General features: G+C 39.4%; 2 protein-coding genes across 2 annotated transcripts; one reads left to right on the forward strand and one right to left on the reverse strand.

Moving 5' to 3' along the window:
* Window positions 1-13,190: 13,190 nt before the first annotated feature.
* LOC131231918 (glycerol-3-phosphate dehydrogenase SDP6, mitochondrial) lies at window positions 13,191-51,731 on the forward strand. Its single transcript, XM_058228300.1, has 7 exons — window positions 13,191-13,595; window positions 26,371-26,844; window positions 41,826-42,157; window positions 45,602-45,762; window positions 49,199-49,457; window positions 50,501-50,798; window positions 51,545-51,731. Exons 1-7 carry the CDS (start codon window positions 13,235-13,237, stop codon window positions 51,550-51,552), a joined length of 1,893 nt encoding a protein of 630 aa, XP_058084283.1. The 5' UTR covers window positions 13,191-13,234; the 3' UTR covers window positions 51,553-51,731.
* An 8,174-nt stretch (window positions 51,732-59,905) lies between these two features.
* LOC131230496 (uncharacterized) lies at window positions 59,906-60,669 on the reverse strand. The gene is made up of 2 exons (XM_058226413.1): window positions 60,550-60,669; window positions 59,906-60,397 (listed from the first exon to the last, which is right to left on the reverse strand). The coding sequence occupies exons 1-2, from the start codon at window positions 60,667-60,669 to the stop codon at window positions 59,906-59,908; spliced, it is 612 nt and encodes a 203-aa protein (XP_058082396.1).
* Between the last annotated feature and the right edge of the window lie 469 nt (window positions 60,670-61,138).

Consider the following 61,138-nt stretch of genomic DNA (forward strand, 5'->3'; position numbering starts at 1 on the left):
CGAAGCTCCGTTGTGTGGTCGCGCATCACACCCCTATGTAACACACCATCAGCCTCTTTATTCATTGCGCGACTACGTAATTCATCTCTGTTGCGCGACCGCACAAGATGGTTACCTCATTAAACATGCCCACATTTTGTGCTTCAACAATCCCCCATCTACCCTCAACATTAGCTTATGTTTCACATATTCTTATTCATGTCCATTTACTTTATTGCATTTGCCTGCTCAGGTCCTAAACCCGTAAAGCAATGCTAGTCTCGCGTTTCATTTCCATTTATCAAGTCTTTATTTTTATTTTGTATAATATGCGCCAACCCGGGGTCATTTGACTATGTGAAGTCGGGTTGGGATCTTAAATTGCCTAGTCCCCTCGAGGGGCTATGCGAAGTACGGCTAGTTACGTAATACCGCAACATTGTTAAAATCTCTTAAAAGTGGTAAAACCTGTGGAGTAGAGACCATACATCGTGCGGACATAAGAGGGTGCCTAACCCCTTCCTCTTCTATCATTGAGACATTTACCCAAAATCTACGGTCGAAGACCAACAGTAGGAATCACTTGAATCCAGGAATTTCAATATTCCTTGATCCTTAAGCGATTCTACTGTTTCTAACCAGACGTATTAATATTAAATAGTTTGCTGGTTAGTGATGACTCCAGAACTTGAAATAAGCCCTTGTACCCAAAATCACGCCTCGGAGATGTTACACAAACAAGAAAACAAAAAGTGAATCTAAAACCATATTAGTAACACCCTGCACACCCGAAGTGACATGCATGCGAACACCTTCCCCTTGACAGGGAGTTGAGTCCGCGGTCAATGTTCATGGGGCCCACTATGATAAATGGCTATTATCCATGCCATCCATCATGCCCTAAAATGAGGCGGATTTGAAGCTCAGGTGGACCGTGCTAAAGGAAACTATGGGGATTGAACGCTTATTGTTGAAAACTTTTTGAGGGCCCACTACAATGTTTTATCTTCCATCAAACCTGTTCATAAAGTCACATTATCCCTGATGAAGTATTATAAAAAATAAAATAATAATTAAAAAAAAACAAAACAAAAATATTAGCTTGATCTAAAACTTGAACCCCTGCTGTTTCCCGTGGTGTGGTCCACTTGATCTTTGGATATGCTCATTTTTAGGCTGATGCTCTAAAATGAGCTGACAAATGAATGAACGACATGGATAAAACACATACATTATGATGCGGCCATGGACCTTTTCCACCATCTAGATGGTTGGTGCTCTGAGCCCCACGTGAGAGGCTTCACTGAATGTTTCTTTTTCAAGGGTGGCAGATGCGGTTGGCTGGTGACCCAACACCAGCCTGCTAACTGGTGTCAAAGCTCTGTTGCCTCACCATGCATGTGTTTTATTCATGCTGTCCATCCATTTTGCCTGCTCATTTTAAAACATAAGCCTAAAAATAAAGTAGATCCAAAGCTCAAGTAGAACACACACCACAAAAAACAGTAAGGACAATGGTGTCCACAATTGAAACCTTTTCAGGGCTACAATAACGTTCATTTATCATCAAACCTGTTGGTAAGGTTACACGAATGAAGGAAAAACACAAATATCAGCTTGAAGTTTTCGACAACAAGAGCTCAATCTTCACTGTTTCCTATGGGGTAGCTCACGTAAGCTCCGGATATGGTGGCTTTTTGGTTTGTGCCCTAAAATAAGCAGGCAAAATAGATGGACGGCATGGATAAAGTATATACATTATGTTGGGCCCAAAGAGCTTTGACACCAGCTCATTAGCTGTTATTGGGTACCCAGCCAAACCACGTCCAAGAGTGGCGTGGTTCCTGCGACACTAGAGATGATACAGAAGTGTACACCAGTTGTTAAAATTTTTAAGTTGGCCCATGAGCCAGTGATCCAGACAGCCAAAAATTGGAAGATGATCCTAACATACACTATTTTGACTTTTTCTTGGTTTGAATGCGAACAGTTTTCATCATTAACTGTTTAATTTCCGGCCACCTATTAGAGAGTCAAAATTTCTCTAATACTAGTAATTCCATATGGATGGAACAACCACAATTGGTCCCCTAATATCAACGGTTTAGATTGCTGAGCCATGCCCCAACTGTACAAGCTGAACACTACTGTAGAAACAGCAGGCCAGAGCATCCCATAACATCTCGTGATCCTCGTAAAGCGACGACATGACACGGGTAAAAGAGATTCGTCGAACCTTTAGACATATGGCTGAACTCCCACGCCATCTTTTTTCGTGGACTCGGATGGAAGTGGATTGCCTACTTAATACGCTAAACGGTACTGAATAAACCGTGGGGTCCACCGTAGTTTATGTATTTTATCTGTTCCCCGTCCATTTTACTAGAAAATTTTAAGACTTTATTCAGAAAATGAAGCATATGCAAAGATCAAATTGACCACACTATTGGAAACAGTGTGACCGGCTTCCATGGCGGCGTCTCAGCTAGGTAAGCTATCCGACCCCTGATCGCCATATCCCATGCACAGACAGATCCGTGGGCCTATTCCGCATATAGATCAAATCCCACAAAAAATGGATGAAGAGCGTAGATAAATCACATACATTTATGGTGAACCCAACAGAGTTTACTCATCGAAATGGGAGTATAACTGAGTAACTAGGTATCCAATCCGATCTTCACTAGTATATGGGGTCGGCTGGGAGCATGTATGAATTACATGTGAATTGGAATCTAAATTTCATTCTTTATGAAATCCATGTGAGTAAGAATTGTCAATGGCGTCCGGTGCTATGCATGTGGATTTCATCTAATCCAAAATTTGTGTTACCCATTTTTCCATACATGACATGACATGCATTTCATACCATTCTTAATGGTGGTCCACTATAAGGTTTACATGAAATCTACTAATATCACTAAGTGTGTCACTTCGTATTAGCCGTAGGCTCAAAACTTAACTTGGTCTATGATTCATGTGGATCATACAATTGGAAACAATATGCAGGAGATGCCTCTTCCAATTGTTTTTCTTTGTATGACCCCTCTAAATCACAAACTAACCGGAATTTTGAGCCCTACAATTAAAATAGAGTGGCATACCTAATAATCAAAGCGGATTTCACATAAATATTAAGGTAGGGTATCCCAATTCTTAAAGCTAATAAAGTCATTTTCATCCACAAAAATCTGAATGTAAATCCATTTATTCCTTAAAACTATCATGGGACATGGCTAGTATAATATTTATGTAAAATTTCATCTTATCACCAAGTGTGTTGCTTAATTTCAGTAGTAGGATCTATATGACCTATAATGGGCCATATGAAGGGAAACAGTAACCCTCACCCTTCAAACTTAGGCTTTTTTCGTGTGGCCCATATGAATTGAGGATGGGCTTGATTTTCTGTCTATATGCCTGCATTTTAGCTTTATTATAACGGTTGGAGTGGATTTCATAAAATCATCATGGTGGGCCCTGGAAAAAAAGAATAAGGATGGGTATATCTCATCACTTTTTTCTTGGTATGGCCTACCCGAATCACACACTGAACTGATTTTTGAAATATATAGTTAAATTAATGGGATGCACTTATTGATTGGGATGGATTTCACATAAATGTGGTAGTGGGGCCCACCAATTATTGGAGCAAGTATAGTATTAATCTTGGTGCTTACGCATCCATGGCAAATGTCCCTAATGGCATTTGAAAACACAGCTATTGACAAGGAATTAAAAATGGCTTAAAGAACCACCTTCTAGCACTCTCCAAACATCACTCTATTGGTGACAAACGACCCCTGCAGCAACGGCATGGGTAAAAGAGATTCCTAGGGCGCATAGAGATGGCTGAATTCCCGTGCCATCTTTTCGGTAGACTCTGATTCTGCAGTGTAAAAAAGTATAGTGTGCTTATATAAAGCTTTGTAGGCCCCACCATAATATGTGTATTTTATACAGGCTGTCCATCCATTTTTTAAAATCTTTGAATGGCATGAGATTACAAAATAAGATAGATAAAACTCAGGTGGACCACACCATATGAAAGAGTGATGATTAAATGGCCAGCGTTACAAAATTTTTGGCAGCTACAGAAATTTTGGATCAAGTTGATATTTATGGTTTACTTTCATCCAAGTCTGTATGACCTAATCTATAGGTTGGATGGTAAATTAACATTATAACGGGATTCAATAACCACTGTTTCTATGGTGTGGTCCACGCGAGATTTTGATCTGCATTATTTTTAAGCAAGTGATCTAAAATTAGCTGGAAAAAAAAAAAAAAGTGGACGGAGGGTTTTGATAAAATGCATACATGATGATATACCTACACAGCTTTTCCAGTAGCACACGATACGGACGGTGCTGTGTGCTAAGCCTGGCAATTCCATACCCTTTTGCAACAGACGAATACGGTGAGGCTGTCCCCCTGCAGGCTCGCCCATACTTCTTGCCCTTTCTGGTCAACCACGTAATGATCTAGACCGTCCATTAGAAATCCCCGAGAAAAAATCTTCACAATCAGAGATCCTCACGTTCAAAAGAAAACCGAGCTATAAATTACTATTGGGCCATTTTTTATATGTATGCCCGAATGATCTAAAATTTTGTCATGCGTCGCATATTCAGTGGACCATTTTAGATGACCGGTCTGGATCCTTACATGCTGTGTAGAAGGGGCGCGATCTTCCATGCGGCAAGCCTCTTTAAAGATTGTGGTGGTGCATCTGAGGATCGGCTAGACTCGTTAAGTTAGTTTCGAAAATTTAAAATAAAATTAAAAAAATCATTGGGAAGATAATACCAACCATTGAGGTTTCCCTTTGAATTCGGGGCACTTACTACGTATAACCATCCATTTGATAATGGTTAGAATTGCTTGGTCAGTGTTAATTTAGATTTTGCTCCATCAACAGCGGGTCCCACAATTTGGATGGTCTGGGTAGTTGTATGTCAATGGCACATGTGAGGTGGAAATGTGGGGCCCCCTTGATGTATATGTTGTATATCCCTGCCGTCCATTATTTTTTTTTAGCTAATTATAGGATATGGTCCCACAAAAGAAGCAGATCCAAATCTCAAGTGGACCACGCTACCGAAAGTAGTGATCATCAAACGCCCACCATTAAAAACTTCCTAGGCCCACCATAATGTTTATTTGCCATCTGAGTTGATGATCACACAAATGGGACAAAGGGAAAACATAAAGAACAGCTTGATCCAAAAACTTTTGTGGCCTCAAAAGCTTTCTACAGCGGCCATTCAATCCTAATTTGTGGACCATTTGAGATTTCCATCTTCTTCATTTTCGGGACTATACCTTAAAATGAACGGAAAAACCTGGACAGCCGCACATGTGTCAAAGGTGGCGCCACGGTCACCATAGCACCCACTAATGTGTTATCATGTAAGATTAATCCACTCCCAGACAACATGTAGTTGCTTGGGTCATGTAAGATTTAATCCATTCCCAAGCAACACGCAGTTACTTGGGTCACTACTCATGACTTGTGGACTTACAAGAGTTTCAACAAGAGGTCATGGTTATACTACCTATCGTGGTTTGTAGGTGTGAGTGCACGTGTTGAAAAGAAAACATACATTCGTTGCATGAAAGTTCCCTGTTGTTCTCTATTTAGAGCGCTGGCGCCAATTTAAGTTTTTGAATAGGCTGTAAATACATTATGCAATAATTACCTACCTAGGTTATTATTTTGTCATTCCTAAGGCTGACGTTGATGCGTACTTTTTAAATGCTAAAATCAAGGAGAAGTGTAAAATAAATGTGGGGCCACCGTGATGCATGTGGCTTATCCACACTATTTATTTGTTATGTCATCTAATTTAAGTCAATCTTTTTAGATCAGTTTTTTGTCGAAATCTTGATTTTTAAAAATAAAATATTTTGAAATTTTTATTTTCCTGTTAAAAATTATTTTAAAATTTTCAAACGAAAAGTAGTGGTTTCTTTACTCCCACATGAGAAAGAGTAGAAGACAAGTTGTGGTTTATAACTAGTTTAGTGGGTAATATTCTTACTTAGAGAAATGTAGGATGAGATGTTCGGTTTACGTGTTCTAGTTTGTAACACGTGCGCGCACGAGCATGCTCGGGCACAGCTATTAGCGTGTGTTTGTGGTGGCGCTAAATGGTGCACTTCCCACGTGAAAAAAGATCCCACTAGAATTCAATCTGATCTCTTCAAAACATTTTCCTTTTAAGAATTTGCTAGATGACCACTCATCAAGTCTGCCAGACGAGCAAATACGTTTATCGAGTTCCTAAGTAGATCACTTCGTGATTACTGCACACTGGATCTAGAGAGAAGGCTTGTCTTATCCTGAAAACAATTCTCATGTAACCATCAACAATCGATAGGGGGGCAAATCAAGCTTTAAGGGTAACATATTTATACATGATTCAACCCAATGCTTTAAAAAAAAAAATTTGCATTTTCAGTTTTTCCAATATATTTTTCTACACTCTTAAAGCTTGATTATGAATACTGAAAGTGTTGCATTAGTCAAAGAGATAAACCATGATCTAATTAGATTAGATTGATTCGATGATACAAATTTCACCATGTAGTAGAACAAGTTGAAGTTTCTTCTCACTACCTTAAAGATATTCTGCATTATGGACCCCAATCTTTAGCCTCTACCAAAGCAAAAGACAACGAAACTCTCGAACAGCTCGTTGCCAGAATTAAGCAACAAGAAGACGAACTATTGTGTCGTGGTCATATTCTCAACGTTGTCTGATCAACTATACGATCTGTACACAAGAACCACCTCAGCAAAAAAATAAAAAATAAAAAATTGGAGTGCACTGAAATACAAGTACAAGGCTGAAGAAGAAGGAACACAAAAATTCTTAATCGCCAGGTACTTCAATTTCACGATAGTAGACAATAAAACTCTGCTGGCCCAAATTCATGAATTACAATTAATCGTAAAAAAATAAATAAACGCTTTGAAAATCAACTTACCTGAATCTTTTCAAGTCAAGACTATTATAGCCAAATTACCTCAGAGCTGGAAAAACTAAAGGAAGCTATTGCATAAATCTGAAGAGTTTACCTTGGAACAAATCCAAAAGCATCTTCGTGTTAAGGAAGAATCTAGTAACCGAGATAAGATGGATGTGTTAAGACTCAAATATTGTATATTTAACCCTTCAATAACATTAGTTTTCCTGACATTTATGTATTGATTCAATTTAATTATATACATTTTTGTCATGCAAGGTGATTCGAAAGCCTATGATGAATATGTGCTTAAATGAATGGATTTAGAGCTTAAAAGAAGGTAACGAAAAATTGAATCTATAGAGGACAATATTGATGAATTCAAGTTCCAAAGATTCAAGAAAACTAAGTGAGAAAGGAAGGGAATTAAATATTTGAAGTATATATACCAAGAAAAAAGAATCCTGAAAATTCAGGGCCATAAAAATGATATTATAAAATTTTATGACCAGAAAAACAAAGTCCTGAAAAATTACAGAAACAGACATTCAATGTCATCGAAGACAGGATCGATGCCATCAACAGATAACTTCGATCTCATCGAACTCTCTTCAATGGCATTAAGAAAGTCATTAAAATTTCAAGTTAGTTGCTAGACATATTCATACACCCTTAGATTGCAACGAAGGATTGTTCGATGTCATCAAAGGTGCCATCGAAGCCACGGTAGCTGCATAAAATCAAGTTGGTTTGTAAACTTTTCAGAAGCGATGTGAAAGATTGAGTTCTAAAACTATTTAAATGAGTCCCTAAACTATTCTAAATAATCTTTTAAGGTTTGGAAAGGGAGAGAACGCATAGGTGGAGCGCCGACAATGTTCTTCCACTTCGATTTATTAATGGATTCTAGTAGATATTTTATTTTTTATTTTGTTTTTGAGTTAATTATGACTAGTTAATCTCTTAACTAAGGCTAAAGGATGAAGCTTATAATTATTCTTAATATTTAGTTTACTTTGATTTAAGCTATTTGGTTTATATGTTGAACAATTCATTGAGATTTGGTTTGAATAAATAAGTGTTTCTATTTTATTTTGATCTATTGTTGATTTTGGGCACATTGGATGCTTAGGAAAGCTAAGAATAGTTTTTTGTAATCTATTTTACAAGGGATTGATCTGTAAAATCTATTGATCTATCATTGACTCCAATCACAATAAATGCTTTGAATTACATGTGATCAATACTTTAGTACATGATGTGGAAACCAATTCAATTAAAGTTCAAATTTATTTTTGGTATATGAATGATGGTTTAACAGAATTATCATCCGATTGGATAGGATATGATAAGACAGGACTTCGATTCCAATTGAGATATGCATTGAATCAGTAAATTGAATATTTGAATTACTATGAGTGGATTCTTGTATCCTTAGTCTTTTATTTATTTGTTTTAAAACTTATTCCTAAATCGTTTGATTAAAAACCTAGACAGACAATTAGACTTATATTAGTTATAAGCCATGTTCTCCATTCCCTGTGGATTTGACCTCGGTCTCACCAAGTTATTATTACTTCGTAACCTTGCACTTGGGGTTTGTGAACAGTATAACGCCAATGGTGCATTCTCATCCAAGGTGAATACAACAGAAAAAACATTACAAGATAATAACTTTGAGAAAAATAATTCCCTAAACCCAATAAAGATAAAGGGAAATTCAAGAAAACTCAAAAAAAGGGGTAAACCCAATAGTCCTTATTATATCAGTGGCAAGACTGGACATTTCACTCAAGTCTATATGGACCCCAAAAAGCCTAAAAAATAGTGTAATGCCCCGAAAATCGGCACTCAAGTACATAGATTTTGGTCCCGAGTTCTCAAGAAGTAATTTAATAAAATGTACATGTATCTTTATTTAGATTCAAATTCATTTCACAAACAAATAATCAGAGTCGCGCAATTCAACTTAGTGGAACTAAAGCATGGTAGAGATAATAAAAATTTATAAATATATGGCTAAGAGTCAAAAATACAATTCCAATGGTGATGATCGCCCAAATGGGGGATTAACAACGTCGATATCTTAGTTCCATCAATCTATTGTATGAATTGGAATTAATAATCACTCAACTAGTCATGCACATCAATCGCATTGTACTATAATAGTATCTTGCAATTTGACGTTGGAGTCACTTGACGAGTAAGTGTTGACATTTGCGAAATAAGCATTGAAGTTGCTTGTGAGTGAGTATTGGATTGTAAGGCGCATGCATCATTCCATAATCTCATTCGTGCATTTAACAATAGTATTTAGAAAATGCTTGATTTTTTGTTATCATAAATGCGTTGATTTAGTCGATAACATGTGTAACTTATAACTAATGGAACCATTGAGTTAGCTACTTATTTCCACCTAGGACGGTGTTTTAAAACACTAACCAAACGATATTATCGATGCAGGTACTATCGAGATCTCAGAAGGGTAGAGTTAGATTGGCTTGCAACTCCACCGTTATATTTTGGAGGATTGTGCCAAAATTGAAAACTTTACACTTTAATCATTTTGTGTATGTATATTGTGACTTGTGTAATCCCCATTTAAGGAGACACCACTTTTTAAAATTGTACATTTTAAAGATTATAATTATATTTTCGGATTTAGTTACATTTGCTTAACTTTTAATACCGTTGATTTAAAGCTACTCTGATTTTGATCATATTCGAATTTTAGTCTGATTGCAAGGGTATGTGAGAACTCGCCCACATGCATTTTCGCTAAGTTCACACTTAAGAACTCGGGATTGGAGTTTTTGTATTCGGGTGTCGATTTTCGGGGCATAACGGATCTTTTATTAAAATCTCATTTTATGCAAAGCCTATACTGGCTGTTTTACTTCATTGTGATAGTGAAGTCACTTTAACGAGAGGTTACAATGGTACATATAATGGGAAGGCCAGACACATAAGTTTAATATATGACTATATAAGGTAATTGATTTAAGATGGAATCATTGTGATCTCATTTGTAAAGTCAAGTAATGATTTGCTTGATTATTTTACTAAACTTCTAACAAGAGAGGTAGTAAGGAAAATACCTAGATGGATGTGGTTGAAACTATTCAGTTAAAGTTCTACCGGTTATAGAAACTCAATCCAATGCTAGAAAATTTATAAAGTTTAGGTTTAATAGGTAAAAACAAATCACTGATATGTGGAAAGCTTTGGCACTAAATTAAAAATAGCCTCATCCAGGATGAAGAGTGCTAACTATTACATTTAAAGGGTTGAGTCTTAGAGCTCTTAATAAAATTTAGTTAATAAGACAAGTGTTTTAAGTAATAAAAACAATCGGAGGGTTTCATATATATGAACGTAGAAGTGGTGCCGCTTTTCATGAGAATTAGAGTTCTTTTAGGATCATTTATGAAATAAGATAAGCACATGGCCATTAAAAGTGCTAAGTGAGTAATATAAATGAGCTCACATAATGCAGATGCTATTATGTGTATGATATCTTCGGTTGTGTCATTTAGGAACAACTGTTTCAAAGGTGCGGTTAATAGGAATTTCAACAAAATTTTAAAATACTTACACTAAGAAAATATTCAAATCATGAGATATATTTCTCTATGCATAAGAGCTGTCTTTTATCTTTGGTAGGATTTTCTACTGTTTATTTTAAAAACTAAGTAGGGGGATTGTTGAAATTTTAGTTTTTAAACAAAATGTTTTGAAAATTTTGTTTTCTGGCCAAAAACGATTTTTAAATTTTCAAATAAAAAGTTGTGGTTTCTTTAGTCCTACATTGGAAAGAGTGGGAGAAAAATTGTGATTTATAAATGGTTAAGTGGGTAGTATTCTTATTTGGAGAAATGGAGGATGAGATGCTCAATTCGCGTGTTCCAATGAGTAGCGCTAAAACACACGCACATGATCGCTCGGACATAGGCACAGGCATGGGCGTAGACGTGGGCGAGGGTAGTGTGGTTGTAGTAGTGATAGATGACACACTTCACATGTGTGCAAAGTGGTCGATCTCTCATGACCTTACGCGAATTGTCCCGAGACAGTGCAATTGCAGTGCGAGAGGTGTGAGATGAGCTTGGGTTTTATAGGCTCTTGGAAACAGTCAAATATATGGATTTAAAACCATCAGCTGTTTTGAAAATGACTAGTAGCTTTAATAGCTAAAACGGTCTAAAAACAAATGAGCCTTGATGATCCAACGATTAGATCGTTTGATCCCAAGATCTAAAATGCTCTGAATTTAGTGCCAACAGTTATAAATGTTTTACAAATATTCTAAACCATTGATGATCACCTAACAATGGTCCACTCCTCTAATGGCTATATAAGCTGGACCATCCTGGTTAATAATCATCGACTTGAACAAATCTCATCAAAATTCAATTTGATCCCTCCAAAACATTTTTTTCCTAAGAAATTGCTAGATAACCACTTATCAAGTTTGCCATACGACCAACTGCATTCACCCAGCTTTTAAGTAGATCACTTCGTGATTGCTGTATGCCTGATCTAGAGAGAAGACTTTTCTCATCTCATCAAGAGAGAAGACTCTTATCCTGAAAGCGGTTCACCCGTGACTCATCATCAATGAATGATGGAGTGAATCAAGCTTTAAAAACAATATATTTATACGTTATTCAGCCTAGTGCTAAAAATTAAATAAATTTATTTTCATTTTTTAAATATATTTTACCATTGGGAAGAAATTCCCTGATTCGCAAAGAAGCTGAAAAAAGTAATAATTATTAATTTACAACACATTTACGAAGGATTTGAAAAATCAAACGACACATTTACAACACACTTGACAAGCATTTATGGCAATGGGGACTGTTACTCTGGTGGGCCACTATTTTAATCCCAGGACCAAACAGGCCCCTACTTTCCAAGTGCTATCCATCCAATCCGTACCCTACAAAAGAAATGGCTAGAGAAACGCATCAGATTCTACTAATAAAATTTCACAAAGAATTGAATGATTGCTATGGTTCCACATATTATTAGCCCAAAGATAATAGCATGGTGGCCCAGAATTTCAACGGCCAATATCACAAAATATATTTTCCAGATATACTGTGACTAAGAGGAGAGTGCGTGCAACTTTTATGTACCGCGCCACATGTTATATTCTTCTGTATATCACTGTATCTGAGTAAAAGGACAAGTTGTCCAATTGGCTGGATTATAGGTTACTAGTCATCTAATGAATATCTTCCAATCTCTTACGTTATTAAAACATCCAAGCCGTCTAATAGGTTGTTCGCACTATTCTGAATCTCTGATTAAAAAATCATCTTGATCATCCAAGTATTTGGACCACAGATATATCTTGTTACTAATCAACGGTATATATTGTTTTAGATGTTAGGCGATTGTAATGATTTCATTAGAAAGTGATCCTCACGGTGCGGTCCACCAATTGGATAGGTTGGATGTGGGTACCAAATACACGATATGCTGAAATTTATCCGCTCCGTGGACGCTAGCTTCTGATCCAACCGTTGACTCGACACCTTCTCGAATTAAAATCCCACCCCCTTTTTACACGATCGCGCAGCATAACGGTCCATATACAGAGGAAGCAGATTGCATACCGAGTAACCTCAGTGCCCACCCCCTTTTTACACGATCGCGCAGCATAACGGTCCATATACAGAGGAAGCAGATTGCATACCGAGTAACCTCAGTGCACTATAAACTATGTGGGGCCCACTGTGATGTATATATCATATCCACGCCGTCCATCCATTTTATCAGCACATTATATGGCATGATACCAGAATTGAAGTATATTAAAAGCTCAAGTGGACCATAGCACAAGAAACAATGGGATAATGACGTCCACCGTTGAAAACATTCCAGGGCCCACAATAATGTTTATTTGTCATCCAACCTGTTCACAAGGTCACAGACATTGATGAAGGAGAAAAACATTTAGTGGCTTGGTCCAAAACTTCTGTGGCACCAACAAAATTTCAACGATAAGCATTCAGTTACCTCTGTTTCCTGTGGTGTGGCCCACATGAGCTTTGGATATGCTTCAATTTTGGATTTGAATCTAAAATGAACTGTAAAAACGGATGGACGGTGTGGATAAGACACATACATCACGATAGGGGTGGATAAGGCACGTACATCACGGTAGGCTCCACAGGGTTTATTATAGCGTACTAAGTTACTCAGTACGCAGTCCGCTTCTATATATTTTAGTTTCAGCGTCATTTCTTCAGGCACCGAAAGTGAAGAATCCGTCATGGCCAGCGCTGCTAGATTGAAGCGTGTCGGTGCCGTTGTAGCAGCCGCGGGAGGAGCGTGGGGAGCACTGAACATCCGTGATCCCGCCCTAATCTCGGAGAACAACAGAGGGAGCTTCGAGAGCGTCCGGAGCAGGATCGCCGATCCTAATGCTGTCGTCCCATCGAGGGAGGTCCAGGCGTCCGCCCTGATGGGCAGCAGCTCCATCAATCCCCTCGATGTCCTCGTCATCGGAGGTGGGGCCACTGGGTGTGGGGTCGCCCTCGATGCTTCGTCGAGGGGCCTCCGTGTGGGGCTCGTCGAGCGGGAGGATTTCTCGTCAGGGACGTCGTCCCGGTCCACCAAGTTGATCCATGGAGGTACGGGACGGTGTGGATTTCCTATTGATTGGATTGCTTCTTCTCTACTTGTATTTTGGTTTTCCTTTTTCTTATATCAAGCAGTTTTGGATCTTTTGGTTTCAATGAGTTTTGGATATTTTGGATTTCTGCTTTCGATTTTAAGGGCGTGAAATTTCCAATACTCTCTCTTTACGAGAGTCATTTTTCTAACCAGAGTCATTTTTCTAACCATGAAATGATTTAATGAGATGAAATGACCACAATGTTCCCACTGATGGGCCCACCTAATGAGGTATCAGACTATCGGTTGATACTTATACATTTTGATAACTTGAGGAAAAAATTAGCAATAGTGACACACCTTTCTATATTTATGGGTGATTTTATTCTTAATTAACATTCACGGCATTGCAACCAGTACACACGATGCATATCCTATTTGAGGTCAGCTGATATGTGCTCCCATTTATGTTTTGAACCTTAGTCACCTACGCAACCAACATTTCACACTTGTCCTGAAGTTGGGTATGATCATCTGATTTAATTTCCTTCTTAGCCTCCCAATATGAGAGGCCAATTGTAAGCTGTTTAAACTCGCAATCAGTTAATCTGACAATATCGAAGCTCATGGGATCGATTGGCATGACATTTTAAAACTCAAAGAAAGAAAACCAATACGAGAGATGGTGCTATTGGGGCAGTTGTTTCAAGCAAAAGATAGTCTTCTTCAATTTGTATACTTCTCCTTCTTTTCCTAGGGACTTGAAACCAGGAGAAGCCATATTAACTTCTCGCAAATCGCGATGAAGGTAGAAAATCCTGTGAATCTAATTGATAAGTGCCATTTATAGTTGGCGGTAACTGAGAGAAGAACTTACATAGAGTTTAGAGTGCCATGGCTAAAGGAGGGAGATAAACGACAACATTTCCATGGAATAGCCAATGAGAGATGAAGCAATCGAATTCTCAGCTTGGAAGTGGAAAGTGTTAGAGAATAAAAGGGCCCAATTCGTTTGTGTAATGGGCCTCTTATTGTGGACCTGTGTCCAGTCCAGCTATCTATTTTTCTATTAAATAAAAGAGGAAGAGAGGACGTCAAACCCTAACTCCTATGTCCTTCTCCTCCCCTCCATCTCTCTCACATCCTCTCATCCTTCTCTCTTCTGCTTTCCTCTCATCTTCACTTGCTACACCATCACGTGTCTAGGCTGACCTGCCATTCCCGGCTTTAACGTAGGACGGTGTTTCGCACGGTATTGGAGTAGATCTGATTTGTCCTTGCGTGACCCGTCGATCTTGATTTCTATCCACACCCATGCATCTTCTTCATGCTTGCCATTGCAAGTTTGATTTTGTAAACTGATCTCCTCCCACCACCTTTTTTAATGCAGAACTAGTTGGGCTCTGCCCTAATGTGCTGACATTAATGGAGTAAGATCGTGTGTGAATAGAGGTGTACACGAACCGAGCTAGCTCGGTTAGCTCGCTCGACTCCACTCGAAAAAGCTCGATTCGACTCGGTTCAAAGCTGAGTTCGAGCCGAGTTCAAGTTGGCCCCAGTTCGACTCGACTCAGATCGAACCCAGCTCGAATCGAACTTGGATCGAACCAGTTCAGTGACTCGGTTACTTTGATATTGATGTTGCTCACCAAGCGTTTGATGAAATGATTTAAAGAAGTGTGGCTGGTGGCAAGGAAGGTATGTATATGAAACCAACACCCCTTTTTTCTTGATTTTTATGTTGCTTAGAAGGTGTTTGATAAAATACCTGTAAAACCATTGTTGTTGTCTCAAATACAGTGAGATTTTGAAGGTGTAGTTCAGGTGTTTGTGAAAATGCTGCAATGGCGAACTCGGCTCGAACTGGCCGAGTTGCTGACCGAACCGAGCTGAGCTGGCTAGTCAGGCTCGAGGGCCGAGCCGAGTTCGAGCTAAAGGTCAGCTAGTCGCCGAGCCGAGTCGAGTTGAGGCCACCTCGACTCGGTTCGACTCGATTTACACGCCTCAGCTTGACTTGTTCGACTCGATGTACACCCCTACGTGTGGTATCTCCTTCCCTTATTGCAGCGTTCTCAGATCAGTTGGATTCAGGATTCTTTGTTTGCAACATGTTTGGATCAGTTGGATCCATTCTTGCACTTACGATCGGTTGGATCTATCTAGATCAGTCGGATCGTGTTTTGCTAGTGTGTTTTCTAGCGTGGCGGATACGCTACATGATTGCTGGCTTGCCTCGTCTCATTTGAAGAAGGAGAAAGAGAGGAATACCATTCCTTGCAAGGCCATTTGATGTTGCTTGTGGCCCACTCATCTGATGTGGTTGGCCTGCGAACGATGCTCACTTTGGATGTTGTCACCAGCCTATAGGGCCATTTGACGTTACTTATGGTCCAATCTTTTGATGTGGTTGGACTGACCTGGTTGGCCTCATGTGTTAACATGTGCCGGCAAAACACCCATTTAGTTTGCAAGACCATTTGACGTTGTTGTTGTGAAGGACAACGTGCTTTGGTATCAACGTGCTGATTTATGTTGTGTTATCAACGTGTAAGACGCGCCTCATCAGAAATCAACGTGCTGATTTGTGCCTGTGTTAGAACCTATGTTTGACGTTGCAAGACCTTGTGTTAGAGTGTTCTCATTGGTGCTTCACCAGAAATCAACATGTTGATACTATTTTGGGTCTGCCGCTGATTTGTGGGCCATTGTTGTAGGCCATTGAGAGAGTCTAATCCACCCTTTTCCCATCAATTGGTTGATTGCCGTTGTGGTAAGTGGTAACAAATTCTCACCATTTTAGTTTGCCTATTATTTTGTAATTGATTGAAAATGGAGTCCCGAGTTTAAAGTAAAATTGAGAATCTGCAAATTGTGTCCCTTAAATTGTGGGGCATCAAGAATTACTTGGCTCGAGCTTGTTCTGTCATTGTCTTTTTACAATCCAAATGGAAATACAAATATATTTTAGAGAATGGCCCAAGTGAGAATCCAATGACTTCTTTAAGTGGAAAGAGGATGATTAGGTTATGAGTTGTCTCTTTAATTGTATGGAAGAGCAGGTCTACAATAATATGATGTATTAAGAGACCATCAAAGAAAATTTTGACAATCTGCGACAACTTTACTCCATGAAGAAGAATATACAACATCTCTATGATATCTTCTCTAAGCTCCAGATGATTAAATAGGGGGACAATTTGCATCTGCATTATGCTTGATATCATGGCCTAGCTGATGAATGGTTACTTCACCTCCCATTCACCCAAGATTTATCCCTACAGCAACATCAATAGGAAGAAATCTTGGTTGCATTGTTCTTCTCCAGTATGTGACCCTATTGGGCAAGTGGCTATGGCGGTTCACCTTGGAGGAAAAAGGTCTCAGGAGGGAGGTGATGACAAGGAAGTAAGGAATCAGACTGGGGGGATGGTGGATTAAAGACTTTTCAAATTCGTGGTGGGAGATGGCTCCCGAATTCAGTTTTGGGAGGACTTATGGCTTGGTGTTTATCTGCTTAAGGGGGCTTTCCCTAGGTTGGCAGTCCTTGTCCCAGATATTAATATTCTGGTTGCCACCTGTTTTGATGGGTTGGGGGTTGAGGTTATTTGGGTGCCTCCTTTCTGAAGAGGCCCCGCAGATGAGGAAGTGGGAGTGCTTTTAAGTCTATTGGAGAGGTTAACATCTGCTCATCTAGGAGAGTCCGAGGAGGATTTGGTGACTTGGATTGGGCATAGTTTTCGGAGGGTTCTCTGTTAGGTCTTTTTAAAGGCTTCTCACTTCCTCTTTAGCTACATCAGGCCACACTTATCAGTTTTGGAACTGTGGAGCTCCCCAAAAGGGGGCTTCTTTCGTTTGGTTGGCATGTAGGAATGGGATGCTAGCTGTGGCTAATCTTCTCAAGAGAGGTTTGGCGCTCTTGAACACATGCATTATGTGCTTGAAAGACGTCGAGTTGGTGGACCATCTTTGCATTGGCCTTTTGTGAAGAAGATTTGGGATAACTTTCTTGCCACCCGTAATGTCACTTAGTTGATGCCGGGTTCTCTCCCTTCCTTTTTGGTGTCATGGCACGGTAGCGGTATCGGTAAAGATGATAAGGTGGTTTGGAGATTGGCGGGGATGACACACTGTGGGCCATTTGGGGAGAGAGAAATAGGCTCTGTTATGAGAATAGTCAGAACTAGAAGATCGGATTTTACGTAAGGTGGTGCATTGGGTGGTAGAGTGGGCTTCCGGGTTTAAGGACCTGGATGTTTGTATCCATTTAGCACTCATGGGATCGTAAATTTTTTTTTTCTTTCCCTTTTTTGTATTCTTTTCGTGCCTTCTGTGCAGCTTTCGAATAAAATTAGTTACCTTTAAAAAAAATGCTCAACAAGATGCAGATCTGCTAGGGGTGACCGTGGAGGACGTGGTCGATCCTCTTCGTAGCAGTGGTTTTGCATTTACTGTAAGAAGACTAATCATATAGTGGAAATGCTGGGAACTCATGAAGAAGAATGACGCTCCTTAAGCCAAACCCAATGTGTTCTTTGGTGAAACCTCTTTTCCAGGCACATCAATATTGTCTCTTTGGTGGACTTGGAAAAATCGCGATTTCAATCGTAGATTTTGGCGGCGGCCTATCCACCCTTGGTGATTGATCGAGGGTCACAAATCATGTAAAATATACCCACTCACTACTATCTTCTCTTGATTGTTCCATCTCTTGCCTACCTGTGTCCTTAGCTGATGGATCATTCTCTTCGGTCCTAGGCAAATGGACTGTATCTCCAGGCGCTCGGATTTGACTTGGTTTCACTTTTAATTGTGTCAAAATTTCCTATGAATCTCTTCTTTGTTAGTAAACTCACTAAATCTTTGAACTGTCCCATCACATTTTTTCGTCGCGTTGTGTTTTTCAGGACCTCCAAACAAGAGCGACGATTGGTGGGGGGTGATCTACGAAGGCTATACTAAAAACCAGAGGGCATAGACTCTGCACCACTCTCAGCTAATTCCCTTCCTCCTTTAGTATGGCACCCTTCTCTTGATTCTTAATGTAAATGGTTCCATCTTTATTTAGTATTACCAAAATAAATTGTGAGGCACATCAACTATCTAAACATAGGCGATTGTTTTTTTTTTTTTTTCCCACCTTGTACTTTGAATTGTGGTTTATCCCCTTTTGATTTAGTACATTCTTATATTTGGGGTTCCCTTTGGCTACCACTTGAATAAATTTCATTACTTTGTTACTTCTATCAATGACTTCTTTAGAATGACCTAGGTTTGTTTACTACATGATCATTTTGAATTGTTTAAAGTGTTCAATCTTTTCATATGGAAATATGTACACAGTTTCAAAAGGAAATACGTTTTTTGCGATTTGACAATAGGGCTGAATATGTCTTCTTCCTTTGCGAATTACCTCATTTTATGTGGCATTACGCACCAGACTTCTTGCCCCTATACACCCCAACAGAATGATGTAGCTGAATGGAAAAATCATTACCTATTAGAGATAACACACCCACTCTTAACTCACATAAACTTTCCTAAGTGTTTCTGGAGTTAACGCAGTGCTAACTGCTTGCTACCTCATCAATATATAGCCATTCTCTATTCTTGAAGTCGCCATTCCATTCTCTGTTTTATATTCTAATGTTGAACCTTTTGCATTGCTTGTTATAGTGTTTGGATGTGTTGCCTTTGTTCATAACTTGGATGGTTCCACTGGTAAACTTGACCCACGTGCTTTAAAATGTATATTCTTGAGATATTTTAGAACTCAGAAGGGATATAGCTGCCTAAACCAAGGTATTTAAAATCGGTTACATAACGGCCGTTATGTAATGGTAATGGTCATAACCGTTACGCGTTATGGGGTCGAAATAGCCATAACGGTTGTTACAAAAAAAATAGGCCGTAAAGGCCCCATAACGGCCCTGTAACTAGAGCTGGACATTGAGTCAAGTCGGACCGAGTTAGGGCTGACCTGATTCGATCCGGTTTTGAAATATGCCTTACTCGAACTTGACTCGACTCGGAACCGAGTCCAACATGCTTGACCCGATATGAGTCCGGTATGCCTTGGACTGATCCGGACCAAGTCTGAACTGGTTAAAAGTATTGAGATGAGTCGAGTCGAGTCGAGTCGAGTTGACATCGAGTCGGATTGAGAGATGAGGGAGGGAGTGGAGAGGAGGAGGTTGGTGATGGTGGTGGGTGGCTGCCGGATTTGGAAGAGGAGGATGAGAGAGGGAGAGAGGAGGAGGATGAGGAAGGGAGAGAGAGGGTTTGGGTTTGGATCGGGTTTGGGTGCGGCGGGTAGGTTTAGAGATACTTAAAAACTAGGGTTACACACACACGCACACACACCCAAATCTGAGTTGAGTCGGGTTTTGGATCAAGTCAAGTTGGGTCGAGTTATTGGGTAACTTGGACTCGACTTGATTTGAGTTCGGATTGGGCGAAGCCTACTTGGTTCGGACCGACTCACCCATTCGGTTCGAATCGAGTCGGGTCCGAACGAGTCGGACGAGCCGAGTCGAGTCGTCCCGTGCCCAGCTCTACTTGTAATGAACTGTAACAACCCCGTAAGGGTCCTATAATGGTCCTACAACAATTTTTTCAAAAATAAAAAAAGGGCTGTAACAGCCAATACGAGGGCTGTAACGACCATTACGACCCGTATCATAACGGTAATAGTGAGTATGTTAGTGCCGATGTTTTCTTTTTTGAGAATGTACCATATTATTCCAAAGATTCTCCATCCCAACCTCCCCCTATGCCACCCCAACCTTGCCTTAGGCTACCATCTCCCATGCCTTCATTTGAAAGTAAGGATGTGTCACGTGCCCCCCCTTCCCCATCGCCGTCGCCGTTGGAGGTCAGTCCTTTGGCTTCTTCATCTCAAGGTACCTTTGATTTGGACCTCCCTATTGCTTTCGCAAAGGTATTCGTTCGTGCACTCTTCACCCAATGTCTTACTTTGTTTCTTGTCACCGTTTCTTTCCCTCCTTTTGCTCCTTTGCCTTGGCTCTATCTCATGATGCGGTTCTTGCATTTCTCCATGATGCGCTGGCTCATCCAGGGTGGCAAAAAGCCATGGAGGATGAGATTTCTGTCATGCATCGAATTGGCATGCGGTTATTGACCTCTCTTCTTTATGACAAGCGGATCGTCGGCTATAGATGGGTCTACACGATAAAAAATAAACCCGATCACTTTATTGAGCATCTCAAGGTGCGACTTATTGCCAAGGCTACACTCAAACTGCCGGCTTGGATTATGAGGAGATATTTTCACCTGTAGCCAAATTAAACTCTATTCGAGTTTTTATCTCTATTGCAATAGATAGGTCCTGGCTCCTTTACCAACTCGATGTCGTTAATGCTTTCCTTAGTGATTATTTGTTTGAAGAGGTATACATGGAGCAACCTTTGGGATTTGTTGCCTAAGGGGAGAGTGGGAAGGTGTGCAAGTTGCAGAAAATCTTCTATGGGCTCAAATAGTCTCCATGTGCATGGTTCGAAAAGTTTGGCGGGTCTTTTTAAACCGGCTTTAGTCGTTGCAGGGTCAATCGTTTGATGTTTGTAAAGCAAGGACCCAAGAGAGTAGTGATTCTAATCATCTATGTTGATGATATCGATATCTTTGGAAGTGATGATGAAGAGATAGCTAAAGTTAAGAATTACATATGGCAATGGTTCTAGGGGAAAGACCTTGGTCCTTTATAGTTCTTCCTTAGAATTGAAGTGTTGAATCCAACTCAGGCGGCTTATTATCTCAACACAAGTACACTCTGGATCTGCTACAGGAGACATGATTGTTGGGACAAACCTTGTGACACTCCTGTCGATCCAAATGTGAAGCTGGATAATGATCAAGGGGAGCCTCTTGCAGACTCAGAAAAATACGTAGGGAAACTTATGTACTTGACTATTACTCATTCAAATATCTCCTTCACTGTTGGAATGGTTAGTAGATTCATTCACAAACCAAGGATGCATCACTAGGATGCAGTTTTGTAGATTTTACGCTACTTAAAAGGTGCCCCTGGATGGGGGCTCATTTATACGAGGAATGGACATCTTACGGTTAAAGGCTATGTTGATATGGATTGGGCTAGATTAGTGACAGACAAAAGATTTACTTCATGGTTTTGTACATTTGTTGGAGGGAACCTTGTGACATGGAGAAGCAAAAAATGTTGTTACAAGGTCCAGCGCCGAGGCCGAATATCAGGCCATGGGCTGCACTTTGTGTGAACTTCTATGGACCAAGTCCCTCCTCCAAGAACTTCGACTGTTTGATGAAGCACCAATGCCACTGTAAAGTGATAACCAGGTTGCAACACACATTGTTAACAACATTGTTTTTCATGAGAGGATGAAGCATATTGAGATAGACTGCCATTTCATTCACGAGAAAGATGCATGCAAGGAAAATTGTGTGGAGCATGTGTCGTAAAAAAAAATAGTTAGCCGATATTCTCACTAAGGGTCTTACAAGTACAGAAAGTTCTGAAATTTGTAACAAGCTAGGCATAATTAATATATATGCTCCAGCTTAAGGGGAGTGTTAGAGAATAGAAGGGCCCAATTCGTTTGTGTAATGGGCCTCCTATTATGGACCTAGGCGGTTGAGCCTGGTCTTGTTATCTATATTTTTATTAAATAAAAGAGGAGGAGATGGCATGAAACCTAACTCTCATGTCCTTATCCTCTCCTCCATCTCTCTCACTCACTCACACCTCCTATCTTCCTTCTCTCCTCTCGTCTCCTATCATCTTCACTTGCTACACCATCATGCATTCCGACTGACCTATTGCTACCCAACTTTAACCTCAGATGACATTTCATAGAAAGAAAGGATAGATGACCACTCTGAGATTTGTAAAGCCATTGTTAAATTCCATTTGAAGCATCTCTCTAAAAGAAATTCCATTTGAAGCTCCTTACAACAGAGGACTGGGTGCGCCTAAAACTCAATAGTCTTTCATTGACAGAAAAGATATAACGAGGAAAAGATGAAAGTGGCAGTGATGGATCTTTGTGAAGAGAATCTAGGCCAACTTTATGATGAAATTCTATGAAAGGGGAATTCTATCTAAGGAGTTGGGGCCTTCATTATTGCCCTGATTCCTATGGAGGGCCCATTATCTCTCAAAGAGTATTGAAAATCCTTGCAAGATTGTGGCTAATGTTTTGGCTTCTAGACTAAGAAGTGTGTTGGTGCGAATAATCTCATGGTCTCAAGGCGCTTTCATGCATGGGAGGCTGATTTTAGATGGGACCCTAATTGCAATGATGCATTAGTTCGAGATATAGAGAGGAAAGGTTGAGTGACTTTGGTATAGTAGACAGAGAAAAAGTTTACGGCCTTGTTGATTGGGAAAATTTTGAATTATATGCTCAGGAGACTTGGCTTTGGAGTTAGATGGAGGTAGTGGATACAGGCTTGTATTGGATCCACAACATTCTCGATTCATATCAATGACTCTCCAAAAACTTCTTCAGAAGCTCTAGTGGGGTGCATCGTGGTGACCATTATCTCTTTTCTCTTTGCGATAGTCATGGAAGTGCCAAGTAGGATGCTAACAAAGGCAAATAACGAGTGATCGATCAAGTGTTGGTGGAGAATGCAATTTCCTAGTTTCCTACTTCCAATTTGCTGAATATACTCTTCTATTTTGTGTTGCAAACTGTGTGCAAGTGGAAAATTGGAGAAAATTGATTCATTGCTTTGAAGCGGTCTCAGGCCTTAAATCCAAAAGAGTGAGATGTTGGGGATTTGATTGATTGAAGAGGATGTTGAGGGATGGGCAAGAGGGTTTGGTTGCAAAAATGGGAAGGTGCATTCCAAATATCTAGGTTTGCCTTTTTGTGTGGGAAAACCTCCTCCGCAGTATTAGGATGTGGTAGTGGAAGGGTGGAAAAAGATTATCTAGTTGGATGAGCAAATATTTATCCTTTAGGGGACATCAACCTAATCAATTCGACCCTTGCCAATGTGCCTATCTACGATGTCTTTGTTTGATTCTGAAAAGCATTGTTCACACCTTTGAGAAAAAATTTAGAGGCTTTTCTATGGAAAGGTATGGGAGAAAAGCATCAACTTCATCTCCTTGAATGGGGAGAAGTATGCAAACTAAATATGGAAGTAGGGGATGGAGGGGGATCTTTGAGGTAAGTGAAGATGGCATTACTTGGTAAAGGTGTTTTAAATAGCAGTAGCGTGTTGCCTAATACTCAACCCTCGGTAGCATGTAGCACAAGTTACACGATACTTCTATGTTTTAGTTTAAAAATATGATAAGTAGTAAGAAAAAAGGAACAGCATATATAAAAATGCCTAAAAGATTATTCATTTTTTCAAGCATAAGCATGTTCAAACAAGTTATTGATTATCATTTATCAAAAGCCAATCCACATGTATAAACCAAATCAAATAATTATCACATCAACAACTTTCTAAGCAAACCACTTTAATTAATAATGTCTAATTGAAACTACAAGTCATAAGTATGAAAAGAAATAAAAATCCCACAACCTGGAAGTATTAAGTATAATACAAGTGTCACATTCCTCAACATTAGATACAAAGAAAACGTAAATAAATAAATAAATAAAATAATAAAAAATAAAAAATAATAGTAGTGTATGCTAGAAGAGGAAATTGGTATACTTGGGCAACATTCACTTTTCAAAAAAAGAAAGAGAAAAAGAAAAAAGAAAAAAGAAAAAGAAAAAGAAAAAGAAAATCCTTGGGCTACTTTTCTTTACTTGTCATCTCATGTTTTGAGATTGGCTCATAGTTTGGAAAGTGAGTCCAAAGAATATTAAAAGAAGGCAATGGGAAGGGATGAGGTTCCATTTTTGGTAGGATGTTTGGTGTGGTAAGTGAGCTTTTTGCTTAATGTTCCTTGGGCTCGAGCTTTTTTAGGTTGCGGTGTCTGGAGTATCATGGTTTGCCAAGTCTTCAATAGAGGTGAGAGCCATACAGTTTGGACGTTGGAATTCAGAAGAAATTTGATGGAGTGGAAAAGTTGAACTCTTTTTCTTTATTGATGACAAGGATTCATGGCAGTTGGACTTGTAGAGATTATGGGGCAAATCCTTCTGCTCATGTCAACCTCCTTAATTGTGCACATATGGAGATTCCTAGATCTGCCTTGGGTGTTGGTCCCTTTTGGGTTGGTTGAAGGGATAGTGTCCTTACCATCAATCATATGAGGTCAAGAAAAATGATCATTCCCAATGTTTGCATTCTGTGTCTTGGGGATGAAGAAATTGTGGGCACTCTTGTAGCTTCTCTTTGACTATTTGGTGGTGGATTTTTACGTTCTTTGGGATAGAGTGGGTGACGCAAATGTCAGTTCAAGGCTTATTTCAATCTTGGATGGGAGGGCCACAAGGAAAAAGGAATAGATTTCTCTGACATCAATTGTTGTTGATTTGGATGATTTGAAAGGAACACAATTTCAGATCTTTCTGTAACAAATCCAAACCACATGTATAGCTATTTCAAACATTGAGGAGTAAAATTGTAAGCTGGGCATTGGGTCAAAAGGAATTTGCTGGATGTGACAGGGAGTTAATTGTGCACCAGATGACTCATCATCTGTGTTTTGTTTGGCTGTTTTTGTCTCTCTTTTGTTTGGTTTTAATAAAGTTATTGTAACTATTAAAAAATATATTCTGGGTCAATATACCTCATAAATAAGGTATCTGTTATTATAACTATTAAAAAATATATTCAGCGTCGATGTCCCTCATAAATAAGGTATCTAGTGTGATGACCCTATAGCTGTGCTTGATGTAGTAGTTCAAGGAGCTTGGGATGAATGCTATAATGACCTGCATTAATAATGTAAATCTTGATGTTAGCATTATTGGAAACTATTTTATCAACTGTTGTGAACTTTGATACAGTGTTTTAAATAGCGGTAGCGTGATGCGTAGTGCTCAGCCCTCTATAGCGTGTAGCGTAAATATGTAGCGTGTAGCGTAAGCTACACGATATTTCTATTTTTTAATTTAAAAATAGGACAAATATAATAAATAGTGAAAAAAGGGGAAAAAATATAAAAATGCCTAAGCAAACCACCTTAATTAATAATGTCTAATTGAAACCACAAGTCACAATTATGAAAAGAAATAAAAATCCCATAGGTTAAAAGTATCAAGTACAATACAAGTGTTACATTCCTCAACATTAGAAACAAAGAAAACGTGAAAAAATAATAAAAAAGCTAAAATAGTAAAAAAATACATTGTAACTTACGCTATGGACACTACGCGCTACGTAGTTGTAGTGTACGCTACGACCCTGTAGCGTGCGTTATAGGGGATTTACGCTATTTGGGACGCTACGTAGCGCTATGGCCACGCTACGCTACGTAGCGTACGCTACCGCTATGCTACGGGCGCTATTAGAAACACTCCTTTGCACTTATTTCAATCCGATAGGCATTATAAGCTATTGCTTGTGATCATGATTAGGTGATAGTCAGACCACTTCATATAACATGTGAAGCTTTTACATGCATTTGCACCTACTACTATCAGCTGTCCTGTTTGCACAATTTAATTTATTTTTATACGACCTGGTTTATTTCATCTGTTTTATATTTGGGGTTTATGTTTCTGTTATATTACAAAGTATGATCCTTCAGATCAGTTTCGTACTCACGAAGTGGATTTCTCTTGAATGTTAGTAGCTGTTCAGTTATATGAACAATATGAATTGAAGGATCCTTTTCATTTATGACTTAATGTTATCTAATCTTTGTTACTGCCTATACAGGGGTTCGCTACTTGGAGAAAGCTGTCTTTAATTTTGACTATGGACAGCTGAAATTGGTTTTCCATGCACTCGAGGAGCGTAAGCAGGTTATTGAGAACGCTCCACATTTGTGCCATGCTTTGCCATGCATGACTCCATGTTTTGATTGGTTTGAAGCAGTGTACTATTGGATGGGATTGAAATTATATGATTTGGTTGCCGGCCCACGCATGTTGCATTTGTCTCGATATTACTCTGCTATAGAGTCAGTTGAACTTTTCCCCACTCTCGCTAAGCAAGGGAAAGGTAGAAGCTTGAAAGGTACAGTTGTATACTATGATGGGCAGATGGATGATTCTCGACTTAACGTTGGATTGGCATGCACTGCCGCATTAGCCGGTGCAGCAGTTCTTAACCATGCGGAGGTGGTTTCCTTTCTTAAGGATGAGGTTAGTGAACGGATCGTTGGTGCACGTGTTCGAGACAATTTATCAGGTATAGCAAGCAATCCTTGCCAGCATTTTGTCACAAAATTTATCAGATTTAACACTCATGATTACATTGTTCTTGCCCTTTGCGGTTTTAATGTCTACAAGTACTATCTATGGCTGCACTTCTCTAAATTTAGGTTCCATCTGTTGGAGAGTCGTACACAAAAAACTAGAAATTTAGAGTACGATAGGGGTAAAACTGATCTTTCTGATTTTTCTTTCTCTTCGATAGAAATCCATCACCGGACACTTGAAATTTTTGTAGAAACCGCCGTTTGTTTTTGGAGCTTAAGATGCTTCATATCATAACTGATTCGTTATCAATTTCTTTAGGAGTAGACCTGCCTCCATCTTCATCCAATGGTTGAAGCTGAGTGTCTGAGCATGGGGAAGGCCAACCCTTAACGGCCTGTTTGATTTTTGGGCTCAATTATAATTACCATGTAAATGGGTAATAATTATTTACCTAGGTAATTACCACATCTTTCCCAATTCAGATGTGACAACTTACTTTTTTAACACTTAAATTGAGAAATTTACAAAATCAATGTGGGTCCCACTGTGATGTATGTGACGTATCCACACCGCTCATTTGTTATGCTAGCTGAATTTAGGGCATTAGCAAAAAAATTGGGCAGATCCAAAGCTCAAGTGGACCACACCATAGGAAACAACGGGAATCAAACATCTACCATTAAAAACTTTTTGGGGCCCTTAAAAGTTTTGGATAAAGCTGATATTTGTGTTTTCCCCTTATCCATATTTGTGTGACCGTATGAACGGGTTAGATTATGAAAAAAACCTCAATGTGGGCCCAGTGAAGGAAATAACTTTCAACGGTATACGAATTGAATTAAGGTCATTGTTTCCTTTTGTGTGGGCCATTTGAGTGTTGGATCTGCCTCATTTTTCGCCTCATGCCCAAAATTTTCTAATAAAATAGATGGACGGTGTGGATATATCATATACATTACAGTGGGGTCCACATATTAAGTCAACACTTTTGTATCGATTTTCGAGGTGGAATTACTCACCTTTTCAAACTTGGTGAAAAAGTAATAATTACTTATTTACCAGGATTTACATGTATCATGGAAAATCAAACAGGTCCTAAGGTACTTTGCTTTGTTTTGCTGAATCAACCATATGCCTTACAGGAGCACATGAACTCATGTAAGTCAAAAATGATGTGTCAACCATACCCAAAATGGAAATAATAGTATTGAGTTGATCATGTTTAGAGACTTAGTTAACACATCTACTACTTGATCACCAGTCCAAACATACTGGGTAACAAATCTATTTGTTGATGCAGGATGCGTGATCTAGGCTAGATATGATGTGAGGAAATTATAGACGGATTGAAGAGCAATTCAAAGTATAAGATATACTAACCTACCGAAAATCTAAGAAATCTAATAAACAATAAAATTCAGATTTCAATCTAAATCACAATATCACAATACACTAAACCATATAAACATGAAATTTCAAAGGATCAATGGAAGGCAGAACTTTGCCCTTTAGCATAGGCTTAGGTCTAATTCAAAGGGGCTGATTTAGCCTTTTTAAGGTTAGGGATATGGGAATCTAGGGTTATGGATTTGAAAGGAATTAGGGTTTTGGGGATTTATGATTTTATATGGAATAGAGGATTGGGGTTTTAGGCTAGGGTTTATGGGATATGAAGATGGAATGAAGAAATGGAAGAAAACGGAGAGAAGGGGCTGACCATGCAGTTGTACGACCCTGTTCGTACGTGCAAGGGCTGATGGTGATGGGTTGGGTTTGGTGGAGTTATGATTAAGAAAGGATGGGTTTGGGGTAACGGGTTTAGGTTTAGAAGGAATGAGTAAATGGATCTAGGGTTTTGAGAATAAAAGTGGAAGAAAAGAAGGATTTGAGAAGAAGATGAGAATGACAGGAGAAAATACCTTTCCAAAGAGTAACAAAGAACGTAGATTAAGCCAGTATTTTAAATATCGACGATATTGACCGATATATCCCACGATATATCTTGTATCCCACCTGTGCAATACGAAACACACAAGTAGTGGGATACATCCCACATGTTCGATCTAGTGAGCGTCTTTGATTTTCGATTCTTTTTTTTTTTTTTTTCCCTATAAATAATGTTAAATCAATGTCAAATTGTTACAAATTCATGATTTTTCATGTTTTACAGGAAAAATAATGGATTTGAAGCTTCAATTTTGAGATTTGGACGAGATTGGCCGAGTTGTGAAAAATTGAAAAAATTTAAAATTTCCCAATTTCTCGCAAATCGGCTGCAATCTGTGTCTAAACATAAAATTAAACATGTATGTAACCTGATCTAGTGATTCTTCTTTTGCTTTTGAATGTATTGCTTGTTTTTTCACGTCTTCTTACATTTATAAATTATATGAATAAACTTTGAATATACTTGCATCAATTCAGTTAGACAACATAGATTAGGACCCCATACAAAGAAAACCTATTATGTGTACTTGTTTTTTGTAGTGTTTTGATTTATAAGTCTGTATTGACGTCTTTTTTAACAATCACTTAAGTTTCATTGAAAAATTTGACCAATTTCCAAATGTTTTCCCATGTTTCCAACAACATCGATACATTACATTATACAATTGACATATCCCATGTGATAATTGATATGTATCCGTATCTAAAGGGTGCGATATGTAATGCAATACTGATATTTCAAACATTGGATTAGGCTTCACACCATCAATCTTCATTAACAAGAGATTTTCCATCTCAATAAGAGAGCTTTTTTTTTTAAAATAAAAAAAAACATTCAATAATGGGCTAGGGCTGGACCCCCAAGCCTTTTATAGTCTCAAAAGGGACTTTTTACAAAAAGGCGCTCTCAGATGAAAATCCTCACATTAAGGTGCCCAATGCCTTTTTACAAAAAGGTTTTCTTAGATGAAAATTCTCACATTAAGATGCTCCATGAAAGAAAATTTGTTCCTAATTCCCTAATATTAACTAAATATCAAAATAAATCCAACATAAATAATCAACTAAATAAAAGAAATAAATCTAAATATCCTAAAGTCCACAATCAATGTGATCTAAGATCACAATGATCCAATCGTCCAATCAATGCGTCCTCAAGATCCAACCATTTGATTGACGTGTCCTCACAATTCAACGGTCCAAACTCCTAAATAAGCAACCCCTATACATCTTCCTAGTGTAGGGTTTTCGAAGATGCACGATTATACATGCGAGGTCTTCAATGTGGCCTGCTTGGGCCTATGTAGTGGTAACTAAGCCAAGTGAAACTGGAGCTGATAAGGTGCTTGGATGTCCTCATCATTTGTTCACCAACTTCTAACACACAATGTGGCAATCAATGTCAGTGTGCTTAGTACGCTCATAAAAGACCATATTACTGACAATATGAGTGGTAACTTGATTATCAAAGGAGCAATAAACGAATCTCTTGTTATTGTATATGGAGCTAAATAAGTTCATATGTTGAATGAACCATGGTTATGCATTCTGCTTCCGCATTGGGTGTGCAAACACAAATCAAATCTTTTCCACATTACTAGATTGCTCCCAAAGAAAGTTGTAGCAACTAAAATCCCACTGTCAATCACAAGGAGATCTAGCTCAATTGACACAGATGCTGATGCAGGACAACTAACCACTTGATCTAAAAGCTCGAACTGATAGAGCACGGGCCCCACATTGCACGTGTTAGGACGTCGGTCAAACCCCCCTCGTGGGCCCCACTTCACATGGGTTCCGCTTCACATGAGTCACCTGCCTTACATGGGTGGGGCCCGCCTCACACGAGCAGCCCGCCTAACATGGGCCGCCTGCCCCAAGTGTGCCCCCGCATCCCACAGGCCGCCCCACTCGAGCGTGGTGTGAAAATGCTCATGTATTAATTACCCCTGGTGAGGAGTCTCGAACATGAGACCTCCTGCTCTGATACTACTTTGATGCAGGACAACTAACCACTTGCTCTAAAAGCTCGAATTGATAGAGCATGACGAATTACTCCCTTTATCTTATAGCCCAGGCTCCACACTGCATGGGTTAGGACCTCGGCCAAACCCCCCTTGTGGGCCCCATTTCACATGAGCCACTCACCTTGGGGCCCGCCTCACATGAGCTACCCGCCTCACATGGGTTGCCCACCTCGAGTGTGCCCTTGCATCTCACGGGCCACCCCACTCGAGCCCGGTGTGAAAATGCCCCTGCATTGGATGCCCATTGCATTTATCTAAGAATCCTTGTCAAGGATCAGCTTTCAAGTACTGAAGAATGTGAGGTACATTTGGATACGCATGAAATCTGCATCAACTGAGTAACAAACACCGACAACACACAAGATATCCTACATGTCATAGTATGATACATAAGTCTCATGAATTGTCTATAAACTCTCAAATCATCAAGTAGATCACCACTATTGACGCCCAAGTTTTCTTTAAGATCCATGGCTGAATGAACCGGTAGAGCACAAAATTCCTGCTTCCTGCAAAATATCAACCACATACTTCCATTAAGAAATAACAATAAGACAGTATGCAAGGCACCAAGGTCCTCAATTTCAAACCTCGTACACATACGTGCCTTTAAATGTATATGCATAATAATCAACAAATAGCACAATGATGCACTGTACCCATCCCATCAACCATCCAATCTAGGCTCGGATATGGCTGATCGTGTGATCAAAGTTCAAATGGTCCAGATTATGCCCATCCAAGGTCTGAATACAGATCAGGCCATTTCCAACCGTACATATTGAAGATCTGGACTATTCGACTGTTTACATTGTAGATATAGACCATGTTAAGGGTCTATATTGTGTACTACCTGTGTAATAATCAACAATTAGCACAATGATGCACCATAGCCACCCCATCAACCATCTGATCTAGGCCCAGATATGGCTGATTGTGTAGTCAGGCATATACGAGGGCTCACAGTTCGAATCAAGTTCAGATTAGGCCCATCCAAGGTCTGAATTACAGATCAGGCCATTTTCAACCATACATATTGACGATCTGAACCATTCAGCTTTCTACATTTTATATAGACCACGTTAAGGGTTCGAAGTGACCTGATAAACCTTCTAGTTCAACTCAAAGTTTTGATGATTATTTTGGACTAGATTAAAGCTCCTATTAGACCATGGGACCCACACTGGCCTGATGGAGAATTGGTTGGACTATGGGACTCACATGTCTAGCTCAGTGTTTCAAATAGCGCCCGTAGCATACACTATGTAGCGTCCCAAATAGTGTAAATCCCCTGTAGCATACGTTACAGGGCTCGTAGCGTATGCTAAAACTACGTAGCGCGTAGTGTCCGTAGCATAAGCTACAATGTATTTTTTTTACTATTTTATTATTTATTATTTTTTTCACGTTTTCTTTGTTTCTAATGTTGAGGAATGTGACACTTGTATTGTACTTGATACTTTTAAGCTACGGGATTTTTATTTCTTTTCATAATTGTGACTTGTGGTTTCAGTTAGACATTATTAATTAAAATGGTTTCCTTAGAAAGTTGTTGATGTGATAATTATTTGATTTGGCTTATATATGTCGATTGGCTTTTGATAAATGATACCTAATAACCTTTTAAAACATGCTTATAATTGATAAAATGAATCATCTTTTAGGCATTTTTATATTTTTTTACTATTTATTATATTTGTTATATTTTTAAATTAAAAAATAGAAGTATTGTGTAGCTTATGCTACACGCTACGTATTTATGCTACACCCTATAGAGGGCTGAGCGCTTCGCATCACGCTACCGCTATTTAAAACACTGGTCTAGCTGTACATTATTTCCATATAATAAATCCCATTATTTCCATATAATTCTGTTAGTTGATCATAATTGGCTCAATTTATGTTCGGCTAGCATGATGTCGGGTTTGTATGAACTGGAACTCAATAAGCTTCTGAAAAATACCAAATTTAAGTCACTCAAAGATTGTTTAGTTCTCAAAAAGTGGCCTAAAAAATAAGTGGGCAGAAACAAGCATACCTATCGACTGTTGCTATATTATATTTTTTTCATTAAAACCAATTAAATATGTGAATAGTCCAACAATGTGATTCATATGGACCGAAAGATCACTTGGAATACAATTTGGGGCCCACAAACTGCTCAAATAGCCTCATGGACCCAATCCACTGATTGGATGTTTTGATCTTGGCCACCCTTGGTCTGCATCACTAAGCCTCATGATTCTTATACTAAAAAAACAATCTGAAGCAAGATTGGTGCATCTTCAGTTTTCGCCAATTTCCTGTACAAGAAATTGATATGCTGTTACTCATGCATCTCTAGCCTCCAGAAACTTGATGTTTTAAACTTGTTATCTGACTAGGCTTTGATTCTACTTGAATTACAACTTCACCAACTAATCAGGCCCCCACAGAGCTCAATATTTCATGTTGGTGGTAGGGGTGGCAAAGGTTTGGGTTTGGGTTGGCTCACGGTCAATCTGAGCCCAACCCATTTACTAAACGGGTCCAGACTCCAGGCCCGAGCCTGACCTGTGACCTGACATGAGATGACCAGGTCTGAACCATGAGCAAGTACCTAAGCCCAGGTTTGGCCTCACTTGGTCCAGTTAAAAAAATTGTATTGGGAGAGTTTGTGATGCAGGACATGAAAATTAAATATGATATGCGAGATTTCAGGCTTAAGATCACGTTAGTTCAGAAACAATTACGCAAATTCCATATCCCACATGAAAGTCCAAACATTCAATTAAGGGGAATCTATGCTGATCCAGGCCTACACATGATAGGGCTGGATCAATAAAAATTATGAACCAAACGATACTCAAAAATAAGAAATAATCATCCACGCATGCATAGTAATTAGTCCCTAATCCAAGGGATTCACTAATTTCAAATCAAGGAACCTAAGGGTAAAAAGGGGCATAAAATTGGAGATTTGAGTAATTTAGGGTTAGGTTTAGGGATTTTGGGTGAAAACGGAGTGAATGAGAGGAGAGACGAACCAGAGAAGTACCGCACGCGTGGACAACAACGATGGCCCAGACGCACACGCATGTGATCTCGGCCGCACGTATGTGGAGCCCACTATTCAGAAAAAGGCCACCTTGGCCCTGGTCGGCCAGGGATGGACTCCAAAACCCCCAAATCTCAGCTCGATCCGATATACGGTTTGTGCGTGGTGCTCCGCCGAAGTTTTAGCCCTCCTGTAGGGCCAGGTTTTGAAATTCTGATGTGGGGAGGAGAATTGCTGCAATAGATGATTGATTCGAAGTGTAGATGATGGGGTGAGATGAGAAGAAGGGATGGTAGAAGATGGGTAGTAGAGATGGCGATGGATGAGGGTGAATCGGGATAGATGTGGCTTCGCACCACGGTAGTTAACCTTTCGATGAAGGGAGGGCTTCGCACCCAATTAGGCTTCACAACTCAGAGAGTAGGAAAACGCAGAATTTTTATTAATCTTCAATGAATGCAAAAGTTACAAGGGGTGCTTATTTATAAGAAAACCCTATACCCTAAAACTCACGGCATGTGCGCAACCTATTACTTGGCGATGAAGTAAACCAAAATAAAAATTAATCAAAGAAATCTAGAGCGTCCATAATGTTCTAAATAACATTAATAAGCAGAACCTAAGATATGAAATCAATCTGACTAGTGGGCCACGATCATGAGATCCCATGATGAGCTTTTCTTGACTAACGGGCCCACTTTTTTGAATCAAAACTTCGTCTTCTAGCTAGGAGGCTTTCCCTGGACTTCGTCATTGATTCAGATCGATGGTGGGGCCCTCCTTCTGGCGTACGAGCGTAGGGGGGGTGGTGTGCGTGCACGTGTGGACGGCGTCCGCGAGATGTCCCCATCAGTTTGTCTGCAAGTCATTTTGCAATGTTCTACACATCTCTGCCAGTTGACAGTACTAATTTATTTACATGTGCAACAGCCAACCTGAGACTGACCCGTTCACTGGAGACAATAATGTGATGATGTCCATTGAATTTATTCATTAGATATCATTAGGGATCTCCAAATCCTCGCCTTCCTAAAAGTCTATGGATTAGGTCCTAAAAGTACTTGTCCAAAATACTTGTTTTTTGCCAAATCTGCAATAGCTTGCATTTGGCAGATTGATTATGCATGCTGATATGTGCCATCATGGCTTCCGTCATTAAGTGTCTGTGTGAGATTTAGACTGTTTATCATGTGGGCTACCCAGTGAATCTGCCATTGCCCCCCAAAACATGTTAATTGGGTCATCAGGTGGACACACATGTAGGTTGGATATGGACATTGTTTGTTTGAGGAGAGCGGGCTTCTGAAATTTGACAAGTAGGTATCTCGAAAATTGTATATACTTTCTATTTAATACTTCGATTTGAACCAAGTAATTGTTATAACTGTGGTCACTTCTCGTGTGCCTTTTCCAAAGTTCCCTATCGACTTTGTATGCTATATAAGTTAGGATGAGAATAGTTTCATTTTAATTAGAAATTAAGATCAAGTTGATGTTATATATATATATATATATATACACGAGAATAGTTTCATTTTAATTAGAAATTAAGATCAAGTTGATGTTATATATATATATATATATATATATATATATATATATATATATATATATATATATATATAGTTTCATTTTATTTAGAAATTAAGATCACATGCACACACACATTGCTGGAGTTGTACACACACACACACAAACCCACCCACACCTGCTGGAGTTGCATACACGCACACAGACACTGCTGGAGTTGTACACACACCAACACACACTGATGGAGTTGTATGCATATATGGCATGTGTATGTCATGTATCAATCAAACTGAAGGGGTAATTTTATAGGATAGCTATAAGACTGGCCATGCTTTATGGAACAAAATATTTGTGGAGTTGTATACTATACATATATGGCATGTGTATGTCTTGTACCAATCAAACTGAAGTAGCTGGACTGAGGATATTGAGATGATAGAATTAGAAATGAATGCATTTGAGGGAACTTAGGAGTACCACCAATAGGCAGTGTTCATATTGTCGACGATATTATCGACAATATCGAGATAATATTGGTATCGACGAGTCACCGACATCAACTCCCCCATATATCTCATCCCTTTGGGTTTCGGCGAGTTTTCGGCCATTTTATCGCTGAAACGATAAAATGGAGATATTTTCAATATTATCGGGCACGATCAACACCCAAAACTCCCATGCACCATTGTCACTCAGCAATTTTGACAATATCATCTTTAAATATCACGAAAATATCGGTCCAGCGACATTCGACTTCCACCAGTTGCTTTGTGCGTAAATACCAGGAAAATTGAAAATAAAAAAAATAAAAAAATAGAAAATCAAGAGGATGTGTTGAAATTGCTTCAGATTTGGTTTGGGTTGTCAATTTCGGCACATCTTACTGCATCTATTTGGATATTGATTTTCGGCGACTCCACCGTCAACGGCTTTGGGGCAAAAATCTGATTCTTCATCTTCTTCTTCTTCTTCGTCTTTCCAACGACTGTCTCTCTCTCTCTCTGTGACCAAAATTAATCACTCTTTTCTCTCTGTCAGTTTCAACTTCCAAGGCTCTATTTCCGTCAATTTCCAAAACAAGATATAAAGCAGCTATATGATACTCCGCAATGTATGATGATTTGATACACCGGCACTTAAAAATTGTACACGTAGCATACATATTAACTCATAATACACCAATTAAATTGTGGAAGTAGGTTACTTAACTCATGGTCCCAAAATGAGATTGTTTGGACAATCCAAACCTCTAATTCGTGGATACATTAAAATAAAATAAAATTTTATTTAAATATTTTTTAAAATTATTTGGAAGGATAGGATGGATGTTTGGATGATTGGATGGCATGGATGAATGGTTGGATGAATAAAGGGAGGGATAGAATAGTTGGATGGTTGGATGGATATTTGGATGATTGGATGGGATGGGTAGATGGCTAGATGGCCGGTTGGATGGAGGGATGGATTTTGGATGATTGGATGAATAATTGGATGGATGGATTGTTGGATGCTTGTGTGGATGGTTAGTTGGATGAATGAATAGGTGGATGGGATGAGATGGATGGATGGTTGGATAATTGGATAGTATGGTTGGATGGATGGACGGATGGGATGGTTGGATGGATAGATGGGATGGATGGGTGTATGTTTAGATGATTGAATGAGATGGTTGGATAAATGGATGGATGTTTGGGTGGGCAGTTGGATGGGATGGATGGATGTTTGGGTGGGCAGTTGGATGGATGGGATGGTTGGGTGGATGGATGGATGGATGGTTGGATGATTGGATGGGATGGGAATATTGGACGATTGGATGGTTGGATGAGATGTTTGGATGATTAGATGGAATGGTTGGATGGATGATTGGATGAGATGGATGGATGTTTAGATGATTAGATGGGATGGTTGGATGGATGAATGGATGGAAGGATGGGATGGTTGAATGATTGGATAGATTAATTGATTGTTGGATGGATGGATGGATGTTTGGATGATTGAATGGGATGGTTGGATTGTTAGATGTATGTTTGGATGCTTAGATGGGATGGATGGATGGGATGGGATGGTTAGATGGATAGATGGGATGGATGGATGTATGTTTAGATGATTGAATGAGATGGTTGGATGGTTGGATGGATGGATGGATGTTTGGGTGGGCAGTTGGATGGATGGATGATTGGATGGGATGGATGGATGTTTGGGTGGGAAGTTGGATGGATGGATGATTGGATGGGATGGTTGGATGTTTGGGTGGATGGATGGATGATCTGATGGGATGGAAATATGGGACAGTTGGATGGTTGGATAGATGATTGGATGGGATGGATGGATATTTAGATGATTGGATGGTTGGATGGATGGTTTTGGATGGTTGGATGGGATGATTGGATGGTTGGATGGATGGAAAGATGGGATAGTTGAATGATTGGATAGATTAATTGATTGTTGGATGGATGGATGGATGTTTGGATTATTGGATGAGATGGTTGGATTGTTAGATGTATGTTTGGATGATTGGATGGTTAGATGTTAAATGGATGGATGGGATGGGATGGTTAGATGGATGGGTGGATGGATGTTTGGATGATTGGATGGGATGGTTGGATTGTTAGATGTATGTTTGGATGATTGGATGGGATGGATGGATGGTTAGATGTTAAATGGATGGATGAGATGGTTAGATGGATGGATAGATGGGATGGTTGGATTATTAGATATATGTTTGGATGATTGGATGATCTGATGGGATGGAAATATGGGACAGTTGGATGGTTGGATAGATGATTGGATGGGATGGATGGGTATTTAGATGATTGGATGGTTGGATGGATGGTTGGATGGGATGATTGGATGGTTGGATGGATGGAAAGATGGGATAGTTGAATGATTGGATAGATTAATTGATTGTTGGATGGATGGATGGATGTTTGGATTATTGGATGAGATGGTTGGATTGTTAGATGTATGTTTGGATGATTGGATGGTTAGATGTTAAATGGATGGATGGGATGGGATGGTTAGATGGATGGGTGGATGGATGTTTGGATGATTGGATGGGATGGTTGGATTGTTAGATGTATGTTTGGATGATTGGATGGGATGGATGGATGGTTAGATGTTAAATGGATGGATGAGATGGTTAGATGGATGGATAGATGGGATGGTTGGATTATTAGATATATGTTTGGATGATTGGATGAGATGGGATGGTTAGATGGATGGATGTTTGGATGATTGGATGGGATGGTTGGATTGTTAGATGTATGTTTGGATGATTGGATGGGATGGATGGATGGATGGTTAAGGGGGCGTTTGACTCAGGGTATTAGATGGGATTAGGTGGGATAGAATTGCATTTGGTACCGTGCAATTCCATCTAGCATTTGGAGAGGTTGGGATTAGGTGGGATGGAATTTCACTTAGTCCCATGGAATTGCATTTGGTCTCATGTAGGATTTCCATAGATTTTGAAATCCACTAAACATGTGGGCCCCACATTGGTGCATGCGTTTATCCATGTTGTCCATCCACATACACCGTTTACACATGATATTCTAGTTATATACGTGTACAAGTGAATGAAATCTGTTTTGAACTTGGTCCGTTGATTATAATTCCATGGTCCACCAAACATGATTTTGCTTAATCTGGTGTTTTTGGGTAGCAAAATTTTTATCCCAAACATGGGATTGGATGGCTACAATACCATGGAATTTCCAAACATGCAATCATTGTGCAATAATGATGTTAATCCAATCTAAAATAATTCAATACCATTCAATTCCACAGACCAAACACGGCCTAAATGTTAAATGGATGGATGGGATGGGATGGTTAGATGGATGGATGTTTGGATGATTGGATGGGATGGTTGGATTGTTAGATGTATGTTTGGATGATAGGATGGGATGGATGGATGGTTAGATGTTAAATGTATGGATGAGATGGGATGGTTAGATGGATGGATGGATGGGATGGTTGGATTGTTAGATGTATGTTCGGATGATTGGATGGGATGGGATGAGATGGTTAGATGGATGGATGGATGGATGTTTGGATTATTGGATGGGATGGTTGGATTGTTAAGATGTATGTTTGGATGATTGAATGGTTAAATGTTAGATGGATGGATGGATGGATGTTTAGATGATTGGATGGATGGTTGGATTGTTAGATGTATGTTTGGATGATTGGATGGGATGGATGGATGGATGGTTAGATGTTAAATGGATGGGATGGGATGGGATGGATGGATGGATGGGATGGGATGGGATGGTTAGATGGATGGATGGTGGATGGTTGGATGGATGAATGGGTGGATGGTTGGATCATCATGCATGTGTATTGTGTTTATATGCATGTTTATGCATGTTTATTTGCTTGTTAATTTATTTAATAAGATTTAAGTGATTGTAGTTTTACTATGGGACTGGTTTCTTACGACAACATATACTTTTAGGCCCTATTAATGGAAATTTATTATGTATGCATTCTTTCTGCAATGTTTTGATTCCTAAATATGTAAATATGTGTATTTTAGCATCTCTTAAAGTTTCACTAAAAAATTCCACCATTTTTCTTATGTTTCACCAAATTTCCCCACATTTCCAGTTATCGGCGAAAATGATATTATATCTTTATCTCCGACCAGCGAAACTTGTAGCGATAACGATAACTCGAACACTGCCAATAGGTGATAAGAGAGGGAAAGTAGGCTCAGATGGTCTAGTCACATGCAATGGCAACCAAGAATTGTGCTGGTTAGGAGTGGGTTGGTGCAAGTTGAAGGCTCGAAAAGGGCAAGGGAAGGCCCAAAAGGACATGGGTGGAGGTAGTGAGAAAATACTTGGTTTAAGCGGAGTTATTGCCTGTGATAGAGTGGAACGGTAGAAAATGATTCATATAGCCCACCCAAATTAGTTGGGATAAGGCTTAGATGAAGATGATATGATATATATACTTGATCAATCTAATATATGAATACATAATATTCCTACATATATTATATAATTTATTTATACCTAATTCAAAGTTTTTGTTTTGAGGCCACCTCAAATGTGGAACTTCCTGTTGAATCCCACCATTGATAGGGAGCATCAAACTCCCAAAATTAATGCAACATAGGTTAAAAAACCAAGATTACCATTTTTTTTCATTCACTATTCACCATTATTATAAAAAAGTCTTTTCATTTACAACTGCATTTCCCAAACCAGAGGAAACCCTAATCTAATCCTAACAATATAGTATATCTAATCCCAACCATCTATTTTTGAAAATTTAATAATAGCTGACATGTTCCTAAATCCCATTATTTCCATATAATCCTTCTCTTAGTTGATCATAATTGGCTCAATTTATGTTCGACTAGCATGATGTCGGGTTCATATGAACTGGAACTCGATAAGCTTCTTAAAAATACCAAATTTAAGTCACCCAAAGATTGTTTAGTTCTCAGAAAGTGGCCTGAAAAATAAGCGGGCAGAAACAAGCATACCTATCGACTGTTGCTATATATATATATATATATTTCATTAAAACCAATTAAGTATGTGAATAGTCAAACAATGTGATTCATATGGACTGAAAGATCACTTGGAATACAATTGGGGCCCACAAACTGCTCAAATAGCCTCATGGACCCAATCCACTGACTGGATGTCTTGATCTTGGCCACTCTTGGTCTGCATCACAAAGCCTTATGATTCTTATACTAAAAAAACAATCTGAAGCAAGATTGGTGCATCTTCAGTTCTCGCCAATTTCCTGTACAAGAAATTGATATGCTGTTGCTCATGCATCTCTAGCCTCCAGAAACTTGATGTTTTAAACTTGTTATCTGACTGGGCTTTGATTCTACTTGAATTACAGCTTCACCAACTAATCAGGCCCCCACAGAGCTCAATATTTCATGTTGGTGGTAGGGGTGGCAAAGGGTTGGGTTTGGGTTGGCTCACGGTAGCCCAACCCATTTACTAAACGGGTCCAGACTCCAGCCCCGAGCCTGACCTGTGACCTGACATGAGATGACCAGGTCTGAACCATGAGCAGGTACCTAAGCCCAGGTTTGGCCTGACTTGGTCCAGTTAAAAAAATTGTATTGGGAGAGTTTGCATGCAAGGCATTTTGCAATGTTCTACACATCTCTGCCAGTTGACAGTACTAATTTATTTACATGTAAATATATGAGTGGGTCAGGTTGGCAACGGCCAACCTGAGACTGACCCGTTCACTGGAGACAATAATTTGAGGATGTCCATTGAATTTATCTATATGTTGAAATAACTTAGTCTATGTTGCACCATACAATGTCTTCTTACTTTTGCATTTATAGCAGTGATGAAATGTGTCTATATTTCTTGATAACTAAAACCTTTTCTTGACTTCTTGTACTTGGTATGGTCCTTACCGTCTGTCAAAGTGCATCAGGCAAAGAGTTTGATACATATGCAAAAGTTGTTGTGAATGCGGCTGGGCCATTTTGTGACTCTGTAAGGAAAATGGCTGACAAAGATGCACCACCTATGATCTGTCCCAGCAGTGGCGTACACATTGTTCTTCCAGATTATTATTCTCCTGAAGGAATGGGCTTAATAGTTCCCAAAACGAAGGATGGCCGTGTGGTGTTCATGCTTCCTTGGTTGGGAAGGACAGTTGCAGGAACTACCGATTCAAGCACTACAATAACCATGCTTCCAGAACCACATGAAGATGAGATACAGTTTATATTGGATGCCATCTGTGATTATCTTAATGTTAAGGTTGGTTCCTAGTAACTAGATCCTTTTATTTGGTTTCATAATTTTATTGCTGGTTCGGGGGCATGCTTCCTTTCTTTGTTCAGAAATTATTTAGCTCTTCATAGATTGTGGGATGCAGTTGCTTTCTGTGAAACTAATCTCTAAAATGAGTAGGGCATCGTGATTATTAATGGTTTTAAATTTGAAAGGTGATGAAATTGCTTATCATGCTTGTTTGTATTCACTGCATGGAAATACTATGGAATGCTGTAAATTTACTAAAAGTTGATGTGGAAGGTTAAAATCTTGCTGCTCCTGTCCATTTTTTTCTTCTTCTCAAGATTCCTTTAACATTTTATTTTATTTTATTTATTTATATATATATTTTTTACATAAAAAAGTAAGATTTGTGAGATTTAAGATCTGGCAGTGTCTGGAATTCCATTTGCATTGAAAAGGCTGTTAATTGCTATGGAATGTTTTAAATGGACTAAAAATTTAATGTGGAATTTTAGACTAATGCTAATTTGGTCCATCCTTATTCTTTAGATATTTTTAAGTCATTTCAACGATTTTTATACAAAAGTAAGATTCTTGATATTTAAAATACTGTTTATAATTCAATTTTTGTAAATTCCCTGTTTCTTAGATCCATTCCTTTCTATGATTAGGTAAAGGACATCCTACATGGAATGCGGGGAATGCATAATTTAGTTTCAAGTTCACATTTCTGATCACATGGAGTGTGAAGGGGCCCTTTATGTACCTGTCTACGTAACTTGGCATGAGTACTTGTCTTGTTGTGTGACTCTCAGGGTGTTAGATATGGGACCTAGGGAAATCTGATTTCCAGAGTGACATGTCTATAAAGTAATATGGTAGTATTCAATGATATTTTATGAATAGAAGATTTAGTTTATAAATCACATCATCATCACCATCACCATCACCATCATCTAAGCCATATCGCAATTAATTAGGGTCAGCTACATGAATCCTATTCTGCCATTCCACTCTATCAAGGGCCAAACCTTTAGTGAGACCATAGGTTATCAAGACTTTTCTTACTACTTCCATCTACGTCCTTTTGGGCCTTCCCCTTTCCCTTTAGAGCCAACTTGTACCATCTCGCTCGTAACTAGCACAGCTCTTGGTCTCTGTTGCCCATGAATGGTCAAACCATTTAAGTCTACTTTCCCTCATCTTATAACCTATTAGTACTGCTCCTAAGTTCCTTCTTATACATTCATTTATGATTCTATCCTTCCTTGTCTTGCCACTCATCCATCTCAATCAGGGCTATTCACGAGTTGAGCTAGCTCGAAAAACTCGCTCGACTCGGCTCGAGTCAGCTCGGATTGACTCGGCTTGAATGGCCGATTCGGGCCGATTCAAGCTAATTATTTGAAGCTCGAGTTGAGTTCAAGCCGAGTTCGACCAAGGGGCATTTCAACTCGACTCGACTCGACTCGAAGCTCGAACTTGAGCTCGACTCGACTCGAAGCTCAAACTCGAGCTCGACTCGGCTCGATTAATAAATATATTAAAGTTGTGGGGAATGCGGAGAAAGTTAAACTGGGATCTCTTTGCTTTCACCCCAGCCGCGAAGAGTTTGATGTTGGTGTTGATGATCTCTTGAATCCAAAATGCTATATTGCATAAAGCACTCACATGAATAGACATATCCTTCCTGAATATGTTGTGAGTTGCAAGTCCTCAGATCATCTGCAAGGTAACGAAAACTGCGCTTTTGTCTGAGCAGCAACAATATAGGTGGGTCCCACTTTTTTGTGGTCTCAGGTCTGTTCAAAATCCTATCCATTGAAAAGTATGGCCTTGATGATGGGTAATTCAGAACATACAATTGAGGATGCTTTTGGCCCCATGGTTCTTCTATCATAGGGTCCACACAGATGGATTTTCTGGACTGCTAAAAGATGGACTACACCCTATTTCGGTTGCCGGGCCAAACCAAAAATGAATTTTGCTTGGTGGAGCGTCATGTAAAATGCCTCTTTAATTTTTTTTTATTTATTTAGCTTCTCTTCTAAATCAATGGAGGAGGATCAAGAACAGAATCCATTACTTTCTCACCCAACAAGCTTGAGCTCGACTCGAGGTAAACTCGACTCGACTCGAACCACTAGCTCGACTCGAACTCGACTTGACAACTTTGATAAACAAGCCAAGCTTCAATGTTGAGCTTGAGGCCGAGCTCAAGCTCGAGCTCGAACTCGAGTACATCATGGACAAGCCAAGCTGAGCTTGGCCCACCTCGACTCGACTTGGCTCGATGCCCACCCCTAATCTCAATGTCCTCATCTTAGCTACACTCATCCTATGAACATGTTCTTTAACAGCCCAACATTCTGTCCCATAAAGCAAGGCTGGTCTTATAGCCATTTTATAAAATTTCTCATTCAGTTTGAGTGGTACAAGATGATCGCATAAAACTTCAAAGGTACATCTCCATTTCTTCAACCCAGCTTGAATTCTATGAGCAACATCCTTCTCAATCTTTCCATTCTTATGAATTATTGACCCTAGGTATCGGAAGTGTTCATTTGGAGGAAATAAATCAGATGGTATAGAAAATATAAATCTTCATGATCTCAGCCTTTTCCCAACTAAATGGGTTGGTACATTGATTGTGTTCTGCCATTGCACTCCACAAGGACCTACAAAGATCATTTCCCAAGTTAAACCATACATCATCAAATATTTTCTTTCTACCTCCACACTCATCCTTTTGGTCCTTCCCCTCGCCTCTCTAGAGACTTGAACCAAAAATTTCCTTCTAACAGGCACAATTCTTGGTCTCTGTTACATAGGACCAAACCATCTAAGTCTGCTTTCCCTCATCTTATTACCTATTGGTGCTACTCCTAGAAACTATAAGTAATAAAAATATAAAAAATTAAATTGGCATGTAATGATGCGAAATGACAATATCTTTCTTGATAGCTGCATGAAAATGTGATTGTGTCTGGCACTTCTGTCTCTGTAGCAGCTCTCTAAAATGGTGTCCTTGGTACTTATGTTGTATAAATATAGATCCAAGTAATCCCGTGAACTTATTCAGCTCCAGCAACTGATAAAGTTATGAAAGTATGCTACTTAGGGGATGTTGCTTTTTTCTTAGTAGGAAAAAACCAATAATTCTAGTGATTTTTATTTTTATTTATTTTTATTTATTTTTATTTTTTTTTTATTTTTTTTTATTTTTTATTTTTTGCTTTTGAATTCTAACAGGCTGCACTGGAAAGTCCACTTAAGATGTCAATATACTTTCTTTGCAGAGCTTTACCGGTTAAAGGTCCATCCATTTTGGAGTTGGACCATTCAATCATTAGAAAATGTTTGAAGAAAATTAATGAAGTTATTTTCTCATTTATTTATTTATTTTGCTAGTAATATCCTCTTTGACTTGCTCCATCTGATTTACTTTCTACTTGAAAACTTCAGGTGCGGCGCACAGATGTTCTTTCTGCGTGGAGTGGCATACGCCCATTGGCCGTGGATCCGTCGGCTAAGAACACCGAGAGCATTTCCAGAGATCATGTTGTATGTGAAGATTACCCTGGTTTGGTCACTATTACTGGTGGAAAGTGGACTACCTACCGAAGGTAAAATTATCTTGGACAAGTTGGTCTGCTTTACAGGCAAGTTAGATCAAACATTATTGACAGATGTGGAACTTTCTCTGTGTCATATTATATGGATTTAATGACTATTGACGCGCCCAATATGACTTGAATTGCACTAACACCACATGCACACATATGAAATGGCGTACTTGGGCCAAACAGCGAAGCATGCAAGTGAAAAAAGGGCAAAAGTTTATAACTGAACATGGATTTGATACCACAAATTCGCTGACAGAAATCTGCCACTAACCACTTGTTCAGTGTTAAGAAATACGTGAAGAGAATCATGCTGTTCATGTTTCTACTGCAAAGGCATGTGTACTGTTGCTGATACATACATACATACATATGTGTGGGTGGGTGGGATATCTGAACATTTACGTTTTTGCTGTGAGGTCTTGTCTATTGGTGCTGATGTAAAAAAAGAAAAAAGGAAAAAAGAAAAAGAGGGAGAGAACTAGGAATTTCTTAAGAGAGAATTCTGGACATGTTTTGGAGTCTAGGAAGAGATGCTTCTATGAGAAATTGCTTACCCAAGACCTAGTTAATGGGGATACAATTCTTTTCAGGAGAAGAAGTGAATAGCATGGATTCTAGAGGTGTTGCCAAACACAGCCTGAAGAACTAGAGAGAGAGAGAGAGACACACACACCCTAAAGAACCAGAGGGAGGGAGGGCTTGTTCTAGGAAAGACACTAAGAGGGAAGGCATTGTTTGTAAAATAGATATGGATAAAACTGTCTATCACGATCTCGGAATTTTCTCATGTATAATGCTGAGGTGGATCAGTTTCAGAGAGAGCTCATTCAGTGGCATTAAGGAGTGACTCAATGGCTTTAATTTTAGTTCTCATCAATGTCTCCCTGGCCGGGTTGTTTCTCTAGTTCTAGAGGTTCAAGGAAAGGAGGCCCCTTGTCTCCTTTACGGTTCTTCATCCTTGCGGAGGGCTTAAGTTGGATTTTCTCGAAGGAAGAATAGATTAGACTTATCAAGGGGTTCCAAGGCAATTCATCCTTTTCCATTTCTCACATACAATTTACTGATGACATGCTAGTGATGTGTGAAGCTGATTTCAAGCAGGTTCAATCCTTAAGGGGATTATAAAGTGCTTTGAAGCAGTATGAGATTAGCATGTTAATCTAGGAAGGATTTTAATTTAATGGTAGGGGTGGGGGCTACCTATGAGGGTTCACTCTCTGTTTAGATGCAAACCTGGTTCTTTCGTTCTTTTCTATCTGGGTATTCCTCTCAGAATCAGGGTGCCCACTCTACTTGGACAGTTAGACCCCGGTCATAGAAAAATTTGGGAAAGGCCAGCGCCTTGGACGGAAAGTTATCTGTCTTAGGGCCCTAGTCAACATGGCGATGGCGAATCTTCCTGTGCATTTTTATCTTTGTTCAAGACTTTGGTGGAAGCAACAAATATGTTAGAAAACATCCAGAGTGACTTTCCATGGGAAGAAAATGTGAGCAGAAAAAAGATTCATTCGGTGCGTTGAGATGAAGTTAAAATCAAAGGAAGGAGGCCTGGGCTTCGGTAGAATTAAAGAAAGAAATTGGAGCCGTCAGGTGTAAATAGTGGTGGAGGTTCAAATCATAGAGAAAATGTTTTGTGGAGGATTGTGGAAGAGAAGTACAAGCTTTAAAACAAGGTGGCTAGTTTTGCAAATAGCAGGTCAAAGTTGTAAATTTGGAGAGAAATTTGTAAGATGAGGGATACAAATAAAGAGCAGGGGAAGACACTCAAATTAGGTACCCGATTCAAGGTGTGTAGAGGGTACATAATCTGGCTGCGGGAGGAAATATGGTTGGGCAACAGCTTTTTGTTAGAAAGTTTTCCTGTTCTTTACAGAGCTGCTTCTCCCAGAGACATTCAGTGAGAGGCAACATCATCAATCTCGGTGATAAGTTGGTACGAAATATTACATTCTGCGGGAATCTAAGAGATGGCAAAGTTGTTGCGTTTACTGATTTGATGAACCAGCTTGAGCTAGTGGAAAGTTTGGGGAATGAGGAATGAAATTTGGGAATGGTATGATTTTTGAGTCTTCATGGCGAAGTACTTCCAGAAGCTCAGAGTTCCAACCAAGGTGTTCAATTCCAGTAACGGTGGCTGTAAAGGCCACTGCCATTACCATTACGATACGGGCCGTAACAGCCATTATGGCATTAATTTATTTTTTTTTTCAAAAAAATATGTTTCTAGACTGTTATGGGGCTGTTATGGGTCCACTACGGGCTGTTTTTTCTGTAACGGCCGTTTCGGCCCCGTAATGCGTAAGGGTTATGGTTGTTACCGTTACGTAACCATTTTTGAATACTTGGGTTCCAACCTGATCTGAACACTTCCGTCCCCCAAAAGCCTTTGCGTGGACAATAGGTAAGGAGAAGATCTTTACAACCTTTGCAGGAGAGGTTGATGGGGATTTTAGAGGACCTACTCGGGTGTAACTGAGACGGAGGCGACTACTCACATCAGTGCAACTCCTCTTTGCGGATGGGAGATGAGTTCCAGATGGGGCCTTTTGGGCCATTTTGAAGACCCCACATGCATTAGACGTGCATTAAGAAGACCCCACTTAGGGGGTGATGTCCAACCTTATTGGAGCTTGGGAAAAGAAAAGAAAAGTCTTTCTTGTATTGAAAGAGTGTTTTTTCCTACTTGCTTTTAGGGTTTGTGAGAAATTCTCTCTTCCAATCAAATTGTGGAAGGGTAGAAGCTTGCTTAGTGGTGGATTCCTGTAAGGTGTTTTTTTCCTCTTTCTCTACTCCAACAAGGTACTCCACTTCGTCTCTTTTTTCCTCTTCTCATTCCCTTACATCTTTTCTAAACCCATCAAAACCCAACCTAATCCACCCCCTTTTCTCTTTTCCCTACCCACCTGCGCGCACACGTGCGTCCGTACGGGCTGCCATGTGTCGTCCCCCTTTTGGTACTTTCCCTCCTTGATTCCCCTCCAAACCCCACCTAATCCCTAGATCCCTTAACCCGTAGATTTTAAAAAAAAAGGTTGAACGAGATTAAAAAAAATGCAAGTGTTTGCACTCAACATTCATATGGTGCTGTGGAGATATATTTCGTATTTGATGAAATTCAGGATTTAGCTCCAAGGACAAATATCTCGTTTGCCCACTTGAGAAGGGCCCAAATGAAATGGCTGCTGGCCTTGCTTAAGAAGTGATTGAATGATCAGCTGTTCATACCGGGAACTCCTTCCCTCGTGGTTAATGTATCTCTCTTTTTGTTCCTAGCTTATCTTCTTAAATTTCTTTGTGACACTTCGAGTTTTCCGTTGCTCTTAAAAATAATTTTATTAAAGCATCTTTCCATGCTTTGCTTCCTTGAACAATCACCAATCTTCCAGTCACCTTTCTTTCTTAAGTTGTTTGACTAGACTTCTATACTCACTCTCAGCATGGCAGAAGACGCTGTTGATGCAGCTATAAAGTCTGGCAAGCTGAATCCATCCAATGGTTGTGTGACTAACCGCCTGCGAATTGTTGGTGGGGATGGATGGCATCCTGCACTGTTCACAGTACTAGCTCAGCAATACATACGCATGAAGAAGACACACAGTGGGAAAGTTGTTCCAGGGGTAATGGACAGTGCTGCGGCCAAGCACTTGGCTCGTGCATATGGTACTTTGGCTGAACGAGTGGCTATGATTGCTCAGGTGAGCACTCTTGCTTGTCTTTTCCTTCCCTCCCTCCCATACGTACACACACCCCTCCCCACTCTCTTCACTCAATTGATTTTACTGATTACTTGCCTGGAAAGTTTTAGGGCCCGTTTGGATGCAATTTCCGCAGAAAGGAGTTTCCACAATAGCAGATCTGTAACGTCGACTCTGATTGGTTTTCAATGAGTGGGCTTTTAAGCACCTTTTCATTGAGCCGGGGATCGATGTGGGCTGTGAAAGTGCATTCAAATGCACATCTTGGAAAGCGGTTTGGATTGAAACGAAATTTAGGCGTTAAAACCCCTTTTTGTAGGTGCATCCAAACAGGTCCTTAATTCATTTCTATGGCCAACCTCTTTCATGTCAATTATTCATTTCATGTAAAATGATCTCTAATTATTAGCTCTTCTTTTTCTTGCATTAGCATTGTGTTCGTTTTACATTTGAAAGCAATGAATATTTTATTAAAATTATAAGGATCACAATTATTTCTAACTATTAAGTAGACCTAATCTCAGATTTTCATTTACTATCTTGTATGACCTCAAACAGCCTGCCCTAGACTCACATTTCTGTTTTTGTTCACCTCTATTAATTCTATCCTGAACCCAAGTTTGGCTGAGGTTCAATCCACTTTTATTCTCTTTTTCCTTCCTATCTTAATGAACAGAGAAAAATTGACATGAACCAACCATATTATATCAGCAGATTGTCTTTATCTTCTGTTTTCTGGACTGGCATATGTCAGTGGCATGATTGGTTTGTATTTCTTGCTACTGAAAAGGAAAATATAATTGATAGCTCTAATCTTATTATGACCAAGGGTTCAAACCTGGGCCTAGGGGCACATAATATTTGGCTCTGAGACACATGTTAGCACTTTGCACAGCACATAAATGATTAATCCATTTACTTATCATGTCCATCTCAATCAACTGAATGACTGAGATCATTAGTTCTCAAGACAGAAATTTGAATTTTGGATGTATATATATCTGTATTGTAAGTTTTACGGTTCTGTTTATGTGATTTTACAGAATGAGAATCTAGGGAAGCGGCTGGCCCACGGATACCCTTTTCTAGAAGCTGAGGTTGCATATTGTGCTCGGCATGAGTACTGCGAGTCCGTCGTCGATTTCATTGCTAGGAGATCTCGACTTGCTTTCCTCGACACCGATGCAGCAGGCCGGGCATTGCCACGTGTAATACAGATATTGGCCGCTGAGCACAAGTGGGACAGGTCAAGACAGAAGCAAGAGCTACAGAAAGCTAAAGATTTCTTAGAAACATTCAAGTCTTCTAAGAACGCACAATTCCATGATGGAAAGCACACAGGTGATTATCGCCAACTCCTTATAATTAAATAAAGTAGAGAAATGCTGAAGTGATTTCGATGAGGAAAGATTGAAAAGGCAATTCGCAGCAAACATCCCAATTCGGCACATCCGTGCAAGATCTGGGCCTTGAGTTCCACTGTGAGCGTACCCTGGCCCAAAATTAGGCCAGTCCATTTATCAGGTGGGCCACAGGTGCATTCTGAACAGGGTTGTTTATCTTTATTCTTGGTGTCTATTTTTCTTATACACATGGGCTGCTTGATGAGTATTTGTGTCAAGGCATATGCACAGATGAACCCACCTTCTGGGGCGGCCAGGCTCTTGTGAGTAGTGGCACTGTGAATCACCTTTCTTGCTTCTCACACGAATCATGGTAGCATTTCACAAATAGCTAAGAGCTCGTCTGGATGCACTTCCTCAAAATGGATTTCTGTAAAAAGGGGGATTTCAAGCCCGCTTTTCCGATTCGCATTGGTTTTTGCCGGGTCAACTTTTGAGCTCCCATTTTGTCTAGTGGGAGATGAGATGAGGTCAGGGTTTGCAAAGTTCATCCTAATCCACAGCTTCAACTGCTGTTTGGATCTAAATGATGTTTAGGCCTCAAACTCTGCTTTGGAGAGTGCATCCAAATGGGGCCCTATGGGTGCAGTTGGCTGCACCAAAGATGATGAGAAATTCCAACTAGACCTTCAGCAAATCTTTTTCTTCTAAAAAATCTTATGGTATTTATTTCCACTCTTGCAGGTTCATGAATTGAATTAAGATGGAATTCCCTGAGACAAGTTCAATGTAGCAAATGAGCAGATGGTTTTTCGTCAGAGATTTGTGTTCCTGACTTTTTTGTTGGGAGAAGGTATGGTCCAAATAAGTTTCTTTCCACTTAATGTGACAAACTTCTACTTGCACATCAATAAAAGCACGTCTCCCATTAGATTGTGTACTCAAAGCTGATTAAGATGGGAAACAAGGTTGATAGTCCTCGCTAATTGTAGTAAACCAAAGGCTTAGGGCTCCTGGGTGATCAGAAGGGTGGGCCCCAGCCATGAAGGGTGTTGTTTCTGCAGCCAGTAGTATGCCTTGTCTTCCAGGTTTGCATTTGTTAAGGGGGGCGCGCTCTAGTTGAACTGGTATCATTGTAAGCCACAGTGGTACCTGGCATATGTGGGGCCCATGTGATACATGCATGACATCCAATCCATCCATGTGCCAGGGCATGTTACCTCCAGGACCCAAAAGTCATGCTGATCCGTGTATCAGGTGCACCACACCACAGCACAGGGAACAAGTTGAGAGGGGACTCCCTCTGTTGATTTACGTCAGGGTCCCACCATGTTGTTTATATGGAATCCAGGCCATTTGGACCCTTCATCTGGCATGGATGAAAGGTCATACCCAAAATCAGGTTGGTTTTTACAACTCAGTGTGCCTTGATTCAAATCAAGGGCGGCTATTCCCTCGCAACTTTTTCCCCGTCTTATGGCCCACCCAAGTTCTGGATTGGTATTATTTTTGGGACATGAGCATAACATGAGGTCACGCATCTGATGGTTGTATTGATTGTGCTGCATACATCACGTGGCCCCACATATGCCCCTGGTACAACCAGAAGCTTAGGGTGATACCTGGACCAATGGAGCGCACCCAATTGTTGAGGGCTGATAAACTGGGCTTCATCATGTCATGTACTCCATTTCTTTCACTTCCAACTGCTTTGATGGAAGCCCATGTGCAGCGGGTTGGTATTCCTCTGATGAATTGTGCAATGTGTCTTTTTTACCATTGATGAATTGTATCATCTTGGCATTTAGTGTATAAATCATATCCCCAGCCTTGAGTCTGTACAATTGAAGCCTTGTTCGGTGATCCTCACTGTTGATGTAGTGGACCCCACTGTGGATATATCATGCCTAAAAATCTACCACATTGGACACCTTTTGGCCTTATAATTGGTGAATGTGGACAGTTGCTCTGCTTTTTCATAAACAATCATTTGCAGTTCACGGACTGAAGGATTAGTATTGCTCTATCTGGGATTTTTTTTGTCATGTTCTATCCATAGTGGGACCCACCCACCGTATGATGCAATGAGGGTGACACATGGAGATAATTCCATGGTAACAATTTTTTTTTTGTTTTTTTGTTTTTTAAATAATGTGTGGGGCCGCTGCGAGGCATCGATGATGTTCCCATCCATCAGATGCACCCTGGCTCGTTTAACCATTGCCCCAAAAATCAGTTTGATCCAAAACTCAGGTGGGTTACATGACAGGGCACCCTGATCCATAGCTCAAGTAGACCGAGTGAAGATACCATCCTTTCAACACTAAGTTCTTGGTATGGATTGGTATGGATTCCCTAGTGGGGGTGGCTAATAGCAGGGTATGTACTGACGGTCGGGTGTGTAAAAAAGAAAAAGGAAAAAAAAAGGGAGGCCTACTCATGGTTGAATATGGTGCCCACCATGCTGTGTATGTGACATCCAACCCATGGATATGATAGATGCAATCTGCCTGTGTGGGCCCTGCATGCAATCAAGGTAGGCATTCCACCTCAACTACTTCATGGCGTGTAGCCCAACTAAATTAAATTACTTATGTGCCTAGTTGTGACGTTCCTGCTGTTCATAGTTTGATGATGATGATGTCAAACATCCACATGGCAGTTTGAGGAGGTTAGCAACGTCCCCAAAGCTGCTTTAAATAAGTTACAGTGCTCCTAGTTGCATTGGGACGCTTAGACAATCCAATCTATTGATTTAGACCATTCTTTATATTATTCAATGCTCATTTCATTGGCTACCATGCAAAGGTCTCACCAATCTGACAATCTTCTGTGATAGCCTTTAATAGTAACTGTTGAGATCAGGTATCAATATTCGATCCATGTATTTGTTAGACCCATCATGTATTACCAGTTGAGATGGAAGTCCGTCGTAAAAATCGTCCAAATAAAGTTTTGGGTCCATTGTCATGTATATATACCATCTAATCTACTCTAAAAAAGTGGGGACATCACAAGACATGATTTGGGCCAAGTAACATGAAGTTAAAGAGTTCTAGGCATGATTTTGCACCATTTCCTATAATGTAGACCACATAAGTCTTGAATTTGACCGACTTATAGGACGCATGGTGAAAATGTGATGGTACACCAGATGGATGATGAGTGTGCTGCATGTTTATCCTAAATGGGGAAAGTGTGATTTTTGCCGGTGATCCTCATGATGGGGCTGACCTATTCAACGGATTGGATGTTGCGCATGCGTGAAAAGTGAGAAGCTATTTGCTTGTTGGATGGGAACTTTGCAGTCTAACCCTTTGGACTTTAGACCTCTCCATTTAATGATAAACAAAAATTAACTAGGCGTTGTTAAATTAGAAGTAGGGCAACCCACTAACAATGCTTCTGTTTCGAGATAGATAAATAGGGAGCATTGCCTTCATCATCACTTAAAACTTTTAATCCATCTTTGGCATATTGAAAACATCATCTTTTAAGCTAGATCAACTTCCAAAATTTGAATTCCTTTAGCACCATCAATGTGGATGATATCAATTATAAAAATAAAGAAATATAACTATACTTCCTGCCGACTGAAGAATAATAATAGACATTGCTACTCTTTATTAGGTTATCCGTGTGCCCATGTGTTTCTTTATCTGGATGCTCCCTTGGGACACCACATAATACTTAAATTGTATTGGGGTTGGGTCCCTACTCATGCCTCAGTGTTAATTTATGTGAGTTTCAACACTCAGGCCGTAAGCTAGAGAGTTCCCATGTGGTGTGTGTGCCAAAAAAAAAGAGTATTGGAGTTTATAATAAGATTGAAGTCCGAGAACTCAATCCGGTCTTTTCTCCCTAACTTCTTCCTTTTCGTTTTGTTACACACCTACCCACAATGCATAGGCACTTGATCCCATGATCTTAGTGTTCAAACAAAGTTTGTCTACCACCAATCTATGGAGTTGGAACCACCCAAACCTTTTTCTACTCTCTTCTACACGCTTAAAACAAAATTCTTCAATTGATGCACTAAACTTTTGAAACTATACGCGTAGAGCTTGATCATAACCATAAATTCACTTCTTTGATTTTCATAAATGGTTTGGATGAGATGGATCCTCAAACCCTTCCAAGTTGTTGGATGTGAACCTGTTCATTCAGGACAATATGAGAAAGGCATATTTCAAATAGAGTTGATTTAATCGCCAACCATAATGTGAAGCAATAGCAAGAAAACACTTATATGGTGCTTGACTTCACAATTAGACTAAACCTTTCATCATAATTGATGCCATATTATATCATGCAAATTTTGCTACCGCTTCAATTTGGGCTCCTACCTTAAAATGATTTGAGAAAAGGGATGAATGGGGTGTGGATAAACGTATACATCGGGGCTGTGGTAGGACGCAATATGTTTCCCTTCATTTTTGGGTTCATACCCTAAAATGAGCCAGCAAAACAGATGGACAACATGGATGTAAACACATACATCACAGTGGGCTCATAACGTCCAACATATCAACATCTCCCTTTCTCTTCTTCCCGAAATTGTCTCTCTTGAATGGGGGAGGAAACACCCTTTCATAGATACGCCCCTACGCTTTGCTGCCTTACGGGAATCCAACAACAACCTTCCCATCACGACTAGCATTTTGCTTGGGTAATGTTTGAGAATTTGAATTTTTAGTGAAGTATTCTCCCCTATGCTCAGGATGATCAGGTGAGAAGAGATGCCCGCTCAATCATACGGGCTAGTGGGCTAGGGCGACGACCCTAGGGGGGCTGCTAGCACCAACTGCCTCTCCTAGTGGAGTACATATCTGGGCTTGCCTATTCGAGCAAGCCCCGTCAGTGCATTTCTCGCCCTTACTCACTCTCGTGCTACCTAATACATGATCAAATGACGCTGACCTCATCATCATATCGCATAAATGCAGCTTTACACTGCCCACAAAAATACGACTATGAGCTCCTTGCCTAGATGGACATAGCTCAATACTTCCCACCTACCTAGACATAGCCTCGCGTTTCCTGTCTCGCGCATGGAACAACACTATGTTGCTTGTCTGGTACCTAGAACAACCCTATGCTACTTGTCTCATATCAGGACGGTGTCGCATGCGGTTCCTCTTCATTCTCATATCAATATGGCCCCTTGTCATTATGAGTTCAGCCATGCATTCAATACATGGTACTGGCTAGTCATAAGGGGAGGTCGTATGAATGCACCCTGTTACTCATTTGGATGATAGTCCAACTCTCATATGCTCTCGGGAGATCTTGTGCTCGTTGTCAAGGCAGCATAAGTGTCCTTTGTATAGCTACATGGGATAGACGCTAAGGCTAATAGTTCCCTCGTGCTAATAGCTACATGGACCACTTGACCTCAACAAATCTGAAAAAAGAGATCGACGTGAGGTGGGCCATGATCCCTCACAACTAGGATTAACTTTAAATCCCAACAAACCCCACATCAGAAATATTGGCTTCATGGCATAACTATCTACCCAAATCTCACCTAGAAAGTTACACCTCACTCCTAGAGTATTGTGGGCATTGAAATGATATGGCATTATTCTTATTTCAAAGTTTATTAATGACCTCTCCGATAGGTCCAAGAACAAGTAAATCCAACATTGAATCAGCAAGTTAAAGCTAATTTAAATGGGCCACTTTTGTAAATATGCACAAACTCTCATTCGTCTCCTTATTCAATTTTAGATTTTCAGAGACATTCTAGCACCCTTAATGAGTCTCCAAAGGATATTTGGCAAATATGTATTAGTTTGGGAAGATTGTGGGCGCATGAGCAAAAGACCTCCCAAAACTAAGATTTTCATATGCTTTATTGCTTTTATGCTGACTGTTATTTTTATTTTTAACTGTCCATAACTTAAGAAGATTTTATTATTGGTTGACAGAGTTAAAAAGTCTTTTATCAACGAAGTAGTCATGAAGACGGATATTGGTGGTTATTTTATTAAAAAATAAGCATATCACATGTAAGCGTAATAATTGATGATTTTGAAAATTATCTTTTATTCCTCTTTATGAAAGAGAAGAGAGGGCTTTATATACCTTGGATTATTTTATTTTATTATTTTATTATTATTTTTTTTTTTGTGTTTTGATTTTTTGGTCACCGAGTCACTCATAAGGTGACCGTACCATTTTAATCAACTTGATTTGTCATTGAGTTACTTGCCAGATTGTGATATCAGTTATCCTTTGATGACCATTGTTGTCAATCTTCGTCGCCATAGTTGCATAAGTAGGATACCGCACCCAACCCACATTAAAAGGCCCAATAGGCTCTCACACAGTTTGAATACAGTACTCTTAAAGCATTAGAAAATAAGGGAGATGCTTAAGTTTTTATTATTTATTGCAAACCCTAAGATTTCCTCTTATGCTCTCTCTCTCTCATTATCCTTTCCTTCCATTGTTGTCAAATCGCATAAACAATCCTAAACCATCACTGTGGGCCAATCACTTATGCAATCGCATAATCGCATAAGTGATCTCCCAATAATTTTTTATCTTGAAAAAATTAAAATAAAAAAGTAAAAAAATTAAAAAGATTTGTAAAAAATTCTATTTTTTAAAAAAAGTATGTCTAATTACTACAAGTAATTGGATTTTTTTTTTTTTACATATTTCATTATAATTTGTATAATTACCTAATTATTATATGATTATAATTACGTCTAAATGAATATTAGACCATCTATAAGTCATATAACAATCAACAAGTTCCACTAATAAATAACAACTTATTAAAAACTACAAACATAGAGATTTTATTGATAACTTGATGAGTTGATGTATAAATAGTACAAACTATAAACCAAAACGTTAAAAAATTCAAGTTACAATTACAAGTACAACTTACAAAATTACAACTTATTGACTTACAAATTCAAAAATAAAAAAAATAAAAAATTGGCTACTATACTAATAGTACATATTGATCCCTAATCCATTATGGTACAACATCAACACCACCATCATTGTCATCATGGTTGCCATCAAATTCATCTCTTTCTTTCTTTGATGTATACCTCATCTTTTTTTTTTTTTTTTTTTTTTTTTTTTTTTTTTTTTTAAATTTTAAAAAAATGTTTCTTTATTATTAATTCACACTAGTTGTTCATCCATATCCAATAGTTGATCATCTTTTTCTTCTTACATCTCCTTAATCTCGTCTACTTGTTGGCCTTGACTGCCACTAAGCCTTGTGCTACTACTCACTCATCTTCTCCACCTTTGAGTTGAAGAACTTTCTCTAGGTGCCAATGCATATACGACATCTTATACGTGGGCCCATGTTAGGTCCTCACCTGCAAAAATTGGGTCCTCTCTCTCTCTATAAGCCACCCACACCATCTGCCTCCAAATCATCTAGGCATATGAGATCATAGATACTAGGTTTTTTTTTCACCTAACTTGGAATCATTCTCGCAGCTTTTGGTTGTACTCGACAAAAACTAGATCATTTAGTTTTTTTTTTCAAAACGATTTCGTTTTGTGTATGTATTTGTGTTACTTTCCAATTGAAAGTGAATTAGACATGACATATTACTTTTTAAGTTTTAATACTCTCTAAGTCTAAATTCAACATTTAAGAAGTGAATTGAAAAACTTACCAACTCGAACGTATTCTAGTTGCGCTTGCAACCGCTAGTAGAACATGTAAGGTCGAGAATTTCATAACCACCTTTTTTAGTATTGGATCCTTTCTATTCAGGTCCATTCCATACATTGACCACCAGTCAACTATTCAAATAACAACTAAAGTAAGTTAGACTTGTAGTTTGTAAAAAAAACATTTATAAATTAGATCAACTCACTAAGACATTCATACTTACTCAACAATTTTATAGTTGTATGCATGATAACCATGTTTCTTGAAAAAAATCTCCACACATTTCCTATAAAAGTCTAGTAGAGAAGAAATCTTATCCTGTTCGTATTTATTTGGAACCACTCTCTCTAAAACATCAGGAAAGCCAACCATATGCGTCACTTCTCCCTTACTGTGATTGGCAGAAATGAAGAATACAATTGATTAAGGATGTAGGCAGGCGAATATAATGGATCATTGGTGGAGTGTTGGGCTATTGATGAGATTGAGATATTTGCTCCAAACCTCTGGTCATTCCATTTTGAAGTTAGTTTTATTAGTATGACTATGTCTTTAAAGAACAATTCGAGCTTGGTGGATGTCTTTATTAATGGTATAAGTGGGGGTATTTATGGACGAAGCAGTCATTTGATTACAGTTCTGCACAATCTTAAACATGTTAAAATTCTGACGTTGTGTAATGGCTCACTTGAGGTATATGCTTATTCCTATTCTTCTATGAATTTCTTAACAGTTATGATTTGTGCCACACAAACATCTATCTATATTTATCTGCATCAGGTGGGGCCCGCCTTCTAGATGGCCTGGCTAGAAATCAGTCAGTTCGACCTGAAATTTTTGGCCAGGTCATCTACACAGTGGGACCCACCTGATGCATGGCGACCAAAGGTGTGTGTTAAGTATGGCATAACTCTTTAATAATGTGACTTTTATATTACTAAGTCTTTCTTTTAATCTGCACAACATATACATTTTGAGAGGAAACGTAGAATCCATGATTTGCCTGTTACATTCCACGATTTACAAGAATTGCAGTTACTGATGGATCGGAGAACTAGAGGCTTTCTACCTTCCATCTATTGCTTATTCAAAAACTGTCCATCTCTTTATCTTGAGAAGCTTTTCATTGAAGTAGGTCTACATATGCTCCCATTGTAATTTCAGTTCCCATTTAATTTCTTTGAAGAGTTTCAACAGACATCCTAGCCATAAATGAGATGGACTTTTTTTTTTTTTTAAAAAAAAAATTTATTTTTTTATCATAGTTTTTGCTTTAGAACTTAAAAAAAAAAAAAAAAAAAAAAAAAACTAAGCCTTGTATTCCATTAGCAAAAGAGAGGCTTTACAGTGAAGGAGCTTTGGGCCGCCCGGGGACAAAAAAGCCCGAGCCACCTATTGTAAGGGCCATCACCGACAACCACCCAAAAAACAAAACACAAAATCAAAAAACTTTACATCTTCACTCGGGTATCTCTAACAACACCTAACCCGATCTTATCTAAGAATAGAAGCCCACGGATGTGGGGAGGGAGGGACGCCTGGGTCCCACTAGCCTCCTTAGCCATGCCGTCAGCTGGGCCATTTCCTTCCCTGGGAATTACCGAGAAGACAAAATTAGCTGTTCGTCCCAAACTTTTGATCCTAGAGACCCAAGGCTTCAATTTCCAAGGGGTGGTAGAAGTCCCAGACAGCAGGCCCCTTGCGACCATGGAATTGGTTTCAACAACAATTCTAGAAAAACCTCTATCTAGACAAAGGACAATACCATCATAAATAGCCCGAAGCTTCGCTTTGTTGTTCGAACCAACCCCATAAGCAGACAAGAAAGCAAAAACAAAACTGCCATCATCCCTTTTGCAAATACCGCCACCTCCAGAAAAACCCGAATTACCACATGCTGATCCATCCACATTCAGTTTCACCCACCTAGTAGCTGGCTTAGCCTAGTAAACCGTCTGCATGGAAGCAACTTGCGTGGGATGGGGCTGGTTGACGAAACCAGCCCCGCCTAAACGCTGGAGACAGTCTTGATGGTCCTCCAAAATGCGCATATATAGCCCACCATTTTATCCTAGCGATGGATTAGTTAGCAGACATAGGGCGATTCTCCTTCCTCGCCCCGTTTCTTGTACGCCATAACTCCCAACAAATGAGGATTGGGATGACTCTCCTGATGGGGGCTGCCGCCGAACCTCGAGCTGCAGCATGCTTCCATTACGCCAGCCTTTCTTGTGAGACCCGACCTGAGTTCGCATGTGTGCATGTGCGTGTGTGAGTATGTATTTCGTCCATTTTGGTCTCGCGGTCCTACTGGTCAAATTTCGGTGATCCGCAACCTTCAGATAGTGTTTGTGGTTATCCTTGAGTTCGGTCACATAAACCTGACTCGGATTGACCCAAGTCCTATGCCATTGCGACCGCATCATCGTCGCGGTTCCAACGCCGCATCTCGAGCGTAAATCCGATGTGTCCATCAAAAGTTGTAGGCCACACATTATTTGGGCCGTTGGCTGCATTTTTGGTGTGGCCCACCTGACTTGCATGTTTTCCCATGTGCACTATTCCCCATGTAAGCCACCTTTAGGCTAGCAATGATGGCTTCTTTTCTCAAGAAAATCATGATGAGATTAGCTTCTCTAGGCAATGATGAGCCACCCTATCCCAAGAGCAATGATTGTTTTCTC

Source organism: Magnolia sinica, chromosome 17, assembly GCF_029962835.1.
Source record: "Magnolia sinica isolate HGM2019 chromosome 17, MsV1, whole genome shotgun sequence".
Taxonomy (NCBI): Eukaryota; Viridiplantae; Streptophyta; class Magnoliopsida; order Magnoliales; family Magnoliaceae; genus Magnolia; species Magnolia sinica.

Excerpts from the sequence above, each read along its gene's own strand:
- LOC131230496 (XM_058226413.1), bottom strand. The coding sequence starts at position 60,669 with ATGGAAGCATGCTGCAGCTCGAGGTTCGGCGGCAGCCCCCATCAGGAG. Across the intron at positions 60,398-60,549 it reads AGGAAGGAGAATCGCCCTAT|GCTAAGCCAGCTACTAGGTG; the intron begins GTCTGCTAACTA and ends ACGGTTTACTAG.
- LOC131231918 (XM_058228300.1), top strand. The coding sequence starts at position 13,235 with ATGGCCAGCGCTGCTAGATTGAAGCGTGTCGGTGCCGTTGTAGCAGCC. Across the intron at positions 26,845-41,825 it reads TGTTCGAGACAATTTATCAG|GCAAAGAGTTTGATACATAT; the intron begins GTATAGCAAGCA and ends AAAGTGCATCAG. Across the intron at positions 42,158-45,601 it reads GTGATTATCTTAATGTTAAG|GTGCGGCGCACAGATGTTCT; the intron begins GTTGGTTCCTAG and ends TGAAAACTTCAG.